The 72,089-nt window shown below is 38.2% G+C and overlaps 4 protein-coding genes and 1 long non-coding RNA gene across 7 annotated transcripts; 3 read left to right on the forward strand and 2 right to left on the reverse strand.

The window, feature by feature from the left end:
• Nucleotides 1–892: 892 nt before the first annotated feature.
• LOC147856519 (isoprenylcysteine alpha-carbonyl methylesterase ICME-like) lies at nt 893–6,674 on the forward strand. Of its 3 annotated transcripts, XM_087329666.1 has the most exons (10): nt 893–1,204; nt 1,545–1,621; nt 1,765–1,834; nt 2,013–2,093; nt 4,000–4,074; nt 4,147–4,248; nt 4,322–4,504; nt 5,234–5,299; nt 5,779–5,922; nt 6,315–6,674. In XM_087329666.1, the coding sequence occupies exons 1-10, from the start codon at nt 954–956 to the stop codon at nt 6,574–6,576; spliced, it is 1,311 nt and encodes a 436-aa protein (XP_087185792.1). In that variant the 5' UTR covers nt 893–953; the 3' UTR covers nt 6,577–6,674. The 3 variants fall into 3 exon arrangements, with proteins under 3 accessions (XP_087185792.1, XP_087185793.1, XP_087185794.1); XM_087329667.1 differs by lacking the exon at nt 2,013–2,093; XM_087329668.1 differs by lacking the exon at nt 1,545–1,621 and having other exon boundaries at nt 1,069–1,204.
• Nucleotides 6,675–9,831: 3,157 nt separating this feature from the next.
• LOC147856520 (uncharacterized) lies at nt 9,832–13,635 on the forward strand. The gene is made up of 11 exons (XM_087329720.1): nt 9,832–10,104; nt 10,610–10,732; nt 10,879–10,945; nt 11,043–11,164; nt 11,313–11,531; nt 11,611–11,703; nt 11,839–12,225; nt 12,326–12,438; nt 12,718–12,844; nt 12,925–13,161; nt 13,307–13,635. Exons 1-11 carry the CDS (start codon nt 9,940–9,942, stop codon nt 13,430–13,432), a joined length of 1,779 nt encoding a protein of 592 aa, XP_087185846.1. The 5' UTR covers nt 9,832–9,939; the 3' UTR covers nt 13,433–13,635.
• Nucleotides 13,636–14,845: 1,210 nt separating this feature from the next.
• LOC147856521 (uncharacterized) lies at nt 14,846–15,706 on the reverse strand. Its single transcript, XR_015530706.1, has 2 exons — nt 15,591–15,706; nt 14,846–15,181 (listed from the first exon to the last, which is right to left on the reverse strand). It is a non-coding gene; the product is annotated as an uncharacterized LOC147856521 (long non-coding RNA).
• A 5,991-nt stretch (nt 15,707–21,697) lies between these two features.
• LOC147856522 (alpha/beta-Hydrolases superfamily protein) lies at nt 21,698–25,609 on the forward strand. The gene is made up of 8 exons (XM_087329802.1): nt 21,698–21,927; nt 22,088–22,213; nt 22,792–22,890; nt 23,413–23,552; nt 23,634–23,742; nt 23,998–24,105; nt 24,670–24,810; nt 24,920–25,609. The coding sequence occupies exons 1-8, from the start codon at nt 21,862–21,864 to the stop codon at nt 25,088–25,090; spliced, it is 960 nt and encodes a 319-aa protein (XP_087185928.1). The 5' UTR covers nt 21,698–21,861; the 3' UTR covers nt 25,091–25,609.
• Nucleotides 25,610–29,065: 3,456 nt separating this feature from the next.
• On the reverse strand, nt 29,066–33,495 carry LOC147856523 (aldehyde oxidase GLOX-like). The gene is made up of 3 exons (XM_087329312.1): nt 33,105–33,495; nt 31,144–31,794; nt 29,066–30,361 (listed from the first exon to the last, which is right to left on the reverse strand). The coding sequence occupies exons 2-3, from the start codon at nt 31,725–31,727 to the stop codon at nt 29,221–29,223; spliced, it is 1,725 nt and encodes a 574-aa protein (XP_087185438.1). The 5' UTR covers nt 31,728–31,794; nt 33,105–33,495; the 3' UTR covers nt 29,066–29,220.
• Between the last annotated feature and the right edge of the window lie 38,594 nt (nt 33,496–72,089).

Here is a 72,089-nt window from a genome sequence, read left to right on the forward strand (position 1 = left end):
GAATGTTAAATCATGTCAATTAGTTGACACAGTTTTTTATCATCAATTTCACATGGACAAAAGGAAACCCCATATAAGAATTTAGAGACTAGCAATAGAAGTCATGAATCTAACCGTGAATTCTATTATAAGGCAAGATAACTAAATCATGTAAAAGAAGTTAAGAGATTTCGACACACCTCTCATGAATCCATCGAATAGGAAGGGGTTTCAGGGTTACATTACATTTGATTGCCTCTTGGCTAGGCCACACACGGATGCAAACCGAAAGCGAAGACAAGAGCAAGATGCTTTTTTTTCATTTCTCTTTTGTTTTAATCAAGGCCCAAGACATAAAGTGTCGATGTCCGTGATAAGGTGTTGGTCTCAACTGGGGAATAGCAGGCAATTTGAAACATGACCAAATCTTTTGCTAACGAGCCGAGGACCATCTTTACCTTTTTCAGTTTTATGGGGCTTAGGGCATATAGAGGCAAAATCCCTCCGATCTTGTGTCCCCTTCCAGAAAAAAACCCTGAAAAGAGCAATGTTATTGTTACTTGATTATGAGTGTTATTTGTTATTACATGGGTTGTGTGTTCATTGGAAGAACTTAGTATCCATCGGGCCATAGTATAGTATGAAACACACGTACCATACGTGCATTCGCATTCGAGAATGTTTCAATCATTTGAGAATGGTAAACACCCTCGAAGTATGGCAAATACCATACATTTGTATAATAATTGTAATTTGTATTCATTATTTACTAGCGTAAAAAAACAAACATATGATAAGCATTCGTTTTCATTCGTATGAGAGAAGAATGTTTGCCAAATGCATTCGAGTATATTACGTATTACGATCCATCCATCCAATTTCCCATCAAACAAAAACAACACACAAACTTCTCCTTCCTCTGTTTCTTCTGTAATTCTAGTTTTCATGTCTTCTGCTGCTGTTATGGAACTCTGATGAGAGCCACGCAGAGCTGCGACGATGGCGCAGAGATCTCCATCGCCCCTTCCGAGCCTCGACAGGTCCCTGCACCTCCTTCCGAGCACCAGTCCCTCCTTTTGACGCCAGCGGAAAACCGAGGAGAAGAGGATGATGATGATGAAGAAGAAGAAGAAGAAGAAAAACGAGAGTCTTATTCTCCACCATTGGGAGGAAGCCATGTCCTTACAAACTCAAGAACCAGATTTAAGATTCTTGATAACGTTATGTAACCATCTTCGCCTTTTCTTTCTCCATTTTTCTGGAATGTAAGAAGTGGTCAATAGCATGCACAGATAATATTGTACCCAGTTTAATACCTTCCACAAAGATAATGTCGCAAGTCCAAACACGTGCTACCATTTTGATGGCACATGAATTCAGCCTTTTCATTTCAAATTCGTTGCATTTTATCTTGCTGCATTTCATTGCATTGCATATTGTCTCGATTAGTTTTGTTCCAATTCCATTTGATCGCATTTGCCTCTGTTCCATTTGATTCCATTCAATTTGTCTCCTTTCCATTTGATTTCTTTCCATTTGATTCCCTCTGTTCCATTGCATTGCAGCCTAGTGTACTGCTGGATCTTGAATTTTATGGCTCTTTTCATTTATGGATTGCTAATATTTCCAGGGCTTATCCAAGGTCTTGCTTCTCTCTCTCTCTCTCTCTCTCTCTCTCTCTCTCTCTCAGAAATTCTTTTTTTGTGGTCATATGTAAAGAAGAGTTGTAAATATATTTATATTCAAAATTTAAACTCATGCCATGTCTTTGGTTTGATATTTTAGTTGCTTGGCGTTACTTTTTTGACAAGCGAATTCGTCGGAACATTGCATATGGAGAAGAACCGCGGAATCAGTATGTATGACCATTATTATGGGGATTGTAGCTACATTTAATGAACCCCAATGATATGAACATTGTGACCAGTTTTTAAAGAGATTGTATGTAATTGGTGAGCTCAATTATTCTTGCACTCAGTATAAAAATGGACATTAAAGGAGTATCTTAAATACTTTTATGGTTTTGGTGTTAGATTGGATCTCTATCTACCAGAAAACATAGAATCACCGAAGCCAGTAGTAGCATTTGTGACGGGTGGGGCTTGGATTATCGGGTTAGTGCTATGTATATGACACAACAATGCTCTCTCGTTTTGCATCTTTAATCATTTGAATCATCTAATTAATTGATTGCAAACTGAGATTGTTTTTGTGAATTTGCATCTATTCTTTTGCATTATCAATATTAGCCATGATGTAATAGCTTTTGATCATATTTTATATTACATTCTGTAGAGTTATTCTCATAGGAGATTACTTATTTGTTTTACATATTTTGTGGGGACATTTTATCATTTGTTGTATCTTTTCTCATAATAAAAGAAGGAAACCCTATACCTTGGATTATTTGTGGTAGTCTTAGTGTCCCTTTATTGTTGTTAAAACAAGTATATTCTCTATTTACTCCCCCTTTACACCTTTCTCCTATAATAGTGAGAGACACATTACTCTTAGACCAATAAAAAGGAAAAAAAACAGTATTCTAACACACAGGGTGGATCATCTTGTGAGGGCATCCAAAAAAAGGAAATCTTAAAACAATGAGAAAAGTGGTAAGTAAACCAGCATCAAGAAGTTCCAAATTTTGGCAATAACCAAGGGACCGATTAAAATTAATATAAGAGATTGATCAACATGTATCAGAGGAAGTCCAATGAAATATAGTTGCATTTCAAGGTACCTATGTTGTCCCAATGTCAAATGCCTCGTCCAGTGCAAGAATCGGTAAAAAGTAAATGAGCGTGCTTATCTAATGTTTTACATACCTCAAATGAAAAGAACACCCCTGGATAATATGATCAATGGAGCACAGAAACTGTTTGGATTCAAAACAATTATCCATAAATGAACCTTCACCTACACTTGGAAGAGTGATGCTATGCATGGATGCTATGTCATTGTAGTCTATGGCATGCACAATAGGCGAAACCATTTGTACTCCTTGAGGATCAAGATGGACTTCTTGTTGACTTCAGATTTGTAGTCGTAATGCACATTCACTTCTGAAGTTATGTCTTCCACTTTTGTTCATTGTATTGTTTGGAACCTTTTAAGTCCTATGAATAACTTTGGTAAAATGATGTCCTGGATTTGGAAGGAGAGGATTCTATTTTAAGGAAAAATTATTCCTGGCATTTTGCAGGCTCAGCATGACTACCTAAGCTAACTTATGAAGGAGAAGCTCTCTCCCCTTAGCATAGTAGATAGAATGAAATGTGAAATGAAAGTTACATGCATATCACCTAACTGCTGGTTGACATAGCATATCATGTTTTACAGCGAAACACATCTTATAAAGGATAACCAATTGCAGAAGAAATTTAAGTAAATGCTATGGCCAAGGTGAAGATGCCCATTGTATTTAAAAGAGTCATTGTTGATCATTGTTTTATGACTGCAAGAAATCTCTTCCTCTTCATATTCTAAGATACACGAAGTTGGCCAAAGAAAATTTGATGTCTGGCTGATGTGGCATCACAATAAAAATACCTCAGTTCCATATTGGAAATACCAATAATGAGCAAGCAATGTGTAATCTTTAAAACAATTAATGATTCCTGTGTGTGTGAAAGGACCACGTTTTGAAACTTAGTGAAAGCTCAAGGAGACATGTGATATTGACAAAACATAGGGAGAATAACAAATTTATTGCATTCTTGCATCCATGAAAGGAACAGTTCAGAACCTTAAGAATGTTTTTATGTTTTAAAGTTTTGATCCCCTCCTGGAAATGCATTTCCTTGCTATCAGGCCCCAGTAGTAATTCAAAACTCTGAGGGCATTTGAAATTTTATTTCAAATTGTGATATCTCTCTCTTTCGAGTATTCTATTTTCTTAATCTTGCAATAGCATACAATTTCTAAAGTGATGATGTTATTCCTAATAACAACCCTGATGTTTTTATAGAGCCAAAATTTGGTCCTCATTCTTGATATCGTTCTTTTCGAAATGGTTTTTAGATATAAAGCATGGGGCTCTCTTTTAGCACTTCAACTACTGCAAGAAGATGTGATCGTTGCTTGTATAGATTACAGGTAAATGTGCTAAAACTTCAACCCTTGACATCCTGAATCTCTTATTGATGATGGTTTCTAATCTCTTGGCAGGAATTTCCCTCAGGGTACTATCAGTGACATGGTACAGGATGTATCACAAGGAATATCCTTTATCTGTAACAACATCAGTGCCTATGGTGGGGACCTAGATAGGTATGCAGAGCATATAATGCTGACTAATGTGAGAATGTACAAACTTATGAGTCATATATTGTGTCAATATTAGGCTTTATCTAGTTGGGCAATCTGCTGGAGCACATCTGGGAGCATGTGCATTGATGGATCAAGTAAAGAAGCAGATTGATAGAGGAGATGTAGAATCAGTGACTGAACATTACCATAGCGGTAATGAGGATTCTTTGCTATGGACGCCTTCCCAATTCAAAGCTTATATTGGCATTTCGGGCGGGTGAATATGTCTTTTTTCTTTTAATAATTTGTTATCTCACAGCATTCATGTGGCACATTAAGAAACAAAATCTAAAAATCTATACATAGTGTAGTCAGACAAAAAGTGTTGAAGCACTGGGTAGGAGATGAACTGTCATTGCTTCCTTTAGAACAGTCTTCTTTCATGTTGTATTGTTGGTGGTTCATATTATTATTCACATTAGGAATCATTCACACACATGACTTGGTTATTCAGTCGGCTATATATACTACCACATCGTGGAAAATAAATGTCTTCTTGCTTTTCGCATTGTTAATCTGATCATATCCCCACATTAGGGACCATTCATAAAAATACATGACTTAGTTCTTCTTGCTTTTCACATCGTTAAATCTGATCATATCCCCACGTTAGGAATCATTCACACATATGACGTGGTTATTCAGTCGGCCATATACACTACCACATCGTGGAAAATTATCATCTCTGTAGGTTTCTAATGGCTTACTTGTAGGATCCAATAAACTGTAGGCTTGTTTTTATTATTGCATATCATAGATGAAGTTTATGTAGATACATATATATGTATGTACGTACATGCAACTGCCGCACACAGTAGACATATCTGTTGTATATGCTCATGACTTTAATCTATATTTCTGTATTAATTTCTCTTTGCATGTAACCCATTCTGTTGTTATTTTCTTGAAATCATGGCTTTGATCATCAAAACCCTTTCTCTGGCAGGTATGATCTGTACAAACTTTCAGAACATATTCAGAGCAAAGAATTGTCTCAGGGATTATTTTTCAGGTGCTTCTGTTTCTTCCTTGCAAAATGAAATGCAAATTCATTCTTATTTGCCATTTTATCTTGCTATTTTGTGTGTAGAAAGAAAGTTTTTGATCCAATTACTGAGACTATTATGTGGAGCACATTTATGTAGTATATTTGGGTTGTCAGCAGTGGGCTTCAACCGCAAAAATCAGTTTTTCAATCAAGACCTTTTTTCTCCATAAAAAATTCATTTCAGTTAGTTTGGATTCTTTGCTTGGAGACAGAAGTTAGAAAGTTTTTTATAAGTTGAAGAGAACTTGGTTTTTGCTTCACTAACATTACTATATCTGCAATCTGGAATCATGCATACTAGAATTCGCTTCATGATATAATGAAACCAAGTGCTTAGGATGTCATTTGAAAGATCGAAATTCAACTTATGTTTGAGGTGTTATTTTGAGATTCCAAAACCTTCCTCAAAAAGTTTGAAAATTTGTGGCTGATCTTTTCTTCAGAATTATGGAAGGTGAGGGATCTCTTCTACGTTACTCCCCAGAGCTTCATCTCAAAAGCATGAGCAAACAAAATGCAGGGTCTCTACTACCACCGATATATCTGCTCCATGGCACAGATGATCATTCTATACCCCACACGGCGAGGTATATGAAAGACCATGAATAATCAACTATATAATGCTAAGGAATGACATTGAAAAGATAAAAACATAAAAAAAAACAGAAAATATCCGTTGGATATTTATTAGGATACTTCTAGGTTTTCAAAAAGAAGAATCCAGAGTACCCCTTGTCTTCTATGAATTTACTATTAGAGATGGGTAGTCTGGTTTGAAACCAAGAGGTATTTTGGTAAATATCCTAAAACTCAAGGATATTTTGCTGTTTACCCAAAGTTGTAACCATTCAATACTAATTGATATGATTCTGAAATATGCAAAGAAACCTAATGCTGTTGCTACTCAAAATAAATGCTAAAACCATATCAGAATCAACAAAAAAACCCTCCACCTGATTTTGTTGCTCCTCAAATACAGCATATCATTTGTACATACTCTTACATCTTCTGGGGCTGAAGCAAAAGTCATATTGTATGAAGGCAAATCACACACAGACCTATTCCTTCAAGATCCCATGCGCGGTGGACGTGATGCTGTCCTCGAAGACATTTGTTCTGTTATGCGTGAAACTAGTCATAATGATGATGGTAATAAAGGAAACTATGATCCTAGACGATTGCAACGCAGAATGGTTCCTGAAATTCTCTTAAAACTTGCTCATAAAATTAGCCCATTCTAAAACTTGAGACCCCCATGATTGTCTCAATTAGAAGGCATGCATATTGTTATATCACAATTGAAATGATTTTTCTTCATTGACTAACCATGCAAATCTCCCATATTTGGTGTTGTTCAAATATATGAAATATAATTTACATACAACGTTTTGATTAACAAGAGCAAAATTATAATTGTATAATTCCAGTGCCTTTGTGACAAAGAAAAAATGAAAATTGCAAAATCTTTGACATATTTGGTGGCAAAAGTTTTCAGTACTAATTAATCCATGATAAATTGCTTTGGCATTACTCTAGCTATCGATGCTCTCCTTTTAAGTCTTCCTTTAATACATAATGTTTATTGAGATGAAGCAATCAAGGAGATTATGTTGGAGTTCTCATGGTTGAAAATAGGAGAAACAATTCATATTCACTTGAAGTAGTACTTACTCTTTCACAAGCATGTTGATGTAGTGAAGTATAAGGACTTGATGTGTAGGGTGGTGTATGCATATTTAATTAGGAAAAGGGTACATTTTACTCATGAAAAATCCACATATAACAAGTTATTTAACTAGGCCTTTAAAAGAGGGTTTACATATGGTAACATGAATTGAAAAGGTAACGGAGAAAACACTCCAAAAGAAAATGTGGCCTTGTTCTTGTCTTGCTTGAGGAGGCATCGGCAACCAGAGAAAGGAAGCAAATGTAGTAGGCAAAGGCGTTACTTGCTCACTCTTATACCACTAGTCTTGCTAGTCTTGCATGAGGTTTAGAACATACAAACATTCATATGTGGATATACACATGGAATTGTGCATTTTACCAAGAGATAAATCTTGTTATGGTGTAGTAATCCTTTGGTGATTGTTAAACCACCCTTGAGGTTCTAGATTCAACCTAACAAGTCCATTGGTTGAGATATATTTTATATCCAAGAATGTGTAAACCGATACATTCTTTGTAAATAATGATCTTACAAATTCAATTTTCACAACTAGGTTAGCACCATCCTCTTTTTATAATGTTACCAAAAAAGATATTGCATGCTAAAGCACATTATGGAAGCGTTGATTGCCTTTAAACCTCATATAGAAATTGTGTGCACCACCACCAATATTATCAAACCAATTATTTCTTAAAAAATCTTCAACATTAATGCATCGAAAAAATGGAGTTATATTCTTCAACAATGGATTTGTTTCATTCATTTGAAAAAGTATTTGTATTGTTACTAAGTATGAGATCAGGCACGCTAAAAACTTGGTCTTGATATCATTCTTCACAATTTCACTTTCCACGACCACGTGTTGAAAAATAAATATGCTTATTTGTTAGTGTCAAAGCATGCAAACCAAATCATTTTCTCCTTAAAAGGGCTGCACATATATATTCAAATTGGTTTTAAGGCATTCACCACCCTCTCCATCATCGTGTGAGCATTTACATATACCCACCAATGTCAACAAAAACCATGACAATCTTGATAAAGATGCAATTGTTGTAGGTTCAATTTCTTATTTATTTCTATATTTTAATGATATATTATTTGCACTTGCTATTTTATAGGTCCAATTGATAGCATTATTACATTGTATAGATAAAAACATTTTATTGGCCATGTATATCTTATTATAGCTTTAAATATGCTCTATGTCTTAATCATATTAAAACATCATAAATAACTACTACATATATACTTTTATGCCAACTACAACCACACTCATGATACAATTAGAGTATGCCTTTACTCCACCTAGAATGACACCTATGAACCTATATGTAACAATTAGAATGAATTTCTTTTTTATATGTATTACTCCATTGCACATATATTGCTAGAAGATTGACAACTCCCTTTTTAACTTTTCTTGAAAGGTTATCGGTGCACAACGTTGTGTCTTCTTTTGGAAATCACGGTGGCTTGTTCACCCTTCCAACCTCCACTCTATACTCCCTGTAGGCTGTGTTTATTAAATATTCTAGTAGAAATAATCTACAATAAAAAGGTGGTACATGTGCATATTTGTTATATGAGGCAATGTAGAATCAATTTGTCGATTCTTCTTTTTTTATTTGTGGTGATTAAGTGGCTAGAATTTGGATAAATCCATGGTTGTACCATTGCATAATTTGGAGATATATATATATATGTTCATATTCATATTCCTTGTGCATAGACCTTTAATACAAAAAGGAGATATCATACCCTTTGTTTTACCCAAAAGTTCCAACCTCTTAAATATATAACACCCCTACCTACCTAGTGCCTTATATCTAACATCATTCGTTATCACATATCGTCATGAGCATGCCTACATCCTTTATATATATATATATATATATGCTCTTTGGCATATTAGTTCTTTATGTTGTGTACTTCCTAGGACCTAATGATCACATATTACGATTGTTATCCAGACAAACATTCCACAATTTCTCGTATTTCATCTAAACATACGTATTTGAAGAGTTCTATGGCACAACGATTAACAATAAGAAAAAGTGCCCAACAAAACTTGGGGGCCCAATTACTCTCACTAAAAATGACTGAATCAACATATAGCAATTTAAGTGGACAAGGTTTACGAAGAAGTGCTAGGAATTTACCAGCAAGGCCAATCCCTGAGGAGCATTACCAATTGTAATGAGAAGCCGTAACCTCGATCGAGTAAGCAAAATATATATATATATTTGTAGGATTTTCACAGATGCGCCCGAATCACATGGGCAATCGGCGGCCACCATTATAGAGTAATTGGATCATAAAGCTTTTCTTCGAATTGCTAGAGAAACTGCGCAAATAATTTCCGGGAGATTGGGGACAAGAATCGGTCGGTCTCCGTTCGATTCGATTCCATGGGCGATCGATCGATTCTAGTAGAGTTACCACTAAAGCATCTTATGGCCTCTTCTTAACTTAACTTATGATGAGAGTGTAGAGAAACAGAGTTTGAAAATTGAAGGACCATGACTCATGAAGTGGTCATCCCCTCACCTCAGAGCTCTGTTTCCATGGCGTAGAGAAACGGTGTCTTTGTACAGTCTGTCTTGACCCCACCCACAGGAGCCCCAGGAAAAAGACTATATAGGATATGGAAACCTCTGTTATTTCTCCAAGAAATGGAGAAGAAGCAAGGAACAATGACCAAAAGGTTGAAGAAAAATGGCCATTGCTACTGACCTTCATCTTTACTCAAGGATCTTTCTTTTTTCTTCTCCTTCCTCTCCCCCATCTTTTCTTTTCTTTACTTTGATGTGCAGGAGTACATGAGGACTACTTTGGGCTGTCGCTTTGGCTGCGTTGTATTCCTTTTGAGAGCTCTGCTGGAATTGGAAGTTTTATAGGAAATTTTAATGAGATTTGGTGTTGGCTGTGGTGAATGGAAGGAGGAAGTATCCCAATTGATCCCTCTTCAACCACAACAGATAATCCTCATGATTTTCTTCGAGATTGGAACTCCACATATCAATGGATCACCATAGCTGGGGGGTTTTTCTCATTTCTTCTCGCTCTATTTGCAGGAGCTAATGATCTCCCTACCTCAGTAAGCTTCATCTTCTCTCTTTGTTGTATATTGTCTTTTGATTGAGAGGAGGTCATGCAAGGTCCATATTTTTGTGTAATGTTCTGATTCATAAAAATGCTTCTTTGATTCCATAAAAACTCTCAAGATAGTCATGATCTCGTAATGGTCTAATTCAAGAAGAAGAGCTCACCATTATCCAAATTTGTATCACAAAATCGTGATTGTTTTGTGCTTTTTATGATGTTTTTGATTGAGATGAAGAGGTCAACAAACAGCCTTGATTTTTTAATATTTGGACTGCCAAGAGGCAACAAAACATCATTATTGTCAACAAACAGCTTTGATTTTTTAATATTTAGACTGTCAAGAGGCAACAAAACACCATTATTGTACAATGTTTTGAGTGGTGAGAGGTCATAAAACACATATTCTTTGACCTCTGAAGGAAACTAAGTTTTTTTTGGGTTGTTGATAGTTGAATCTTGATGACTTTAGCTATGTTTTTATTTTACTGCTTCCACAGTTCGGTGCATCAATTGGCTCAGGGGTGATTTCCTTGAGGCAGTCTTTGATTTTGACTCTTGTGATGGAGATTCTGGGGGCCACACTTCTTGGACGCCACACTATCAATGCTGTTGAATCTTGTGTAAGTGAGAAGAAGAAACTGCTATCTATCTATCTATCTATCTATCTATCTATCTATCTATCTATCTACTCATCGATTTATCTTATCTGCTTGCAAATCAAATAAAGTTGGAGAGTATACTTAGCTATCTATCTTCTCTGGCATAGCAATTCAAGGAGGTCCCTACTGAAGATCTTATAATGTGGGGATTGTTGATCGCCATGATTGCTGCAAGTATGTGTAATTGGATCCGTTTTTGTTTGTGATTCTACACACGTTTATTATTATTTTGATTTTCTTTATTTTTTGTTATTGGCTGCTATTTTTCCAGCAATGTGGCTCATGATAGCAACCTATTTTGAGATTCCAGTGACGTCATCGGTGTCAATCCAAGGGGCAATCATTGGTATAGTATTGACAACGCGAGGTTGGGACTCAGTGTATTGGAGCAAGGTGAGGATTTCTTTGAGAGACAAGATCAGCTAGGTAATGATTTGGTATTAGTTTATCCCCTTATAAGATTATGCATCGTTTGAGATCCCATGTTAAACTTTTGATGCTATTTTTATTTTAAACGATCAAGTATTTGTTTTTTCTGTAGGAAGATCCGGGTTCACTTCTTCATGTAGGAGGTGTAGTAGCAATCCTCATATCATGGACTATGGCACCATTGATCTCTCTTGTTGGGGCTATGTGTTTCTTTGGTACCATTAAGTTTATGCTTCTACGGTCTCATTCAGCAGAAACAAGAGCATTACAAGCCTTGCCTTTTCTCTATGGTTTAACCACTTTTTTCCTTGTCCTATTCATCATTTACAGGGTATGTATGCCATTTGAAGTTTGCACAAAAATTTAACTCTTTGATAAATATTTATAATGTAGAGGCTTATATATTGCAGTGTGCACCTGGTACAAACCTATCTTCTATAACATTTGTGAAAGCAGCTATTGTTTCAAGTGCTTCAGCTGCCATGGCAACCTTACTTGCATCTGTATGGTTCTCGGTCTCGTCCTTTTATCATAAAAGAAATATGAACCCCAAATATTTTCTTTAGGTATTTGTATGGTATGACTTTGCACTTTAAGGAAATTGAGATCTACGTCATTCTCTGGTTATGCTTTATCAGCTTATAGTGTTGCCATTGGTTCGGAAACACTTTAGTGTCTTTGGTTTACGCCCGACCAGTGTTCCATTAGACATCATCACAAATGCTGAAAAGCAAGATGTGGAAGAGGCAAATGAGTTATCGGTGGACGAGCTTTTGAAACAATTCAATGACTTAAGGGTTCTTCACACTGTGTATGAAGGTGATGAAGAGGAAGTTGGAAGTGAGAGCCCCGAGGCTGTGGTCAAGTGTAGTCCTGTATGTGGACCTAGTAATATACCATTGAAACAGAATTTAACAACCCCTAGCCACCTGTCCTTTAGAAAGCTTCATCAACGTAAGCATCTATCTTTTTGGCAACATGTCACCAACACTTTGGATAAATTTAGAGCTTCCACCTTCGATCATGTGAGTAAAAACCTCATTGAATTAGGTTGATTCTTTGTCCAGGGCTTTTATTTAATTCAGCTTTGCAAAAAGAACTACCAAAGCTTCATTACATTTGCAGGAAATTGAATATAGCCTGGAAACATGTGCACACCATGCTCTATCTGAAAAATTTGACACAAAAATCGAACACCTATTCAGCTTCTTGCTGATCCTATCAGCTTCTGTCACTACGTAAGTATATGCATGTTATGCAAAGTATGGGACATTTATTATTTTTAATTTTTTCAATGAGTAAAGGATTCCTTGCAACTTGCTTGTTACAAATTTATATATGGCATTTTGCATTTATCTCAAAAAATTATCTTAATATCAACTTTTGCATTTATCTTCTCAAAGGTTTTATGTTTATGTGGCATTATTGACCGGCATGCCAAGATTATATGCATATAATGTCGTATGAGATTTCTGATTTCCCAATATGATATGAATGTGCAATATTTTGAATAACAGGCTTGCCCATGGTTCAAATGATGTAGCATTTATAATGGGGCCATATGCAGGCGTGTTGAACATTTTTGAAAGACATGCATCAAAGCCATCGTCAAATAATGATGCCTTTTTCCCATGGAGCCTTGATGTAATAGAGACTTTATTGCATTTCTTGGCTTGGGGAGTCACCATATATGATGATAATTTGTTTGTTGACATTGGTTTTAGGTATGGGTACGTATGTTGGGTGGAATCGGTGTTTGTGTGGGTTATGGACTGTGGGGATGGAAGGTCGTAAAATGTTTGGGAGGTCGACTTGCTTATCTTACTCCATCAAGAGCATTTAGTGTACAGTTCTGTACTTTGGTAACAGTCCTTTTCGCCATGTTGCTAAGGCTCCCCATATCCACCACACACATACTCATTGGAGCCATTCTCGGTGTTTCCATTGTTGATAATATCAAGGTAATGCTTATCTTCTATGTGCAAGGAATTGCAGTTCTTGCTAATGTATTATTCTGTTATTTTATTTTTATTTCCAGGCAGTTATTCATACCTAGGAAGTGCAATTGTTGTATTTTCTAACCATTTTTTGTGTAAAATTGGTCAGAATGCTAATTGGTGGCTGATGATGACATTCATATTAATGTGGGTAATGACATTCATCGTAACATGTGGGGTAACATCTGCCTTGTATGCATTTACCATTTTTTCCCCATCTGTATCAGTTGTGTAGTGAGATCAATGGGTTCAGTTTTTGGAGTAGAGAACATGAGAAGGTCCTCATCATGTAAACGTTTATGTACAAGAATGGAGGATTTCATGTACAGTGAGCGGAGTTTGCCATAAAAGTTTTGCCAAACTCAAACTAAACCAATGTTACCTTCTTATTGTATATAAATTATATATAAGCATCATCTGGTGAAGGGTTTTGGATTATTATCTTGGATGAGAGAGTTTTAGATGGTTCCTTGTCTAAGAATATGGTAATACAAGCAACTTGGAATCTATCTGCCCAAAGTATCAACATTAAAATCACATCTGTTCCACATTATTGAGTTGCATTATTATCAAGTACGCGAGTCTCTGAAAATTGTATAATCTAGCAGATTACCAAAGTTAAATGTCTGAGGACCTGAGGTCTATGGTTAGTGACCTTGGAAAAACAACAAAGAAATCAGATTTTAACTGGAAATCCAAGAATCCCAAGGTTAATGGTGTTGAATTGGAGATATGCTTCTTTGCTAAGGGATTGGATTCTCTGAAATTTAAGTAACATACTGTATATTTTCTGATGTTCACACTGTCGCAGATTTTCATTGTTGGAAAAGTGTGCATGGGCTACAAAATACCAACATGTTGGAAATATAAACCCAAAATATGTCGTATGCATAGAAATCAGCTCATAGAATAAAGAGGGTAGAAATTTTCATGAGTTTTTGAAGCAAGCCAAAACAAACAGCTGATTGATACACTTCACGCAACAGTGTCTACAAGTGTAGTAGAGTAATCGAAAGATCTGTTTTGACATTGAATTCTTCACTCTTTTCTTCCATCCTCATTATATAAACCTATGCACTGCAGAGTAGTCAGTGCTGACATGTGACGCCCTGACAGTTTTAGACCCACCCTGAGAAAATATTGATATCACAATTCATTTGTTATCCACGGTGTATCAGGTTACCCAAAAGTACTTCATTGACAAGTGTTTGTACATGTTTTATTCTTCATGCATTGGATTTCCATGAAGAAAGGGCAACAATTCAAGCATCCTGAGGATAGTTATGATTGTCACCATTAACACATGCTTGTCATCATCACAATCTCTAAAAACAACCCATGACATATAGATCCTACCATCCTAAAAACATATATGATTGATAATGTCTGCTTTCACACCTTACTGGGTCAGAAAATGCTATTTTGTTACTGATTGTAGTATTATTTCCCTTGTTCAATCATACTAAACAATGTCAGTGATAAAATAGCATTTTCTGACCCGGTAGGGTATGCAATCTGAACAATGCCAGTGACAGAATACCAATTTGCAGATACAAATGGCACAAAGAGATCTCACTGTCACTATGTGAATGGTTCCACTACGGAAAATGTTTTATCTGAAGAAAGCGCTGGTGACACAATCAATGTCTTTGATGCAAAACCAATCTCTCGTATTACTATGATTCATACATGAAAAGTCAACAAATTGTCGTGTTACCATATTAATAAGGTTTAACTTAATTGATAGATCAAAGGAACACTTCTAAGAGCATTGTTCACTAATTTCATGTAGCTTCTTTCCCTATTCTGTTCTGCAATTTCCTTCACTTTTTTGGTCGAAAGTTGTTTTTACTTTTGAGCTTGTTCAACTATCGGTTTCACATTCTGTTGTTGCACATTCTTTTGTTGCACTTCATCAGCCTTCCTCGCCCAATACTCTTCGAGAGGTGGCCCAAATATGTAATTCCCTGAGATCACTCCTATTCTACATTTTGAAATCCAGAGATCATTATTATAAAAATAAATCTCTCTCTCTCTCTCTCTCTCTCTCTCTCTCTCTCAAGAAGAAGAAGATATACACATTCAAATGTACATACATACACAGCATACACATACATGTATGCATAAACAACCAAATGTAATTATACATAAGTATATGCACATAAAAAAACCACCACATCTCTCCCCATCTTTACATATACATAGATGGAAGCCCTCTTTTCCCAGAGTATGCCAAGATTTTTGTAATGTCCTGATTTGACAAAGAACTTGACCACACCAGGGGAGCACTTAGGTAATAAAGAAATCCTCAGGGGCATTTGGGATGCATTTACTCACATACACACACACACAAATATATATATATATGTAAGAAACAGAGAGAGGGATATTACGCCATAACGCCCAGGACTAGCGGGATGGGGAGGCGGCGGCCATACATGTTGATCTGTTTCTTCGTCTTCCTTCCTCTGTTTCTCTGTCTCCCTTCTCTCCTCTACTCTACTTCTTCCTTCGGTAATTCTAACTCCAGTTTATCATATTTCCTAAAAATACCCTCACATAGTGTTAGCTAATTCAACCTTTTGGGTTTCATAGCATGTTGTCCATGCTAAGTGTGTTTATATAAATTAGAAAGAGCAAAATAGCCACCAATCATGCATATCAATGTACACAATTGAAAACCACAACAATGATAGAAGATACTTGTCAACGTTAGTTAGTACTACTCATTATTTATAGGGAAAAGTACCAGGATACCCCTGGAAGTTCGTCTATTTACCATAATGCCCTTGGAAGTTTCAAATTTATACCCCTATGTCCAAAAAATTATACTTTATAAAGTAGTTATACACTCAAATCTTCAGTAAATAGGGCTAGTTCGGGTCCATTTCTTCCATCTTTGGTAAATAGGGCTTGTAGATTTGAGTGTATAATTACTTTATAAAGTGTAATTTTTTGGACATAGGGGTAGTTTGGTAAATTTGGAACTTCCAGGGGCATTCTGGTAAATAGACGAGCTTCCAGGGGTATCCTGGTACTTTTCCCTTACTTAATAAAAAATAGGATGAGAAGGAGAGATATTATTTTAGCATCTATAGAGAGGCCAATATTGACCCATGGGATGTGAGTTTATAAATTTTCTTGATGTGTGTCTCCTTCCTAAGAAGAGATATTCATATTTCCACGCTGAAAGTCTCTACATGTGAATAAGGCATACTACAAATGAGCTCAATCTTCTAGGCTGCCACTTAAGTACGATACTCAAATGATCACCCCCTCTTAATATGTCATTATAACTTTCACGAATTGCATGAGTCTATGTTGAGCATGTAAAACGCAAGTTATATCCATCCTCTTCAGGGCCTTCATTGCACACCGTACTTGAGTTACCATGGCATTACATACCATTAGTTTAATTTCTCGTCCATGAGCATCACTTTGGTTGATTTGGTTCTCCAACATATAATAACTTTTCCACCTAACTTGATGCATACACTCCATTTATTAGTTGTGAGTACTTCAACACCACGATACTAAAAGCTTTACGCAAATTGTATACGTTCTCATTTATATGCAAGCATAAGGTTATTGGTGAGGTTGGATGATTTGCATTACCATTGTTTTTGTTTGATCCATGTTCACCATTAGTTCCCTACCTTGGCAAAATGCTTCTAACATGTCAAGCTAATGTAGCATACCATCAACATCATATGAAAAGAGAACCACATTATCTACATATAAATGCAATAAAGATAATTTGTTGCATAAGTTTTGGAGAATCTAATCCTAATTCTTCTCTTGCAAACTCATTCATCGCTTCTTCCAATTTATCAATGCGTGAACCAAAGAGTGTAGGCGATAGTGGACATCCTTGCGTAACCCTCGTGTTACTTAAAAAGTAATGTGAGAATAGTTTTTAGGTGGAGAGAGAGAGAGAGAGAGGTGATGGAAAATGTTACAACCTTATTGCCATTCCCAATTACCATTTTGTGCAAATGTATCTACTTGGAGAGTGATTATTAGGGTGCTACCATTAAGTTCAATTAAAGCGATAGAGGATTAGGATGTGCACATGTTTCTTTTGTACCATTCCATTGGAAGATAGTACACATAACTTTATTCAATGCCCTATTGTTTATATCACTTGGAAGTATTTGTTAGAGATTTGGCAAGTTTTTACTTGTTATTTGAGGAATATACAAGAGTTCTTACTCGATATGTTCACAATGGTCCAAAATATGAGATGGACATCATATTCCAATTCTTATATTATTGGGGTTTACAACATAATTAGAAGATGTGTAATGTCTTGGTAGTTGAATGATTTGGTGTAGATCTCGCTTGACCAAGTGCTCATTTGTGATGATATGCAACCCATGAGCTAATCTTTTGTTCCATGATAGTGTTATATAACTTGGCCATAATTGAGCTAACCATCATAGTTCGATAGTTGATACCACTCAAGATGTTTACAAGGAAAAACTTCAACAAGATAAGACCACTTAGTCAATCCCCTGAACACATTTCATGCTCTAGGTGAGGGTTTCTTTTGAAAAGCTTCTTGATTAGGTAAGTTGGGTAGAATGTTGGATTTCCCAATTGAAGGATAGTGGACATGTCCATTAGAAGGATAGTGGACATGTCTATTAACGCATCAATTGATATATGGTAGTTAGTTGAAGGTTGATATATGATTCATTAACTTTGCATGCTACCCATTTTCTTCATTCCATCATTGTAGTTGTCTACATTAGTAGGTTTTTTTTTGGGGGGGGTAAGTGGATTTTATAGTCTTTGTACAAGATCATGTTCTTGTTCAATTATTGTTGGAACGATATACAATAGTACCTCCAAAAGATTAGTTGGTTCTAACATGTTTTTTTCTATCACTTGCACAAGAACTAAACATGACATTTTATAAATTAATCTTCTTCACAAACACTCTACACACATGCCAATTAAAACAACTACTCATTTATTAAATGTTGAGTTTTTTTTGCATGAGATGTTCAAAGCTAAATAGAGATTAGGGCTTGGATAAAGGAAATTTCATGATCTCATGATTATGCATGGTGTGGAGATACTCATTGACGAATAGAGGTTGGGTAGGAAAACTTCATTGCGTGTAATTATACAAAAAACCACTTCACTATGTACATATACGCCGATTTGAGCTTATGGCTCGTATATGATCTTATACATGGTAATGTGTAGTATGTGTTGTTCTCCAATGTTAGCCTTTAGGTGCAAAAACTTGATATTGACTCTTGTGAGAGTCAACCTTGTGTAGTGATTTTGCATGTTGGTGTTATGGCAATGCTAGCTACATCAAGGTAATTATCGAGAATTATGATGCATGAAATGTTATCCTAATGGTTTGTAGTTTGTACTTGATGGTACAAGGTTATAGGTTTGAGGCACACAACAACGTTTTCGTAGTTGAATGCATGTAAGTGATCGCGGAGTTAGTTGTTTCTCATTTTGGGCAACCAAAATATTGTTTATTTTTAATTCTATTAGATGTGCAATATTACATGGTGTATGGTGCTTTTATTATATTGAATAGAAATTCTTAATTTTATGGATTATATCCTTGTGGTTCAACATTAGTACAACATATTATTGACATATTATCCATCCATGTGTTCGGGGCTTGACATGTGTGTGATGTTTTTGAGCCATGTTATTGGTGCCTTGATGATATCAACGTGGTTGGTCCCTTCCACGATTTGTGCGTGTATATTCCAAAAACACTTTTAATCTGAATGTCTAGACATACCTTTTCTTAACTTGTTGTTTTCACTTTTCTTTATTCCAATAAAGAAGTTGTCCGGCTCAAACAAAAGGTTAGCTATATGAACATTGATTTATTATTGTAATTTCCTTTCACTTTTAAGCTCATTACTAAAACGATAGAATTATGAACATCCTCTAGATTGTTAGCATTTTAGAAGGCATTTACAATATATATCAGTAATGTGAAATGGCTTTTTAATGATTTGTACTTTTAAGTTACTACAAATTCATATGAATCCAAAGAACATTACTTACAAGTTACAACAATAAGAATCTTTGTGTGTGTAATATGTTTTTTCTTTTTGGAAACAAGTAATTGTAGCATCATACTTGAACTTCTCATGTGAGGAATCAAGATTGTTAATAGCTTCGTAACATGTGGAATATTAATGTTGATTATATGAATTTTCTATTGCAAAGTGGTTAGATACTTCTCATTGCTAAAAAAAATTTCTACTTTATAGCATTTTAAACATCTTCCCTTGAAGAAAAAATGCTTGTTATGCTATTTCCAAATTTTTTTAAATCTTTCTAGTTGTGTCCTTGTGGACATATGTGTGTTTGTGGATGGGGGGTGTGCGATTAGAGTATGAGAATTTTATGAAAAAAAAGGAAAAACAATATGGCCTTTCAAATACATTTTCACAACCCAAGGATTATAAATCATAACATATCCTTAAGATGCATAATTTAGAATCAATAGAAATATATGGACCGAATGATTACTTGTCCTATGTTTGACCCTAATTTCCCACCATTTAGATTTCGGAACTCATTTGAAACCCACTCCGCCTTTCGGTATGTCATTTCTCTACTCACAAGTCATATGCATTGTGCAATGTACCCAAGTGTCATGAATGAAAAAAGTTTAGACTTTGTGATAGTAGATGACATGATTTATTGACACAACAAAAAGAACAACAGTGACAATAATATCATATACGGCCCACGGGCATGGAATAAGTGGTCATGAACTTGGGATCATACATTAAAACATACACATGACATGGTTATTGTAAATAAGGTTCAACTTAGTTGAAGCCATTTTTTGACGTGGTTCATTATCGACATGGAGATTTCTTTCTTCAACCCATGGATTCAAACTTTCCTATTGTATGAGGCACTTCAACTTGAACGTTCAAGTCCTTTGCTTCGGTTTCAAGAACCATCGTAGATGGCGAAGAGGAAGATGATCTCCAAGTGGATGGAATGAATCCATTTGCAAGTAGAACTTTAATCTTAGATATAATCTACAAATTTTAGAAGATGAAGGCTCCTATTTTGAAGCAAAGTGTAGTGATAGATGTGGATACCTAACATATCCAACCTAGAATGTGAGAATGCAAATATCAACGTCAAGTTATCAACATGGACAAATGTGGACTTTCGATCATGAAGGCACTTACCCTATGTGCACCCAATATCTCGGGCTTGAGGGGGAGTGAAGAGCAACCAAGCTCGTTGAATGGACAACAAGCAATAGATCAGGAGCTTGAGTGTTTTGATAAACAAGGTAAACATGCATAGTGGGCCATGAACATTGGAGGCCCAATACTCGTCATGAACATTGAAAAGAGAATAATGCAACTAACATGGAATATGCGTTTAATGAGAGAATATTTTGTAGCTCATTCAATCTAATCGTTGCCATTTTAGAGAGAATATCCCCCCCCCCCCCCCCCCCCCCCTCTCTCTCTCTCTCTCTTTTGTTCTTACTGTTTTACATTAAGTGTTTACGCTCATTACAAAATGCATACAAAAACAATGTAAAAGTTACTTGACAATAATTCTCCATAAGCAAATCAATGTTGATCGTAAACAAAGCTCTGTGTCAAGCTTGAAAAAACCGAAGCCATTCAAAATATTAATGTTCATAGAGACAATAGGAGCCAATGACACCATGGCTGTGTGAAGACATACAAATTCAAATACTATAGAGACATAACAACACCCAAAGATTTGTGTGGAAATACAACGTCAAACCCCGTAGATGGGATGCATGTGTCCTCACTTTTTGGCTATCCGTAAGTGACCTTGTGCAGGGTACAATTTCTCGAGAAAAGCCCTATAGGAGTGAATGTCCATGGGCATGTTTCATGGCGGACGACATGCAGGGTTCAACAAAGAAAATGCAAAGGCACAAGTGATGTCTTGTGAACTTGAGCAAGAAAGAGACAAGGAGAAGGAAAAAAGAGAGGGGCAAGGGGACGAGGCGAGGTGCCGGACACTTGCTCTACTGATTCAATCTTGGGCCGAAACCCACATGTTGGGAGTGAGGTGTCGAGCGAGCACTTGCTCTGTTTGGTGTGGCCCTAATCTCGTTTTGTAAAAGACCACACTTGGCCGACTCCAGATCCCCAAGTGATAAGTGTCGAGAGCGAGCTGCCCATCACTTGCTCTAGTGATTCAATTCTAGGCCGAAGCCCACATGTGGCCGGATCCAGAGCCCGATTGCAGGTAGAAGCCAGAGATGATGCGTGCGGATGCCAATTGTCGGGGGGTTAAGTTAGACAAGAAGGTATACATATATACATACATATGTTAATGTACATATTATGTATGTATTGTAAATTTGTATATAGAGTTCAGTACTCCCAACTTTGTCCATTGTTTTTAACTACCTATTACCTCTACAGACATCTACAGCTACAGATAGCTATAGCACCAGAAGCAGCAGCTATTTCCCCCCCCTCCCTAAAGATGGCGATGGCGATGATCCTCTTCTGATGCTCTGGAACAGGGTGGCATCGATCGCTGTACACGAGCGGAAGATAGAGAAAAACGAAACGAAGCTAAAAGAAAAGAAAAGAAAAGATTGTAAACTGCTGCAGACAACAAACCGATTGACCCCTCCGCTCCCATCTGCCCATGGCAACAATGAGCCCGGGAGATTACGCACATTTTAAAGCTACCATACCTCTTAATCGCGTCTCAGTAATATCTCCCTCCCTCCCTCCCCCCCCCCCCCCTCTCTCTCTCTCCATCCATGTCTGTGATTTCTGGAAAGAATCTCTAACCCTAAATCCTAGCATTGACCCCTGACATCTAACCCTAACATTTTCATATATACGGCCTTCTTTTGTTTTATACGCAGATTGGTTCTAAAAATTGGCGTTATTACGATGCTGGCCCGAAATCTGCCTCGCCCATTCTTTGCTTACCCGGCATAGCAGGGACTGCTGATGTCTTCTACAAACAGATTCTTTCCTTGTCATCTAAGGTATGATTGCAACTTCTTTTAACTTGCTTCTCGAGTGTTTTTTTATTATTCGTCCAATTGATGGACAAAATCACATCAAGATAGTGGGTTGAAACATTTGTTTTTTCACTAAAGAATTGGCATATATATTGTTCAAGTATTGTCGATGATATCTTCTGCCAAGGCTGATCCTTGATCTATAAGACAATTGGTGAATTATTGGATCTTTTGCCCTTAGCTATGTAAGAAAATTAGTGGGTTCTGGTGACACATGAATGCTATGAGAACATCACAATTTGTGAAGAACATGACAACAATCTGTCATGTTGCCGATTTCACGGACATTACAACATTTCATCTGGTATTCCATTTTGTGGTTCCTATAAAGCTATGAGACAATTCTTGCACTTGTCAGCTAGTTTATCATTACCATTTCCTACCTCATCCTTACCTTTCCAGACATAAAAATTAATTGGTTAAATCAGGGAATTTGATGAATTTAAGCAAGATTGAGAAACCCTCTTGTCATTGGGTGGTAATTGGATTGTTATGATCATGGAAACTATCATTTATTCTTTTCTTTTCCTTTCTATATACAGGGTTACCGTGTGATTGCAGCGGATGCGCCACCGATTGGAACTCACCAAGAATGGATAAACTCATTTGAAAAGTTTTTAGATATTCTTGGTGTACATCATGTAAGTAGGCTTTATTGTGTACATCATGTAACCACACATTATCATCCACACTTCATTTCACAGTCGTATTTTGTTTCACTTGACATTTGGCCCATTAAATATGCATTTTGATGAATCACTTGCAATCTTGAACCTCAACAACAACTGCGTCCTTTCCATCTTCCAAAGTGAAATATACTTAATGTTATCACAAGTTTTTTACAATAAAAGGATTGTAGTAACTCGCAGAATACTTTAGTGTGCAGTAGGCAAGGTGAAAGCTTTTAAAACAATCTCACTTCATTTCATTAAAGAAAGCCTTTCAAGAACAAAAAATATATTTATGGCATTGAAAGAGCATTAGAGGGATAGGGATAAGGAAGGGAGAAAGAGAACACAAGAAAGAATGATATATTGACGTCTATTAAGAGGTCAAATTGGCCTATGAGACTGAATTAGGTATTATGTCTTTAATTTTAACTGATCTTGGAGAGCAACCAATCAAAATAAAAATAACTAGAGTGACTATTATTCTTGTTGTAGATACACATATATGGGACTTCTCTTGGTGGATTTCTAGCACAATTATTTGCACATTATCGTCCAAGAAGGGTGAAGTCTTTGGTGCTTTCTAACACTTTTTTGGATACAAGGGCATTTTCTGCTACTACTTGGACATCATTGTGAGTATGAAGCCTCTAAAACTTGAGCTTTTGAAAGTGTTTTCAGACTAAATTTGTAACCTTTTGGTGTCTTAATATCAGGATCAATTGGATTCCCGAATTCATGTTAAAACGCTATATCCTGTCAGGAATTTGTGATGGACCACAGGAGCCCCTTATAGCTGATTCCATTGACTTCATTGTAAATCAGGTATCCTTTAGCTTAAATATTATCCTTTGACTATAAAATGGAGTGATGTTATGCAGTATCTTCGTCTTTCTCTACGTTTGGATGGATCCTGTTAAATGGCGTATTGTCTATGGGGGCATTATGTGCATAGGAAGGCTTGCCCTACGTAAACTTTTAGAGAATGAAGAAATGCCTTAAAAGCTGCTAATAAATGTTATGCTATGTGTAATTTTGTTTTTCAATGATCATATTGTTTACTTCAGTCTATTCTTCCAGCTTGAGATTCTGTCAAGAGAAGATCTTGCATCACGTTTGACATTGCAAACTGCTGCTGCTGTGGTTGGGAAAGTGCGGATACCAGACTCTGCTATCACTATCATGGATGTATGTGGAAGAAATTTCAAGCTTGCAATTAGGTTTTTATACTGAAAAACGTTTGGCTTCAAAATTCAAAATAAATACATCTGAATGCTTTGCTGGCTTGCTTGTATGTAGTGAGTTAGAAGGCTGCTTGCATGCATGCATTACTTGCCTTTCTGCTTTCTTGGAATCTTGTGGGTTTGAAGGATGGAGGAGATAGGAGGCAAGAATGGTGTATGAATCTTCCAATGTGGAACACACATCATATAATGAAAAATGAACAATTGTATTGCTTTCTTGAAAGCTACGATTGAGATCCAAAAGAGTTAGAACAATTGACATTGGTAACATGATGAGTGATGGACTAACTACATTTTAAAGATAAGATATTGGTCTCTAACTGAACCTCCATCTTATCTAATGAAGTTCTTGTATGCTATGCTATGTATTTATTAGGTATGCCTTCAGTGTATAGTTGGACCAGAACATGTTTTTTCAGAGTACAGGAGTTAGCTTTATCACTTAATCAATATGCGTCCATGTAACAACCATGTTAATGATCAGAAAACTAATTCACTTGCTGTATAGACATATGATTACTGTGCAATACCGCGAGCATTACGTGATGAGGTAGGCGCACGCTATCTTGATGCACACAAAGCATTGTTAAAGACGGGTGGAGACTTCCCGTTCTTATCACGAGCAGATGAAGTTAACATGCACTTGCAAGTATGTACTAAATCTGGAGGAATTTCTTCCATATTAAGCTATGGTTTCATTTTTTGTATGGTTGGTTTGATAATGTACTAAGTTAGGGTTTCAATTTTTATTTATATAGATACATTTAAGGCGTGTTGGTGTAGAAGCTATACCACGTCCAACTTCAAAGCTTATGCCGAGTATAAGTGACTCAGCAAGAAATGTTCGAAAGGTTTCAGACCAACAACAACCAACAGAAGTATTACTGCCAGATGAAATTCCGCTAAGTTCCGATGGCTATGCATCATAATTCTATCCATATTGCCTGCGATGACTCCTTTTGCGTAATGGGGCATGTGTTGTAACTGTAACCTTCCATTGTCACTGAATCTTTCATGCCATCATCCATGTTTCAAGAAGCTCTGTTTTGGTAGCCAATTCTTTTACTCACATCACATTCATGATAAGGTTTCGTTATCCTTGGTTGTCCTTGAGCTGAAGGAAGCTATAGACGTCTAGTATGGGATTATTCTTTTTTATCTTACGATGTGTTCTAGAGGAAGAGCTGATAAGAATCGTTTAATTTCCTAAGACAGATTGCCGAAAAAATGCATTTCAGAGACAAAGGACAGTTCCATGGGGGTAACAGATGATATGGTTTTGTCGAGATTTGAGCCTCTACTCTCTGGAATCTGTCATTATAAAGTGCAAATAAATCCTTATATAGACAGTAGATTGTAGCCAATGGTAATTGTTTTTGGTCTGTGATTGAAGTTCATAATGTATTTCTTATAAGAATTCTGGAAGGGAAAAAACATTTAATTCATTCTTTTGGGCCTTGGCTATATGTATAAGAAATTGATAACTTCTGTAAGTATTTGTTGCTGTAAGAATCATCTTGTGATTTGTGTAATGGAGAACTCTTGCAAAATATATGAATTTTGATTGGGGTGTGGGTCTCCATGATATTGTTCCTGGTAGTTGCCATGCTTTCCAGTGATGGTTTGTGTGTATACACACATATGCTGTGCATTTGAGGCAAGCAGTAGAAAAACTCTTGATTGTGTTATTTGTGTTTCCCCTAATCCCTAGAAAGGCAATTATATGGTCAATTCATCACCGTTTTCTCAACTATATGTACTATTTGAGCAATTATATTATGTTGATCCGTTCACTGTTTCTCCCTTTCAGGGTTGAGCAAAGGCGGTCAAGGGAATGTTATTGTTCTATGGCCATTTGAACCACGATCTTGACGATTGTAACATCATTACATTGTTGGAGATGCCTTAGTTGTTGAATAGTTAGTTCTTTCCATGATGGAGATCTTGAAGAGATAAATAAATTTCTCTTGGTAAGATCTTATTTCTAATCCTTTGGGTACATTATCATGTCTATTTTGTCATTTTTTTGTTTATGCACAAGTGAGACAACATTAGTTTTAATATTTGATCCAAGTCTTATAAGTAGGAGCTAGGAGCTCTCAGGCTGGCTTTAATATTATCAGATATTTGACCCTAGTCCTAAGTCATTTTTATATTGACCCATGCACCAAGACTGGAATATGAGCATTCGCACTAATTTTGTAAGAGGAAGATTTGGAATAGAAAATGTCAAAACATATGGACTTTTCTTCTCTACTCGATAACCTCACTAACCAAGCAACTTCCATGGGAGCGGTCAAATTGCAATAATATGTTTGGAGGAAAGAGAACACTTTAAAACATTGGTGGTAGACATTCAAGATAGAGTGGCCGTGATGGTTGAACTCTCTAGTATTTTATATCTATTTAGATGACATGATGGGTTAATATTAAAACAGAGTTAAATCGCTTACAACTCAAGTCGTTGTAGTATAGTGGTGAGTATTCCCGCCTGTCACGCGGGTGACCCGGGTTCGATCCCCGGCAGCGGCGCCTTTTTAATATTTTCTCTACTTTCTTCTTTTCTATCCATCTAGTTTTTCTCTTGTATTTCTGTGGGACGGTTTTCAATACATTTATGGGTAAACAACCACTTATTTTCTGAGAGTAAAAATGAGCTCCTATTGGATTTTATGACAATATACACACAAATTTATAGCCCTATGAAAGACCACTACATTGTGATGTTTCATGGGTCGTACCTAACAATTGGCAATGGTTCGGTTCGGTTTGAGAGGGTCCAAACCGAACCGTTTAGAGATGTTGAAACCTGAACCAAACCGAGCCACGAAATCGTTAAACCGAACCATTAAAAAAATTCAAACCGTTAAGCCATTAAACCGGTAAAACCACGGTTTGTGGTTTGGTTTCGGTTTTCAGCTTAGGTCAAATTTTAAATTTTTAAAATTTTTAAAATTTTCCCAAAATGTGAGAATAAGGCATGAAAATGAAAAGATTATTTAAAAACATTTTTATTTAATTTTTTTAAAACTTTTTTTTTTTAATTTAAAAAAAATAAAAAATAAAAAACCGTTAAACCGCGGTTTTTAATTGTTGCAACCGGACCAAACTGTTTAAAAAAACTCGAACTTGAACTGAGCCGAACCGTTTAAACCGTTAAGCCACAGTTTTGCGGTTCGGTTCGGTACCGAACTGTTGCCGATTGTTAGTTGTACCATGTTATGTATAAATGTTAAGAAATATTGCTACTTTGGACAAATATCCATTAAAGAGCCGTGCCATTTATTGATCTCATAAAAGTTCAAGTGTTATTAACTAAGTCTTTTGGGGGTCCATACTCAAATGTTTGGCTTGCCCCTTCAAGGTTAACACTCATGAATAGATATCTAGTTACATGCATGAAGTGCAATCATACTAGGAGCATACCATTTATTGACATTATAAAAGCTCTGGTGTTAATAGGAAAGTCTTTTGGGGCTCAATATTTAGATGTTTGGCATGCCCCTTCAAAGTTAACACTTTTGTGTGGATATCTACTTGCAAGCACAAAGGATAATCATGTTTGCAAAAGAAATTTCCTCACGAAAATGACACCTTATTGAGTTTTTATTGATATTATAAAAGCTCCGGTGTCAATAGGGAAAGTCTTTTGGGGCTCAATATTTAGATATTTGGCATGCCCCTTCAAAGTTAACACTTTTGAATGGATATCTAGTTGCAAGCACAAAAGATAATCATGTTTGCAAAAGAAATTTACAATAATGTTACATATGAATATCTAAAATATTCACAAGCAACGCATGGGTTAATATTCTGTATAATATGTTGGATATAGTGGGGTTTGACCTTTACTATTTTGTCATTACCTTTACCATTGTAAATCCATAATGTTATAATCTCCTTACACCAAGACAAAATCTTGTATAAAGTCTTGTCCTTTTCATGCTAGCTTCAAAGAAAGTTCTAACCTCCTCACATCGTAATTGTATAAATATACAGTAATGCAATTGTGTGTGGAGTCTTAAATGGTGATCAATAATGTAGATGCCTTCTTGGAGTTGGCAACGGCTCAACTCATGCCAAAACCAAACTGTTGAAACTGTTTTTAAATGGTGTGACAGTTTGGTGGTTCGGATTGGCTCAATTCAAGCTTGAGCTTCCTAACCAATTTGAGCTTAGTTCGATTTAGCTTGAGCCCTGCCAAACTGGTGTAGAGAGCGGTTCAATTCAGGTTTGAAAACCCCCAAATGGTTAAAGCTTAATCAATTTGGCTTGGACAAGCTCAAACTTGTTGAGCCGAAACCGAACTGTTGTTGATCCCTAATGCCTTCTACCATTGACTTTCAAATCCTTACACCCACAAAATGGAGGTTAATCCAAATTGATATTGTCTTATTACTACCTTTATCCCTAAAGGGTCTACTACACATTGTACATATAGAGTAGACGGTCTAACATGATCCTTACTCTTTCCATGGACATCATGTGTGCAAGTGAGTTAAGCCTCTCTTGCTTACAATTTTTATCTTGCAAACGAGTCTTATAGATAAATAGATATATGTTCTAAACAGTAATGTATCACCTCGTCACTTTCTTTGACTATTAGATTTCTATAATTTAGGAAACAACTTTGTTTTTCCTCATGAAAATGACACCTTATCGAGCTTGTACCTTCAACATGTTTTTTCCTGTGTGGATTTCAAACTAGCTTTTGAAAGTAGAAATAACATTGATCATTTTTTCAACTTTACCTTTATCATACCCACGCTTGTTGACATGGGGATGAAAACATCATTGATGCTTCTTATATGGAATATATATGCATATACATGTGTATTATTAACATCAAAACCTATTGGATCTTAATTTGATTGTATAGTCAGTAGAATATTAAGAGTTAAGTCTTTTGAATAAATATTCAATAAATTATGGTACTAAATTTGTGATACAAAAAGGTGTGGATTCAAAAACTCATATCCACAAGGAAATAATAAGTAAATACAGTTGAAATGTGAAAATGTATTGAGGACTTATCATTGAATAGGTTATGTCTCTAGAGTTAGTTATAGAGGTTAATCCATTTCGCAGTGTCACTAGGGATGCCATCATTCACAACGAATAACATGTAGTAGGCTGGTGGTGCAACGGTTGGCTTTGGTGGAGATGTTGCGGAAATGACATAAATATTATGTCCATCTATGACGGGGGGCTCCATTTTCAAACTTAGCAGACGTTGGCCTTGGGAGAAAGAATGTGTTGAAAAGGGAGCACTCATTAAGCTTAATTGCATAGTTTGAGGTTGCATGTTGATTGCTACCTTCAAAACAAACTTTTGGTTGTAACTTATACCATTTGGAGCTTCGAGTATAGTAGGTCTCTTATTGTTATGTGTTGGATTAAGGTAGGGAGGAAGGAAAGCTTCTAGTCTTAACTCTGTTGGAAATTCTCCGGTTAGAGTGTAGAATTGATGGGTGTTACTCCCGGCCACCAAGATCCTTCCGTCAGGTAAAAGATTAGAAGTTGAGTGGTATACCCTTGCGATTGTTGTAGGAGCCATCTTTGCAAAACGTTGATTGGTTGGCATCATTGGATGGTACATTACTGGATTTAAAGCTGCATTTTTAGCATTACCCCATCCTTGACATCCATTTTGGGCACCATTTATAATTAGAACATCTTGAGTGGGTAACAATAACATTTCTCCCATGGTTCTCCTTAGGGGCATTGTCTCCATCTCCCACAAAGGCTCACTAGAGAATATAGCAATCCTCCCACAACTTTGGGAGGCAGGCAAGTACAAAGAAGAGTTTAGAAAAGCACCATATTGAGCACCACCACACACAAGTATCTCAACATTGTTAAAGTCATTCTCGGCTTTAAGGGGGAGCATAACCGAGGACCCCGCAGAAGGATAGTTGCGTGGCTCCCCAGGGATCGTAGGGAAGGTTTTGACAACTTGGTTGGCATTGTAGTCTAGGATTATGGAATCACGATTGGCAAAGATGAAAAGTGTGCCATCAGGGAGTAGGTGCACAAAGGGGTAGAGATTGTCACCTTGGAGGTCATTTGTATTTTTCAAGAAGGGGAGAAACTTAGGAGAGGCTTTTGAAGGGTTTGGGATGAATTCATAAGTGAAAACATTTCGACCGCCAACAACGATTTGGGTAAGGCCATCTGGAAGAATTTGATTAGTTGCATACCTGAGTTTCACAAGGAACTAGTTTAATATATACATGTTATTTACATATGTGACATTTAAAGGAAATGGGTGAAAAACATAAGTTTATATTTTCTTCTTCTTTAGTTTAGAACATAGTATGCACATGCATACATGTGCACATGTAGAGACAATTTTTACACCATGGTCCATGGACACATGTAATGTTACCAACTCAGAGGCCTCAAAATTAGGCATATGATGACCATAGAGAAAAGTAAACATATTACACATAACCATTATTTAGATGTAGATGGACATACACATGATGAATAAAGGATATTGTAGACACATAGTGGCAATGTTGGAATAAAACCGGGACATATGCATACATTGTTTATTCACACACCATCCAATCTACCAAGGGTATTCAACCATCAATACCTAGATTTACACCCCAAATATGCAAACTGCAAAGGGTATTACCCACTCACAATTAAATTTTGCCGTGTGTGTGCACATGCAATCACAATGTTATCATAGATCAAGCATTACAACCTAGGAAGGTGTAAGGACAATTATACACACTAACATAAGAGATACCCACAATCTATATGTGACACACTCTCGTCTCACTCCAAACAACAATTGATCAACATTGTGATACTGTGTAAGCAAAATCATATACACACTAACATAAGAGATATAACCACAATCCATATGCGACACACTTCCCACCCAAAACAACAATTGATCGACATTGTGATTGGGTGTAAGGAAAAGCATAACTAGATATATATTAGCCCAATTAATTCTAGATCTTACCAACGACCATCTCGAAGGAATTCGGTAGTTGACTCCTCCCAATCGCAAGTGCCCGAGGAGGCACAAGGGTGAAAATGTCGCACTTTGTACAAGCCCTCAAAATCACCGCCTGTTTGAACAAGCGATCCGTCTGATAGGAACTGCCCCGATGAGCACCATGTGTCTGTTTGAATAAAGAGTGGACGAACCGTATTTGGACCTGGTGTGAACACAACAGAATGGGCCGTGCAATCATGTTTGAGTGTGAGCTCGGCGGTAGAGTCACGACACATTCCATTTCGGAGATTTATTTGAGAAGCACCGATGTTTGTGCGATCGAGCATGATCACATTGCCTAAGTGTGTGACACCAGTGTGCATGGATGCGATCCCAGCATTTTGCAACAAAAGTTGCCAACTTCCAATCGCCCCCTCATCCCCTGTTGGTTGTAGTATGGTTGTGTCTGTGGGCCCTTCACCTCCACTCGTGGAATTGCTACTTCCATGTCTTTTGAACATTCTACTCACTAGCACACTCATGATTATGGCTGTTGCGAGTATCACCAAAAATGATAGAAATATCGGCACCACTGTTCTAGACCTCATTATTTTTTATGATTGATTAATGCTTTTTGACCTTGCTAACGTTGAGAAATTTTCCACCTAGAGCTACCTACATGATATAAAAAGGAGTATCATGGACATTGTAAAGCGCACTTCTAAAGATATATTTGTTATGTTGAATATTTTCGCAAATAAATATTTTCTAGGGAGAAGTGATAGTTGCTTCTTAGTATGATGATCTTAAAGTTGAACCCATACATGTTTCCTTTACGGTTGCTATGATAAACTTTCATTTTCTCACACTATCTAGAGGGATTTTTCGTGGTTAGTAAAACGTTAAATGTTGGCCTCGAACTTTGTGATGTTCTTAAGGTATGTTAACTTCAAATTATTTATAGTTTAAAAGGTAATTTGTGTTCTTCTAGTAAAGATGCAAGTCACTTGCACTAATTATGAAACAACTTGCTCTTGTAGACATGCCCCTAGAACTAGTGACAAGTTACAACTTTGTGATTATATTGTAAGTTATAACATTCAAGATTAAGATGACAATTTATTAGTTTAAGTTAAATTTTGGATTTTTATATGAAAATAATCTTCGTTTTTATTAGAAGTAAAAATTAAATCGAAAGTGGAAATTTAGATTTGCACTTTGGATTGAAAGTTGCAACTCATATGTATCTCCCAACAAGGACCCTTGTTGGGAAGCAATGGTCAATACATGCCCATTGTTGGGAAATCAAGTGAATAACGGTTAACAATTATAACCCGAATTTTGCATGATGACCACTCTGAAATATATAGCTAGAATAAACTTAGTCAATGAGATATAACTAGAATAATACGGTTCCATTGGTCAAGTGGTATTTTTATTGTCTTTGGTAGTAGTCCATTGAGGTCCTTTGTGATTAATAGAACACTATTTAGGAAAAACACCACCATAAGTTTGGTCATGTGGTATTTTTATTGTCTTTGGTATTAGTCCATTGTGATTAATATAACACTACTTATGAAAAAACCTTAGTCAATGAGATTAACGTTGTCAATAACACTACATATATAGTCTAGACTCTACAGAATCATTTCCCCCTTTTATAGTTTTCCCCATTTAATTGTCCCTCTCTTTGAAATGATGATTAATTTCATGTACTTGCTCTGAATAAAGGCCATTAGATAATCTTTTTTGTTTAAGATAGCCAAGCTATCTTCAAATTATGATGACACTTTTAAAAATGTGGGTTTAGTCGCAAACATTTTCTAATTAGAATTAGAATATAGTTAAACCACTTACTATTAAGATTAATCACTTTTCCTTGTGATCAAATAATTAGTCTTACAAAAAGATCAAGCTGTGATTAAACTAATTAAATAAATGAGTAATGAAGTAGATCAAACGCTACCTATTTGTCATTGAGATACCTGACAACAATCGATTTTGACACCAATGGTGGCCTATGATTGACTATTTGAGATGATGATGGCAATCGCATTGGTAATACGATAATGTTGATTCAATTAAAATAATTATTTACTCTGATGATCGAGCGAGGTAATTAACATAACAATATGGGGCTAATCACCATTAGATATAATTGAGCATTAGATGTTGTAATTATTGATGCCAAAAAGAGCATTAGTACTCATGGTCTTATAAGAAGTATAACCTTTTTCTATTTGCTTAAGGTGATGGACTAAGGTTTAATCAAAGGTTAGAGTTTAATGCTTGAGACAAAAGCATCATAATAAACAAACGCCTAAATATATGTCATGATTATATTTCTAAGTATAGCATATACTCCCCAAACTAGCATTGCCATTTTTACCTTAATTTTAAGTAGATAATGACATTTAGTCCTTACAAAAATATGGTATGTATTAAGTTAAAGTATGTGGATCTTTACTATATGCCTACAAAACAAAAGCAAGAAACAAACAAACACACACACACACCTGACTTGATCACTACTCCAAGGTATTTTAATAATGGGTGAGCATAACTTATTGAAATGTGCATATTGTGTCCATATAATGAAGGTATTGGGAAAAAGGGAATCTTTTTCCTTCATAGACGAGAGGGTATCTTATAACCACACAATAAAGAGATACTTTGTATAATACCTAGCCAATACACCCAAACCCATGGATCCTATTATATAATTGCTCAAGGCAATTGGTTTTCCTTACATTTGTATCATGTATTGCATGATAGTCCTAACAATAGTATTGTAGGTAATTTGGCTTTTCGTTTCCTATTAAGATAATCTTTGTCTCTGTCTCTGTCTTTGTCTCTCTCTCTCTCTCAATGAGAGTCACCTATGATTACACACTTTATCTCAACAACAAAGACACTCTTATAACACTCTTTTTGGGCCAAACACATTATATTTTTGCCCTTCCAAGGTGGTACTTCAACATTACCATGATGATCATCATCTCTTAAAAAAGTGTATATATACACAACATAACATCATGACAATATAGAAATCCCTTGTTAGCCTAAGTGACCACTACAATAATGAGGATCTTTATAGAAGAAAAATCACAAAATAACCTTAAGACACTCAAGCAAAGGAAACCCCTCTACGGACAAGGTGTTTGTAGACGATAGTTGCAAAACATTGTGTCAAAAAAAAAATTCCCATGGACACAATCAAACAAGAATGTCGTTTCTAATCATTCTAATTATACCACAAACTACCCTAATATCTATGGTAAAATTATAAGATAAGGATTAAAAAAAACTAGCAAAAAACCAAGTGAAAGGAGGACCAATAGGATCCCAACTAATGAATCATGAGCTTTGATGTTTTTTATTTACTCATGCTACTTAACTTTCCATTATTTACAACAAATTATACCTTTCAATTGTACTCTCTTGAAGTAATGTGATATAATTACATATAATTATACCTTAATATAATTATGCATGACATTGATGATGGGTCATCAATGAGTATTCTTTGTTATAGTCCACATCCAACAATGTATTTGTAGGAAAGAGAGATATCTTGAATCCTTTGAATATCAAGGGTAGGTAACATATACTTTCCTTTATTAATTTCATTCAATGACAATCGGCCTTTTATAGAAAAATGAATGTATCAATGGCTAGGCTAACAAGCTATAAATTGAGATAATTTGGAAGATTAGTGATGTTGGCGGCGATGAAGAAATCAATGAAAAGACAATGGTGAGCATAGGTGTTTTGTTTTCTATGTTTGTTCGATTATAATACATATACCATAATCCTCTTCATTGTTCTTGTGTTGTTATATCTTTGTAGCTTGTGAACCTAGGCTATGTGAGATTTAATTCTAGAAGCAAAAGGTCTTCTAGACCTAAATTAAACCCCTCATTGACTTCTAGATTGCAGGCCAATAACTCAACTTCAAATTCAATTGTTACTGACCCCACTACCCTCACGTTTGGATATGGCAGGTCCTATTTACACCACACATTTTATCCAAAGCCAATTAGCCAATTAGTAGTCCCTTTTTTTCCATAAGAAGTGTGCCTTTAGCAATCAATCATACTCTAGTTTTGGTGGACCTTATGACTAAATGCAAAGTAGAGGTTCACGATGTCAAAAGGATGCAAACACGTGATTGGTTGTATGAAATGCATATTGAAAGTGTCTCAAGAAAGAAGTTGGAAACGCACAATGTTTTGGAATATGAATGTGAGGCAAAAAGGGGCCGTCATGTGATAACAATACATGCAAAGCAAGTAGGAATGGATGGTATCATCTAGGAATGCATGCGACGAGAGTGTTTATATCATCGTCGGAAGTGCTCAGGATTGGATAATAGTGTATGGCTAGGAGGAAGGGAATGTGTGATATTTACGGCCCTAACGTGGTACCGTATATATATATATATATATATATAGAACATGTGATAGTGCATATGAGGCACATGTTCCTAAGCATGATTCACGTATGTGCCAATGTGAGTGATCAACTGTTGAGCTATATTTGGGATGCCTGTTTTTGTGCTCGGGCCACTATGAGACTTCCTTACGGTGTGAAAGCGTTCACACCGGCGCGCACATGAAAAAGAAGGAAAGCATTATTTTGCATGCATTAACAAGAGAGTAAGTAGCACACGCATTTCCCCTTCTTTTAAGTCACCATAGTATTGAAAGGAAGATAGTAAAGAAAGAAAGAGCAATATTATCAATATTTTATTGGCTTATGAAAAATGATCTATCATTGGCCTAATTAAAGTTTGAAAAAGTCTAAACCACAAAATAAATAACAAAGCAAAAGTTACAATTAAAAAATAGGGTTCAGGTTTTAGGGTTTTGTAATTAGGTTTTTAGGGTTCATGCAGGCAGGTGGAGGTAGTGGGCGTCTGAAAACGCCTCTTCTACTCACTTGCTCATTGAGTTTACATGTGCACATGCTGAAGACATGGTGCAGTGGCTCAAAACCACAAAAAGATTTAAATGACAGCAGAAACTTTCAGATTAATGAATAGGGCCTAAGTTTTAGGTTTTAGGTTTTAGGGTTTAAGCAGGGAGCCAAAAATTTGAGGGTGTGGAGGTAGTGGGCGCTAACCATTACTTAAATGGGGATCTGAGGGCAGGACCTCAAAACGCCTCTTCTACTTCCATGCTCATCAAATTTACATGAGCACACCTTGAAAGACACTGTGCAGGTATGAATTTGGAGGAGAGTGTGTTTTTTTTTGCATCATTTGATCTGCCGATAATATTAATGGCGGAGATGCGGATACATACATCTTGGTCTTCTACTTCTAGGACCGCGGCTAGAGCTCCTAGGTGGAGATCGATTGGCGAAATCGATGAAGACATTAAGGAAGACAGAAGAAGAAGAAGAAGAAGAAGAAGGCACTAATGATGAAGATTAGGAGGATGTCGGGGATCGGAGACAGGAATGGAAGAAGTGGAATGTGGAGGGGACCAGTTGTTGTTGCTTGGCGGGGGAGGCGACATTTGGGGACCGGCCGTCTCATCTTTGCGTAGTACTCGCGTGCGGCATTGTCGTAATGGAACCATGGTTCCGTGTTCATGACCCAATGACTGGATGATAGCCTCTCACCCTCCAGATCCTCTTCCTCCTCCTCCTCCTCCTCTCGGGGTGTCGAATTACAAGAAGACAAAGACGCGGACGATGATGACGACGTGTTAGCATGGGATAATGAGGGAGACGAGTGGTCGAGGAGGACGTGGTCGGATGCGAGGAGTGGCCGTATCTTCGCATACCGCTCGCATATAGTGTCATGATCGGAAGCCGAAGCCGAAGCCGATTCCTCGTTGATGCCCCTAGGACCCGAGAGAGATGTTAGCCCTCGGGTGGCCGCCAGATCCTCCATCTCCGGTGGCCGCGCGCGGCCTCCTCCTCCTCGGCCTCGAGAGATTATACGATGAGGAAGACCCCTCACCATCTTCTCTCCTACATTTGACAAACAAAACAAGAGATTCTATAAGTTCTTCTTCCCATCTGATCATACGCTTAAATCCAAGTATAAACCCTAAACCCTAAATCTTAAACCGTTTTAATCTTTATTTAAGACCACCATGAAGACCTGAGTTTAATGATGATATGTCTCTAAGTATAGAAAGAGTATGAGATAACACTGAATATTCAATAGATATATAGCCGTGGTCCCTAATCAGTTTGACCTGTCAAACGTTTTGTCCGTCCGTCCTTGTGTCCCTTGTTACTTTTTGTATTATTAACTTCTTCTGCACGGCACCATCTCTAAAGTTCCGATGGTCTCATCGACATTTATATTTCACATTGCGGACCTGCGCGTCCATTCTTCCATATATTTGACATTTTTTGTGCACACATGTATATAATCTCTTTGATTAGTGGTCCAACGTTTTTTTCATATGCATCGAGCATAAGTTATAACCATTTGGCATATTATTTATAGGAGTGGACAATGGCTCAGCTCAAGCCTAAACCAAACTATTGAGCAGTTCCTAAACGGTTTGACGGTTAGGTTAGGTTAGGTTTAGGCTTGAGCTACCAAAACCAGTTTGAGCTTGGTTTGACAAGGCTCAAGTCAAACCTATTCCTAAACAGGTTCCATTCAAGTTTGAAAACTCCTAAACTGGTTAAGACTTAACTGATTTGGTTTGAACTAGGCCAAACTTGTTAAGCTGAAACCGAACCATTGCCAATTCCGATTGGCATATTAGACGATAATATACCTTTTCCTACAATATTATGTTCTAACTTATTTTAAGTACATTTACCTATCTTTGCCATGCTCCCAAACTTCTTGCATACGTTTTGGAGCATCTAATCTTTGTTCTCTTGGCAACCCTATTCATCAAGTCTTCCAATCTACCAATGCATAAACCCAAGACTGTTGATGAATTGTGATAGTGGCCATCCTTCCTTAATCCCATATTACTAAAAAGTATTTTGAGAATCCGCTTAGTTTTTAGTTGGAATTTAACTTGCGCATAGAATTGTGCTATGACAACTTGATATTGTAATAACATGCCAATTTCCCCAATTCTATTCGAAATCCCACTTCGTGGCAATGTATTTTTTAATAGCTTTTTTAAAATCAACAAAACAACAATAGAGTGTCTTTTCTTGTAGTTGATTTTCTTTCCATAATTACTCTTATCATAACCAAATGACCCATAGTGGAGTGTTTGGTCTAAACCATGTTTGTCCCAAGTGCTTGTTTATTTCTACTTTTAGTCCATGCACTTGCGTTTTGCTTCATGATAGTGTTACATAATTTATCAATAGTTGAGATCACAATGATTGTGTGTTGAATTTATGTTATGAGTCTACACACAATAATTATAAAGTCAAATTGCTCCTCTCCATTCGACAAATAGGTGGAATGTATGTTATGAGTCTACATTTCAAGTGGGTTGGAATAGCTATGTATGTTTGAGAGTCAATGCAACCAATGTGATACACAAGGACGAGAAGCGAGATTGATGCTATTTAATGCTATGATGGCCCAAGTGTTGCTTTATGGAGTGGAAGTGTGGGGTGGAACTCTTCACTTGGTGCATTTAATGAAATATTGACAATGAATTGTTTTGTTAGATTACATTGTCAATTGGGGTTAAAATCCTCAACATCATGTTCTATCATGTTGTTAGAAATAAGTGCAAAGAGCATACAAGTATATCACAAAAGTCAAGCATATATTTGATCATATACTATCAAAACAAGCTTCAAATTTAGGATGCAAGCTACAAAAACTAATAAGAACAAAATCCTCCTTCTTAAGGAATCACATATAAGATGATATGTTGATTTGGTTCCATAAGTCAAATTTAGCTTCAACATGGATGATAAAATATCTACTCTATTCTATTCTATGAATTTCATTTGCAACGTTCATTTACTTAAGTTCTTAAGTATTGAAGCCACTTACCACATGAACAAACATTCATTAGTAATGCTAAATTTGTATATGTTTATCCAATGTCTAATTTCTCTTTGTATTAGTTTTTTAACAAGAAAATATATGTTAATTATATATATCACAAAGACAAACTCCTTAGGGAGAGAATTAATATAACATAGACCATCGTTTTTGTGTCAATTTTGTGGCATATACTTAAGAACTGGTTATACTTTAGAGCATTGTTATGTATTGTGACGAAGGTATGCAAAACAAGATATTAGATTCATGATGTTGCATTGATATTCTAATAACTCATCGATAATGGGCAAGTCAATCAAGATAATAGAAAAAGAGAGAATTTCCTATGGGAGAGGCAAAAGGAACCTCAAGTGTCAAGTAATGTGAAAATGTGTATGTATATATGAGAGAGAGGGATGATAAAAGTGAGCACCAAGTTTCGATCCATAATGCAAATATTTTTCGTTTTTGATGTTGGTAGTAGATAATTGGGAATAATTGATACCATGAATGCTATAAAGAAGTGAAAGATAGCATAAAGCTTAAAATTTTAAATATAAAAGGTCATTTTCACGTATTACTAAAACCATTCCCTTATATGTTTTTGGGAACTTCTTCATAGTTACGGCGCACCATGCACTGGCATGCAGCCAAGTCTATGCATGAATATTATTCCCTTTCAAAGAGGAATGTTATTGGGGTCACTCAAAGTTGTGAAGACATTTTCCAACCATGCATGGAATTGCCTTTTAAAGAGTTTTGCTCTCTCAATGTTGTGGACTCTATTTCTGGCCATGAATGACATTCACATTTAAAGAGCATCCATATCACTCTCATTCAAAGTTGTGGAAGCATTATTTTGGAGCAAAAAAAATGTTTGTGCCGTCAAGTAGTAAAAACAAGTGTGTATAGGTGAGAGGGATGATAAAAGTGAGCACCAAGTTTCAAATCACAATGCAAAAGTTTGTGGTTTTTGATGTTTGTTGCAGATAATTGGAAAATTATTGATACCATGAATGTTTAAAGAAGTGAGACTGGGCATAAACATAAAATTTCTAATATAAAAAGTCATTTTCTCACCATTTCCTTATACATTTTTGGGAACTTCTTCATAGTTACGGTGATGCCAAGTCTACGCATGATAAAAAAGCCATGCAATCACTCAAAGTCACTCAAAGTTGTGAAGACATTTTCCAACCATTCATGGAATTGCCTTATAATGAGTTTTGTTGTCTCTCAACTTTGTGGAATATTTTTATGGCCCATGAGTATCACTCTCACTCCAAGTTGTGAAGCCATCTTTTTGGAATAAAAAAAGTTGTGGTCATTTTCTTCGGTGCCCTTAAAACCTATTGGGCAAGATCTGAACCCACAATCTTTCTTTCTACTTATTGAATTTTAGGAAGGTAATCTCATAATATTACGGGACAAGTTTCATGTGGCCATTTGTTTCCCTTCAAACTTTGCATTAGCTCATAATGTCTTCCATTGCGATAGTATTGATTTTGATTGATTGGCAAGAATGTTTGAACAAAAGTGTCCAAGTAAGGTTCTATCGATAGTAAGTAAATGATCCCATTTTGATGATAGGAATGCATGCTTATAAAAAGCGAAAGTGTACATACACATAATATACACAAGACTAAGAGATATAAAGAGATGCAAAGAAAGAGATCTATCTTCATTTCGCTGGGTGATGAGACTTCTCGAAACACTAGGATTTACTTGCGACAATGGGGACTTCAATATGCGCAACATTGTCTGCCATATGTAATAAGCGTTATCCTAAATACTTCAATCAATATGTACAACATTGTTTGTGTACATGTAGTGAGTGTTATCCTAAAGACTTCAATATTGTCCTCTATATGAAGTAAGTGTTATCCTAAAGACTTCAATATGTACAATATATGTCCTCTATATGTAGTTGAGTGTTATCCTAAAACCAGGAACTTGGATGTAACCGGGGATACTACTAGTACTTACTAAGCAAGAAAACCAGAGACCCTCGAGACTATGGATGGAGCCAGGGGTCAGAGGAATCCTGCTAAGAGGAGTACCTTGCACGAGCATTGGCACCCCAGGATGAAGAGGGTCTCTGGCGTTGCTTGAGCATGTTGATTTGTGCCTCCCACTGGAGCTTCCATGCCCAAGAAGCCTCCGTACCGGCTTCCGGTGTCCCCATGTCCGTGGTTTTCTGGCCCCGGCTCCGGCTTTGCCAAGCCCGCAAGCCCGATCCGAAGTGGTCGGTGCCTTTGTGTAGGGCTTGGGCACAGAAGGGGTGGAGGATGCAGAAATCATAGTCGGCACGACGGGCGGGATCCGAGAGCACCTCATATGCCTCTTGTGCCGCCATGAATTTCTGTGTGCATGACTCAATGTCCGAGGCCGAGGCCGAAGATGACATCAAGCACACATCCGGATGGTATTGTAATGCCATTCTTCGGTAAGCCGATTTGATGCCCGAGAGGCTCGCGTCTTGGTCGACCCCTAGGACCGCATACAAGGACTCGTGGGTGGAGGAGATCAAAGATGGTGCCGAGCTCCTCGAAGAAGAAGATGATGAAGAATAGGCAGAGGTGGCATGGAGAAAGAGGCGAGTACTACGGGGCCGACATGTGGGGATGGCTCGTTGTCGGTTCCCCAAGTAGGTATGTGTGGTGGTGCAAGGGACAACCAAATTGAGATAAGAGGAGGAGGATATGGTGGCCATGGCAAGCTAACCAAAACAAGTTTGAAGGAAATTTTTGTGAAGAAATGTGTGTGTGTGAAAGATAGGGAGAGAGGTTAATAGAGGCCAAGAGGCAAGAGATCTGTTACTATAGTATAAGTTTATCTATCTATCTATCTATATATATAGACATGTGTTGTAAGAAAACTTTTCCTTATCCACTTGCCACGCAATCTTTCTCTCTTTTGACTGATTTGCACTCACACATCCACTTGTTACCACTCTCTCTCTCTCTCTCTCTCTCTCTCTCTCTACCGACCCATCCCTTCCCAATGTCTCTCAATAAATATGCTTGCAAACGAATTGATTATGTGATTTTGTAGCTCCATTTATGCAAAGTTTGAATAGGAAGAGATGGTGCAAATATGTCTCCATGGTCTATTGAAATGGTTTGGCCCGGTTACAAGCAATATCATCACGGGAGACGTATCACGGTCATTCTCCAACATATAATCATTGTTGTTCCATATAGAGAATTATATTGCTAACAAGCATTTGGTTTAGAATGTTAAATATTTTACTCCAATTTAAACAACGGTCCGGATGACCAAAGCTTTGAACACCGAGACATTTGAAACAGGTAATAGGTTGCATTCCCTTATTGATAATTACGTGTGATGTCAAGAATGAACTTTTTTGAATGAACTTTCAAGAGCCTATCACACATGTGTACATGATTTTTAAAGACACCACTAAAAAATGCAGTTAATATTTTGAAGATTAAATATTGAAATGGTTTGGCCCGGTTACAAGCAATATCATCACGGGAGACGTATCACCGTCATTCTCCAACATATAATCATTGTTGTTCCATATAGAGAATTATATTGCTAACAAGCATTTGGTTTAGAATGTTAAATATTTTACTCCAATTTAAACAACGGTCCGGATGACCAAAGCTTTGAACACCGGGACATTTGAAACAGGTAATATGTTGCATTCCCTTATTGATAATTACATGAGATGTCAAGAATTACCTTTTTTGAATGAACTTTCAAGAACCTATCACACATGCGTACATGATTTTTAAAGACACCACTAAAAAATGCAGTTAATATTTTGAAGATTAAAAATTTAACCGACATTTTTTCAATTTAAATACAAATTTATCCGATTCTTAGATAAGATGACGGGAATGCATCCAATTATAATTGTAATATGCTTCATTGTATAGAATGTTAAATTCGAATCCAACTTAACAAATTTAGAAATGCAATTATGTTACTATATTTGTCTCTAAAATTTATAAAGATTGATATGTCGAGTTTGTAAATAGGATCTATGGATATAATTAGAAAAAATTTCGCAAAAGAATATCTCATGAGCGCATGCAAAAAACCACCACAAACATTATATGTCAATCATACATGAACAACCTGAATGCATTATCATATGAGCAACCATCTTGATTTAATATTATTGTGTTTACTCGAAACTAGTTTACCAAGATTAATGACAACATAAATCATATAATAAACACTAAGTTCAATTATATTAATCGAGAAACAATTATAACCAATATTTATCATACAATTGATAAGTTAAAATCATATTTTCAATGGAGATTATACTTAACCACATACTCTACAAGTCAACCTTTGTAACATATGATAGACACATTGAGTTCGAGACACCGGTAGGATAGATTAAAGAAATTATACTCAAACGAAAAGTTCTTATACTTCAAAACAATATCTCAGTTACCAATACAAAGAATTATTAGGAGGTCTGGAACAAGCTGCTCTCCAAGATCAACTGGCTGTTGTGTCATATCCGCTTGTTCCGTCTGCTTAGCTGAATCTTTTGTTTGTTCAGACTCTAGTACATCCTCGAGGTCGACAAGGTCCCCTCCATCTTCATCTATAGGTTCCATCGGTTCTCTGGAGGTCAACTGAAACATCTCAGTTTCATTGATATGCTTTGCCTCAACCTCTTGGTCTTGGTTGAGACAATCCCATATACCTTGGATCCTCAATTTAATAAAATTAACTTGTGAGGGGTCCTTCTCCAAGGAGAAAGAGTTCCTGAACAATTTCAGAGCACATGCAATCGTTGCTCCTGAATAAACAATCGTAAATGCGTAAGTAAGAAAAGAAAGTTGAGAAAATCAATTTTATTTTAAGATAAATTGATCATACTAATAAGAATACCTATTCCAAAGAATAAGTTGAGCACCCAATCATCAAGGTTGGAGAACAACTCGATCAATCGATTTATTAAACGCTGCCCGACTTTTGGAACAACTAGACACTTGTCGCCAGAAACATGACGTAACTTCTTCGTCATAGCTAGGCATATGATATAATTTATGACGTTTTGCTCATTCACATGTGCTCGAGCCTTCTTCTTAGAAATTGTGTCGTAGTACCCCATGCACAAATGCTCCACAACGCTCACCATTTGATTGCTTGGGGTACGAGTTATAGTCGTCTCAACCCTATTTGTAATGGAATGGAAATAAGTCAATATCGATATAGTAAGTACAATTGAAACCATATATAAAATAGAAACAACTTAAAGCTTACCGATGCATGTGTTTAGTTGCATGGCATCTTGACTTGAATGCATTGTTGACTGATAAAGCCTGACCCATACTATGAAATATCACAATTCGCCACAATGGAGCTAGGGTTAGCTCTGCAAAGTCCTTCACCATCTTTTCTATCTGAGGATATTTATAAGGCACGTCGTCGTATGTGGATCCCGTTATTCAAAACCTGTATGGTATGTCCGCGACAAGCAATGTATAATGCCTCTTGGGTAATATGTCAAGCATATTACCCACATCACCATTATATACACTATAATACCATTAGCGGAAAGGATCAACCTTGTGTAGAAAACTCTTCACTATATTCGAGTCTTCGGGCACCTCTAGCTCCTTTCCTTTTGTCATTCACTTTTCATACTTCGCTCATTCCAAATGAGTGATGAATGCACTTGGAATGCCTTCATTACTATCACCCAATTTTTTGGAGCGAGGTGGTTTCTGCAATTATAAGCTTTATAAGAAAATGCGCATTATCCTTAAAATCAACTATATAAGATATAATCACACATACCCATTCTCTAAATACAATGAAAAATTCTTCAAGAGCCTTGTAAGATGATGTTTTTGGGCGCGGATGCTCCACTTCTTCCCACGTAGGCAGGGATAGCTTTTTCATCATTAGCTCTTGTATCTATTGGGAATTCAGTCCCTCCGGATGGGATCCGGAGGAGCCGGATTGGACGATGCCGAAGGAAGGAACTGGACTAGATAGATCCAGTGTGAACTAGACCAAGGGACATATATGTAAATATGTTTCTAGTGTGCCTGTCATGGCCATATTTCCATTTTGTCATTTCTCTCCACAAAAACTAACAAATCCTTCCATTTTCCTTTAAAGTATTGTTGTTTCAGAAAAATCATATCTTCATTACCCGTGAAGGAGTCATATTGACCTTTTAGAATTGAGATAAGCATCGACCAAATTTCCTTCACACAATGAACATGATTTTGCTTTATTTGCTAAAACACATTTTGGCATCATCCTATCCAAATATTCCATAGAACCACCTGTCGAATACGAGTGTATAATGACAGTATTCACACTGTCCCTTTGGACAGCCCAAGTTTGGGCTATTTTTGTAAATAGTATAAAGGGCAATTGCCCTAGGACAGTCACTATATAAAGTGACTTTGTAACCTTTAGAAAAGGTTGGTTGTCATTCTTTGTAACTGTTGTTATTGGAATATAACGATTTGTTTGTGCCTATCTGTGTGTGTGTGTGTGTGTGTGTGTGTGTGTGTGTGTGTCTATCTTGCTTATGCGCATACACAGGTTCTTTATCAAACAGAATGTTGCTTGCACTTCCGCATTGACGGCCTTGTCCCCAACATTTGGTATCAGAGCATTGGAGGTTCTTCAACCCGCTGCCGGCCGTCATCGTACACCACAACATTTTGTTTTTTGTAACTTCTTGAAGAACAGAGAAGAGAGAAGACAAACAAGAAGTTTGCATCTCACTGTGTTAAATCACTAATTGGAGTAAGCTAGCCGGTTGTACTCTGTTCCTATGATTGTAACCACTTGAGGTGAGCTCCCTGAGCAACACCTGACCCAATTGTGCTTCATTCAGTTAAACGACATCCGAATAGGTCACCGGACGCTATTCACTCGCTTGTTGTAACCACCCGCTGCAGATTGGTCTCTTGGCAACAACCAAATTCGTGCTTCATTTGGTTGATCGACATTCGGGAGGATCAGTTGGATCAGTCCCTCTCATCGCTGCAGTCACCCGAAGCAGAATCCACCCAAACAATCGGTTTCTTGTAATCGGTATTCGGCATACAATCAGAAGCTAACCGGACTCACTCCGACTCGAAAACATTCGGGAAGACCAACCGGTTCTGTCCCTCAAGTTACTGGAGTCACTCCGAGCAAGTTCAGCAACAAGTATCAGAAACCAAACCGACTCGGGTTCAAAACTGACTAGAACGATATCGAGTGAGCCGACCGGTGCACCCCACTAAGGTTCGTAGTCAACTCCGAACCGAGTCTTACCAACCGAAACCGAAGTAGATGGCATCAACATCCGGCTCATCGGAGATGAGTCTAAGGAGGTTTGACGGTTCGAACTTCAACTTCTGGAAGGAACAAATGCAGGACTATCTCATAGTCAAGGGTCAGATAGACCCGATTGAGAATGAAAATCCTCTAGAAGCATACAAGGCAAACAAGTGGCTAAAGCTGGACAGAATTGTCCGCGCCATGATTTGGATGCACTTGTCGGAGTCAGTGTACTTCACAGTGCAATCATGCACGACAGCTTTTGAACTTTGGAAAACACTGCCGGAAACGTATGAAAAGAAGGTCACGGCAACGAAGACGTATCTGATCCGGCGCCTCTACAACTTGAGGATGAAAGAATCCGATTCGGTTCAGGCACACCTCAACGAGTATGAAAGCATAAGCTCCCAAATCTTGTCTCAGGGGACGACAATCGAGTATGAACTTAGAGCAATGATACTCATGAGTAGTCTCCCCTCTTCATGGGAAACTTTCGTTAGAACCGTGTGTAATGCTTCAACAACTGCCGTTAAGTACTCTGAAGTCACAAGCGCAATCCTAACTGAAGCAACTCGGAGAAAGTCTTCACCAGAGACTCGGCAGATGAAGCTTACATAGTACAAGGTTCGACCGACCGATCGATCGAACAACCGAGGAAGAAGTTCTTCCTGATCGCCGAACAATCAGCGAAGCCGGAGCAAGTCTTGGGACAATAGAATCTGCAACTATTGCAAGAAACTGGGACACATCAAAGCCGACTGCCGGGCACTTAAAGCAAAAACCGACAAACCTCAGAGAGCGGATCAGAAGAGTAGCCGGCATGAGGAGGTCAACTACATCGACTCTTCAGCCGAAATTTTGACGACCGACCCAAACATATTGTCCATAGAGAACCCAGTCGAATCAGAAGTTCTACTTATGACTGAGGAATCAAGCACATGTTTCCTGGACTTGGGCGCATCGTATCATGTAACACCTTACCGATCTCAGTTTCGGCAATACTCGGACCGGCACTCCGACTCAGTTCGAGTCGGAAACTCCCAACACTGTGTTATAATCGGAATCGGCACCATAGAGCTCAACCTTCCGGGCGGCTTTACTACACAACGTCCGACATGTTCCTGAGCTCTCAAGACCCTTGATCTCAGTTGGACAGCTTGACGAAGCCGGCATCCGTGGCGGATTCTCATTAGGAGGGTGGACACCACACAAAGGGAACCTCCTGCTTGCTCGAGGACCAAAGGTACATTCCTTGTATCCTTTATATGTCACACTCAAAGAGGGTGACTTATTTTTGGTTGATATCCCCGTGTCATCGTTATGGCACGGACGACTTGGACACCTCAGCAAGGCTGGTATAACGCACCTATCTACAGCCGGTTACATCCCCATACTCTCCTTCTCAGATCACCAATTCTGCGAGCATTGCTAGTACGGTAAACAGGTAGCCGCAACACACCCGACATCAGCACCAAGAGAATCGAGTCCCCTCGATTTGGTCCACTCGGATGTCTATGGCCCGATGCCACATCAGTCTCTCGGTGGTGCTTCGTACTTCGTCAGTTTTATTGACGACTTGACTCGAAAGGTGTGGGCTTACCCCATCAAAACCAAAGATCGGGTGTTCTCGATCTTCTCCGAATGTCTTGCAATGGTCGAAAATCAGACCGGTCAGAAACTGAAACGTCTCCGAACTGACAATGGAGGAGAATTCAAGTTTGAAGAATTCGTCAAATTCTGCCGGGAACAGGGCATTCGACGTGAATATACGGCACCCTATAGTCCGGAGCAGAATGGAATTGCTGAACGCATGAATCGGACGATTCAAGAACGCGTAGTATCCATGCTCGAACACTCCGGACTGTCAGATGGCTTTTGGGCAGAGGCTCTACTTACGACAGTACACATAATGAATATGTCGCCAAGTAGACCTCTATGACTTCAAATACCTCAGGAAATATGGATCGGCAGTAAGCCGAATTATGACAAGCTGAGGATCTTCGGTTGCGAGGCATACGCCTTCATACTGAAAGACGATCGCCGGAAACTCGAACCAAGATCAAGGAAATGCGTTTTCCTTGGGTATGGACCCGACGGTGAGATCGTATACCGACTCTGGGACCCTGAGCACAGACAAATCGTCTGAAGTTCGGACATCGTGTTCAATGAGTTAGCTAAGCATAAAACGGCCGAAAGGCCTATTGAAGTCTGAAGGGTAATATTTTCCGAAGTGCCAACCCTTCATGACGGCCCAACCGACAACACGAGATCGGTTTCATGGGTAATCGACAACTCTTGAACCGAATCCACCGATTTGGCACAGTCGAATGGCTCGGCTCCCGACCATCCGACATCGACACTCGGTGCGACTAGTCCAGTCATACCTCGCAGATCCGAGAGATTGTCGCAACCTCTGGAGAGGTACTCTCCCAGAATTTTGTTTACCGACACTGGCGGACCGACGTCTTACGAAGAAGCATCGGCATCTGCCGATTCAGCCACATGGCATCTAGCGATGGAGTCGGAAATGCACTCCATTCGGGCAAACAAGACTTGGGACTTAGTCGAATTACCGAAGAATCGACGTGCTCTTCCATGTAAGTGGGTCTATCGACTAAAAGAGACATCCAACTCGACCAACCCAAAGTACAAGGCCAGATTAGTTGCGAAGAGATTTAGACAAGAATATGGCGTCGACTTCGATGAAATCTTTTCACCAATGGTGAAAATGACGACCCTTCGTTTCATGCTCGGTGTCGTGGCCGCCAACAACTCGGAGCTAATTCAGCTAGATGTAAAAACGACATTCCTCCACGGTGACCTAGAGGAGGAAATCTATATGGAGCAGCCGAAAGGCTTTGTGGCATCCAGCCAGGAACATCTAGTCTACCGACTCAGGAAGAGTCTCTACGGCCTGAAACAGGCACCCCGACAGTTGTACAAGAAGTTCGACAAACTCATCCAATCGGTCGGCTTCTCAAAGAGCGATGAGGACCACTGTCTCTTCACCAAAACAGCTCAAGACGGGTCTCCCGTCTTCCTCATCATCTACGTGGACGACATGCTACTCTCCGGTCTGCATGCCGGAGAGCTCACCGAACTCGTTCAGAAACTGCAGTTGAAGTTTGCCATGAAGGACCTCGGTCTGGCAAGACACATACTTGGTATGAAGATTAGTCAACATCGCGAGAAACGACAACTTTTCTTGTCTCAAACCGACTACATCGGACATGTCTTGGAACGCTTCAACATGCACTCGACCAAGTCTGCTTCGATCCCACTCCCCATTAACCTTCGGCTGTCTCAGCGAGATTGCCCGACATCCGGTCCAAAGGGGGAAGATATGAAGTCGGTACCGTATGCATCGGCAGTCGGCTCCCTTATGTACGCGATGGTCATGACATGGCTTGATATTTCCCATGCCGTAGGAGTCGTCAGCAAATTCATGCACAACCCCGGCCGATCGCACTGGAACGCAGTCAAGCATGTGTTCAGATATCTAGCTGGCACAAAAGACCACGACATTCTTTTTGGCCCGAACTCAACCTCAAGCGTAGTCAGTTACACCGACTCGGACTTCGCTGGCTGTGTGGACAGTCGGAAATGAGCAACCGGATATTGTTTCAAATTCGGAAATGGAGCAATCTCGTGGAAGTCAAAACTTTAGGAGTGCATAGCCACCTCAACGATCGAAGCGGAATATGTAGCTATGTTCGATGCGGCAAAAGAAGCTTTATGGCTCGGTCGGCTGGCGCACACGTTTCGACAAGTTGACCTTGACTTGGCTCCAGTTGTCTACAACGACAGTCAGGGTGTTGTTGCTTTGTCAAAGAATCCGGTTCACCACAACGCCTCCAAGCATATCAATGTTCGATATCACTTTGTTTGGGACTGCGTCATTTTAGGGAAAATCGGTCTCGAGAAAATATCTACAACCGATAATGTCGTAGATGGAATGACCAAGTGTTTTTCGGCGGATCATTTCCGGTCCCTTCGACACCAGATGGGCGTAACGAAAAATCAGTCTGGTTAAAATCGGACACATAACACAGGATGGTTTTGGACCATCGACATCAGTTCTTTGAGGACCGGCTTCAGCTCTTCCGACCCGACCGGTTCGGTTTGACCAAGTTTGGGCTATTTTTGTAAATAGCATAAAGGGTAGTTGCCCTAGGATAGTCACTATATAAAGTGACTTTGTAACCTTTAGAAAAGGTTGGTTGTCATTTTTTGTAACTGTTGCTATTGGAATATAACGATTTGTTTTTGCCTATCTCTCTCTCTCTCTCTCTCTGTTTATCTTGCTTATGCGCATACACAGGTTCTTCTTCAAACAGAATGTTGCTTGCACTTCCGCATTGGCGACCTTGTCCCCAATACCATCGACGATATCGTAGCCCATACTGTGGCATCCACATTCAACCGATTTGTGCTTGAGTATGGTATGTCCTTAACTTGCCTTCCCCTAGTTTGAAGGGTAAACAATATCTTTTCCCTTTTATAATTATGTTTATCCACATTTACGTCCATCCAAAAGACATTTCCCCATGTAATCACATTAGGACCATATGCAACATCAATGAGATGCAACATACGTTTCCAAACAGAACATTCAACCATACAGTTCCATAAGGCATGTTGCATTGATTCCAAGTGAAGCCCACAAAAAGAGAAAGTTTTGGTTCCCTCTTCCTTATGCATTCATTCCAAGATTGGAAGTGCATAGTGGACACACAACCATTTAAATGTAATGATTTTGCGAGGAATCTGTAGAGCCCACAACCATTTCCAAAATGCCAATACTGAATGCATAGGCCCATATTATTATTTAACCATACCTTAGCTGCAACTGGCACAACTAAACTCCTCTTTTGTTGGAATTCCCTACCTAATTTTACAGAGTAGTCAAAGAAAGAAACCATCTTACCATTAACATCTCTCCACCACCATTCAGCTGGATCCCACTCTAACTCCAATAAGGGTTTACTATCACAAACCCAAAGATCCCAGGAAGGGTTTACTTTTTCAGGATGGGGATCAATAATACATACCTTCTGTGTTTTTGCAACCACCCAAATAGGTTTCCACTCCACTAAATTGAGAAGGTCATCCTCCATAGAGACCCATTGCAATTTTCCCTCCGAAACTATTATATATGCTAATAAGGATTCATTAGATGTATAAGCTCTTACAACACGTTTGCGTTCACAAGTGGAGGGCCGCGCATTCCACTTGTAGAATCTTCTTGAAAATATCCAAATATACCCTCTCTACAAAAATTGGATGCACTAGTATCACATGTTCCACAACTTGATTAGAATTTGCAAATATAAAAATACATGATAGGTCTCCATGTGGAGAACATTAGAAATTCAAATAAGTTTGGATGTGTTGATAAGTTAATGTAGGCATAATAAAGTTCAACAATGACTCAATATCTCACTAATGTGCAACATGGCAAACACTCAGTTAAAGACTTATATTATTTTGGTAAGTTTTACAAAAATATGAGCTGTACTTGTAACCATACTAATAAAATGAGTTATAATTTATACTTTGACCCATTCTCGTATGTATATAATTGTGGACAATGTAGGATAGTGAACTTTAGGATAATGTGATTGGAATAACAAACTTATTAAGGTATTTAATACTTGTATTTAAAGTTCATCTAATCTATTCCTTAGTTTGTTTGCATGGTATCAAACCATATGTATATAATTGTGGACAATGTAAGACAATGAACTTTAGGATAATGTGATGGAAATAACAAACCTATTAAGGCTTTCAATACTTGTATTTAAAATTGATCTAATCTATTCCTTAGGTGATTCCCACGGGATCAAACTCCGAACGATAATGCTAGTGGAACTACAAGTGTATAAAAACATGCGGATAACGCTAGTGGAACCATTATCAACAAACTACACAATCTAAGCAGCAATAGAAGAGAAACATAATAGTTTTAGCAATAGAAGACAAAGATCCATAATATATGGACTGGTAGTCAGCAATACATGCGGTGAAACCAATGTCATAAGTCAACAAACCAAGTGTATAGAAATAAAATTGAAACATATAGAAGAATATAAAGAATGGAATACACCAAGTAGAACCCAAAATTTGTATTAGTAATGTGAATTCCAAACAATATGTTTCGTCAACAAAAGATTCTATTACATAGCAATCAAATCATCAATGTCATTTTCTTCTTCATCTCTTATAGAAGTCTCTTCGGCTATATGTGCATTGTCTTCCCCAGTTAGCTGAGCCAACGTAATATCTTCTATTAGCTCATCATCAAGCTCTATTAGCTCCCCCGGTTCCCCGGCTAATGGAGGAATAGGCTCTCGCGACGCAAGTTGAAACCTTTCGGTATTAGCGAGGTTCTTTGTACCGACCTCCTCGTCTTGGTTTGGGCACTCCCACAAAGCCTTAATCCTCATGTTTATAAATATAACTTGCTCCTCGTCCTTCTCCAATGCAACTGTGTTTTGAAGAGCTTCAATGCACATGTAGACGTTGTCCCTGTGAAGAAAGCAACAAGAAGAATTAGTTTTCAAACAAAAAAGAATTAGTACTGGTTATCTCAAGATCAATAACCTAGTTTGAGGAATACCTGTGCCAAAAAAGAGGTATAATATCCAATCTCATTCTATAGAAAACATCTCGATCAAGCGTATCATAAGTCGTTGAGCTTTTTGGTATGGGTTGACAAGTCCCTGTTCTGTCGTGGTGACATGTCACAATTTCCGTGTCACTGTTGGATATACCAGCAGATTTGAACCTCTAGCTTCATTAGAATGTTCCTTGATTCTTTGTTTCTTTATTTTATCAAAGTAGTAAACCGTAATGTATTCATTGGCATTTATGAACCGAAAGGTTGGCCCTCTATTGACATTGGTTTTTATCCTATAACAAATATTGCATCGAGTTAAGAATAGATTGAACAATATTAAGAAAGGAAATATAGTGAATGAGACTTATAAATAATCCTTACCATGCAAGGTTCTCAATCCCATGGCAACGAGATCTCAAAGCTTGATCTACCGAGTACCCTTGGTCCATACCATGAAAGACAACTATCCTCCATAAGGATACAATCGTTAGCTCAGCAAAATCCTTGACTATCTTCTCTAACAGTTTGAACCTAAAAGGTTCATCGTCGTATGATGACCTTGTCATTCGAAATCTGTATGGAATATCAGCAATCATTAGCATATATTCCTTCTTTGGCAATTTTTGGATCATGTAAATGACATCGCCGCAAATCACGTTGTAGTAAAGATCTCTAGTAATGTCCTTTTTGTGGCTAAATTTTTTGAAGGAGCCATCTTCCTCAATTTCGTACGCCTTGACTAAGCGACGGTCCTTTTCTTTTCTGGCTCTCTCGAGATTTGCAAGGAAGGATGTCGGGAAATCGTGTATATCCTTAACTTCTCCTTGTTTCTTGCCACGACACGGCGTCGTGAAGGATTTGCTTCATGATATAAAAATAAATTTAAATATTGAATTTAGTAATATTTCAAACTCTTGAACCCACAACCTTATAAACCAAGCACAATGTATATACCACTAGGGTAAGCTATTTGTTTTTAGAAATATTGTCAAGAATGTGCTTCACTATATAAGAATAAACTTAAATATTGTATTAAGTAAAAATGAGGAACTTGAACTCTCAACCTTGTATATCAAGCACAAAGCATACACCACTAAGCTAAGTTATTTGTTTTAGGGTTATATCCATCATTATACTTATCTCATATATATTTTCATACATGGGAGCTCAAATGAGCATGATGGCTATCATGCATCACATGCAATGCATGTGCGTCAAATGGCGATCATGCATCGCATGTAACTCATGCATTACATGCATGCCATGCTCCTACACATTACCATATGCATGGCAATACTTATAAAAAGAGGGGAAAGGAAAACAAAAGGGAAATCAAGAGAAAGTTAAAACATACTTAATGAAATAAACAAGCTAGCTTGTTGGTGATGAGGCTCGTGTTTCCAAGTTCGAGTCAAGGGTTCAAATCAAGAGTCGGTAGAGAAAGGGTTCATCTTGTTATAAAGCATTGTAATGTTGGTAAAAACTTGTTCTCTTAATATAAATCATGTTCATATCTTATACTCTTTCTTCTTAAATCATACATTCTCTCTATCTTTTATCTATGCTCATCTCTCTCTCACACATTACTTTAAACTCTTATTCTTCTTATCCTTAATCTTCCTAACATTTCTGCACAAAGCCTTATAAAAGTTTCGTCAACTCCCTTTAACCTTAGTCCCTGCGACTTCGCCGTACGAACCATAACTACCCTGACAACGGTTTCTAATAGAAGCAATAAGACATCAAGTATTATTACACAACCTCTACATATGAGGAAAACTTAATGAAAAACAACAATACTAACCCAATCCTTGAATGCAATAAAATACTCGGATAATGCCTTATATGAAGACGTTAGAGGATAATCCTCGGTCACTTGTTCCCAAGTTATACATCCAAGTTGTTTCATCATAACTTCTTGGATCTTCATGTACACCTTATGACTGTGAAATTAGAAAATGAGATTAGAACTTTCAATTGCACCATATTAAATTCAATATCACTATTTGAAAGACTTACTTATTGAACTCAGTGACCATTTCTTCAAGGCTTAATTCTTTCGCCACAACCCTTGACAAAATAGACACAAGAAGTTGCTCGTCCTTAATACCTTGCATCGCTCTCCACAGAGACAACTTCATGTCATCAACCGCTTCTTCAATTGTCGAATCAATTTTCTTGGCTGCTTGTGACTTTAATTCTAGTTGAGGGTCTACCTTACATTTCTTTTGTTATTCTCCCACATTGAGAAGATTTGATCTTGTAGGTCCCATACTTCTCCATCTCTAAAGGCAAGTTGAAAGTAGGACTCATATTTCCGAAGACCATCCAACTTAACATTATCATCCACCACAATGCCGACCTCATGAAGGCATTGACGTCGTAGGCCGGGGTGTAGCGTCACACCAAACTTTTGTTTAACGTCTAGGTATTCATGGTGGAAGAACCTTATCCGTTCAATAGATGACATTTTTTGCCTATAGTCGTTGTCGTTGTTGTGGTTCCATGCCGAAAGCTTTGCCTCTTCAGTTGTGAGGCCCACGTATATTTTGCACTTGGCATACTTGAAGAAGAAAGTCGTTGGGTGCTATCTAACAAGTTGCTGTCGTGCTTCAGTCGAATGTGATCCACCAATTACAAAGTAATTGTATTGATCATGCTTTCTCATGTCGAAGTCCTCAGTTGTGGAACATTCTTTGGGATCTACCATCACAATGAAAGGCACAACTGTAGTATGCGAATTTATTTTCATTTTTTTCTTGAGATTCTGAACATGCATTCTGTGTGGCTCTCTGATCTCAAGTGGTCTTCATCCTGTTTTTACATCTACTGGGGGCCGATGGATGTGTGTTATAGGCAAATTAAACACTTGCCCTTTTCTCACCGGTTTGCGTTGCATTAACTCTTTCTGTATCTTATTCTGCTCGGATGAGAACACACCAAATGCCAGCTCAGCACCTGGCGTTCCCCTAGTGTCCTCATCTTCGGTTGAGCTTGATGAGTCGGAGTCAGAAATTTTAGTGGTCTTCTTTTTTGCTGGTCTTGATTGCACTTTAGATGCCCTTTCTAGGGCCTTCACCGGGGAGGGAAAGGGCTCCCTTAGAGTTACATGGCCTTGTATATAAGGCCTCAAGGTGACAATAAGGTTTTGTGAGCTTTGTAGATCTTTTTTAAAAGATTCTGGCCCACAAGATTCCTTTACTGGTCAATCTTCATAAAGGTGCATTTTACGCACCCCCTTTGAGCACTCTATCATTACAAGAATGTTGGCTGAATCTAAATCTTCGTAGTCAAATCGTAAAATATGGCCATACATAAATGCGGTGTCATTTTCAAGCTGACCGTCACCCTTCTTCTTTGCCGTATACAACACGACTTTTTTCTTGGAGTCGACGTACTGCATACACCATTCCTTGTCTGTTAGATCACGGTCAGGAAGGTCCTCACCACCAGTAGCAGCTAAGATTTCCTTTTGGCTAATTCTGTCTGATGGTTGAGATTTTGTCTTCTTGTTGAAGAGAAGTTTTTTTCCTCTTTTCATGTTCTGAGGAACTATTTGTTTTTGGGTCTCAATTGGAGAGCCCTGAATTTGGAGCTTTATTTTCTTCACAGGTCGGTCAGACAAGCTCTCAAACGACCTATTTAAGAAAGGACGTGCGAAAATATAAGTTAGTTGGTTGCCTAGATTAAGGTTGCATGTTAAAATATACATAAGCAGACCAAGACAAAAACTAGTAAGCGATTTGTGCTAAACTCTAAATATCAATCATACTTTTTATGAACATGATAGACCTTTATTGTGAATTTAAATCTAGTAAGGGCTATTCAACTTCGAATATTATATATCTTATTAATTTTACAAAGATATATATCATATTGGAGGGTAGGTATGGTTTATATTGATTCCATATCCAATATTATTAAGAATTTTAATATGATAGATTTGAAATTGGTATCATAAAGGTAATTCATGGGTTATTTTCTATTATTTTGAGCTATTATAGGTCATAAAACCTGTTTCAATAATGGCGCTAAATGGTACCAAATGTAGCAAATGTCACTAAAAAAGTTTGAATTGGTTATAAAATTGGTATCTTTTCACACATATATCAATATGCTCCCCCAAAGACACAATATTCCAGTATAAATTTTGTGTTTTATATAGGAACTCGATACGCCGTATCGAGTTCCTGTATAAAGTGGGGGTTTTATACATGAATTCGATACGACGTTGTCGGGGTAGTTGTGGTTCGTGCGGCGAAGTCACAGGACAGGGACTAAGGTTAAAGGGAGTTGACGAAACTTTTATAAGGCTTTGCGCACAAATGTTAGGAAGATTAAGGATAAGAAAAATAAGAGTTTAAAGTAATGTGTGAGAGAGAGATGAGCATAGATAAAAGATAGAGAGAATGTATGATTTAAGAAGAAAGTGTATAAGATATGAACATGATTTATATTAAGAAAACAAGTTTTTACCAACATTACAATGCTTTATAACAAAATGAACCCTTTCTCTACCGACTCTTGATTTGAACCCTTGACTCGAACTTGGAAATACGAGCCTCTTCACCAACAAGCTAACTTCTTTGATTGATGAACTCTTTCATTTCTTACTTCAAAACACGAGCCTCTTCCCAATGACCTAACTTGTTTGTTTAATTATCTTATTTTCTAAGTTTCTCTTCCCTGCCTCCCTTCTTGCTTTCCTCCCCCCTCTTTATAGTTGTTCTCATGCAAATGATAATGTGTGGGTGCATAACATGCATGTGATGCATGATTGCCATTTGGCGCACATGCGTTACATGTGATGCCTGATAGCCATCATGCTCATCTAAGCTCCCATGTATGAAAATATATATGGGATAACTATAATGATGGACATAAAACTTTAAAATAAATAACCTAGCTTAATGGTGTATGCTTTGTGCTTGGTATACAAGGTTGAGGGTTCAAGTCCCTCACTTTTACTTAATACAATATTTAGGTTTATTCTTATATAATGAAGCACACTCTTGAGAACATTTTTAAAAATAAATAGCCTAGCCTAGTGGTATATACATTTTGCTTGGTTTATAAGGTTATGGGTTCAAGTGTTTGAAATATTACTAAATACAATATTTAAATTTATTTTTATATCGTGAAACAAATCCTTCACGACAGCGTATCGAGTTCTTGTATAAAACACAAACTTTAAACAGGAACTCGATACGGCGTATCGAGTTCCTGTTTAAAGTTTGTGTTTTATACAGGAACTCCCAAATTTTATACAGGAACTCGATACGCCGTATAAAGTTCTTGAGTGCTAAAACATATTTACAAAAATGTTCGTACTGCTAGGCGCTTACCTAGATTCTTGACGCTCGCTCTTGTTCGAAGACATAATTCTTGTCGTCGATGCTTATGGGGAGATGACGATTTGGTGTTGTGTGCTCTGGGTTGTTTGTGCTCTGTGTACTCTGTTCTATGTGTGAGTGATTGCGAAATGAGGGGCTCTTCCTATTTATAGGGATTGATCACAGTTACTTTAACCAGGGTTGGTAAACTTAAGGGTAGTTAGTTAGACCTAAGAAAGAGTTTCTTTGACCTTAGGACACTTTTTTCTTAGACCTTAGTACACTTTATTTAGTACTAATCTTGAATGTGTTAGGATTAATACTAAGACAGAGAAGGAATTAGTACTAAAAGATGAGGATTAGTACTAAGAGAGGTGTAGAACTCTCGAGAGAAGGAAAAAGTGAGTGAGCGAGAGAGATAGAGAGAAAGAGATAGATAGAGAGAGAGAGAGAGAGAGAGAGAGAGAGAGAGAGAGAGAGAGAGAAAGGGTGAGAGAATGATGATAAAAGATATATATTATGTGAAGAGAGTATACAATAGTAGCTAGGAGGCTTAAGACTGGTGTTGAATCGATTTTGTTCGAAATAATGCCTTGTGCCTCCTTTTATAGTATTCTCAGGAATACTCTTGAAGTTTCTAGAATGTTCCAGAGAAATCTGGAATATACATCAATTTTCTATAATAAAATTTAAATGAAAATAATATTCTATGTATTACAATAGATGGTATAATGGTCAAGAGCTCGACCTATGTAACCTAAGGTCATGGGTTCAAATTTTGCCATATGATGACACTATCCCCCCTTAGCTGGATCCATGGAGATGACATAGCCCAGAAATTCCACCTGGTTGCACTCGAAACTACATTTTTCTAGCTTTGCATAAAGACCATGTTCTCGAAGTCGTTTTAGTACTAACAATACATGAGAATCATGGTCGTCTTGGGCCTTCGAATAAACCAGTACATTATCCAAATAGATGATCAAACAAACATCCAAGAGATCTCGGAATATATCATTTGCCATGTGCTGGAAGACTGCTGGTGCATTAGTGAGGTCGAACGGCATGACCGTATACTCAAAGTGCCCATATCTAGTGCGAAACGCGGTCTTCCATTCATCTCCTGGTCGTAAGTCGATCTTCGTGAAGAACCTTGCACCATTGATTCGTTCTAAAAAACTTGAGATAAGGGGAAGTGCATACCTATTCCGGATTGTGATCTTATTCAAGCCACGGTAATCCACAACGAGACGAAGTGATCCATCTTTTTTCTTAACGAAGAAAATGGGTGCGCCGGCTGGAGATTTCAAATGCCAAATGAAACCGTTTGCCAAATTCTCCTCTATATAGGCTTGAAGGACTTCCAGCTCTATTGGGGACAAATTGTAGATCGGTCCCCATGGCGGCTCTTTTCCTGGTTGCAAATCGATGGGGGCAATCATACGGTCGATGGTGAGGAAGCTTACTAGCTTGTACTTTATCGAACACATTGGCATAATGACGATACTTCTCTGGAAGTTGAACGGTGGGCTCCTCTTTAATGGTGCTAGAGGGTTCTATTATATTGCGAAGAGAAACATTTCTTCCTTGCGTCCTTCCTCATGCAACTGATGTAGCGAAATGGTTGTAACCTTATGAGTAGATCCTTGGGTTTGTTGACACCGGATTTCTCTTGTTCTCCAATCTATGTTAGGGTTATGTAATTCGAACCATGGTAATCCCAAAACAATGGGATGTTCTGGGATACTAATTATTTAAAATGATATTACACACGCTAAGTTATCTAGGACAATATTAACGGGCTCTGACTCTTCTATGATATTTCTGGAAGCGATGTGACGACCATCAATGACTACTATAGAGGCTGGGCACGGGAGTTTTCTTAGGGCTATCTGATGAGCTTGGGCAAAATTCCTATCCATGAAGCAAGAGTTGGCTCCAGAATCTAAGAGTGCTAAGACATGTACTGGAGGAGTACTTTTAGCACAAACCATTACTTGAACTAAGAACACATTGCTAACTTGCTTAGAAGAAATGGAACCACTAATGGGTTGCACAGATCTAGGGCTGTCCAACCAAACGGCTCCTATTTTGGCTGAACTTAATCGTTTAACTCTTCTTCTAGTTGACTAAGGATTTCAAATAATAGTTTGAAAGGCTCCGGCTATTAGGACTATCGGACGCACCTAGAGAAATAGACTCAGGTTTAGTACTATTAGTACTAGCGGTTATTTGATTTACCCGCCTTTTTGGCCGATGGGGACAATTCACTGCAATATGCCACGGTCCCCCGCAATACAAACATAGTCAATTTGCCCTGCGTCGCTGCTTTTCTTCTTCTGATAGTGGTCCGCGACGATGTGTGGTGTCGATTTCCATTGGAGTCGGAGTATTTGTTGGAGATGCATTATATGACTCCCTCAGAATAGGTTTCGCTACCACTGAGGCGTAGGTGGACTCTGATCTTGCCTTAGCATCTGGAATTGCCGTTCCGAACGTCGTTCGAAAAGACGGTTATCGCATCTCACTGTGCGATTGATTGCTTATGTTAATGACTTTGGTTCTTTGGGGAAGGTCAAGAGTAAATCCTTGACATCGTTGCGTAAACCATAATGAAATTGCTCCATCAATGCTTGATCATCCCAAGGGATATCGGCGGCAAGTAGGCAGAAATCTGTAGTGTATGCGGAGGCTGGACAATCACCATGGTGTAATCGTCGGATTTTGTTGATTGCAGTTCTTATGTTGTCAGTATCTCCAAAATAGGCTTTAAACTCACTTATAAATTCTTCAAAATTGTTTAGTAATGGAGATTCCTTTTCTAACAACGGAGCGAACCATGCCAACACAAAGCCACTAAGTAGGGTGCCTACTAGTCCTACTCGTGATGCATCGGTGGGATATCGAGAAGGATGCATTTGAATCACTAAACATACCTGGTTCAAAAAACCTCTAAACTGTGATCGGGTCCCATCAAATTTTGCAGGAAGACTGATCTTGGGTTCTTTGTGAATCCCTTGAGTGCTTGATCCTTGTTGTTGTACAATAGTCGCTTCAAGTTGTTGTACACGTAACGTCAGCTCCTCGTGTTGTTGTTTTTCTAGCGCTATTTGTTGAAGATCCCCCAACAAACGATGATTTTCTTGTTCTAGTGCTACAAATTTCTCCTTTAAGCATTGGAGCTCCAAGAAAACAGATTGGTATTCTTGAGTGCTAACAATTTCCATTTTACTAGGGAGGATAAGAGGATTAGTATGAAGGGAAGAAAGGGGTAAGAAGATGAGGGAAACCAAAAAGAAGACCGGAAAAAGGGGATATGTAAGAAGATAAAAAAGGAAGAGGAGGAAAGGAGGAGACGGAAGGAGGAAGGAAAATCGGTTCAAACTGTCAGGATCAATACTAAGATAGGGAAGGAATTAGTACTAAAAGATGAGGATTAGTACTAAGAGAGGTGTACAACTCTCGAGAGAAGGAAAAAGTGAGCGAGAGAGAGAGAGAGATAGAGAGATAGAGAGAGAGAATGATGATAAAAGATACATATTATGTGAAGAGAGTATATAATAGTAGCTAGGAGGCTTAAGACTAGCGTTGAACCGATTTGGTTCGAAATAATGCCTTGTGCCTCCTTTTATAGTATTCTTAGGAATACTCTTGAAGTTTTTAGAATGTTCCAGAGAAATATGGAATATACATCAATTTTCTATAATAAAACTTAAATGAAAATAATATCCTATGTATTACAATAGATGGATCATGGTATAATGGTCAAGAGCTCGACCTATGTAACCTAAGGTCATGGGTTTGAGTTTGGCCATATCATGATAGAATGTACCAATGACTCTCTAATGGATTGGAATTAAATGATGCTTATGAATGAATCAATGATTAAATACTCAAACTAATATATTAATGATTATTTTATACTCAAAACTAACATACAATGCCTTTGAAGGTCATAAATAAAACAATGATAAAGGTTCATGAATGAACCAATGATTGAATATTGAAAGCAACATTTTTATGACTCTCTAATGTTTTGTATTAAAGATGTGGCCATGAATGAACCAATGATTGAAAAGGTTTATATTTAAAATGGTGGGCATGAATGAACCAATGATTGAGAAGTTCTATATTAAATATGGGTGCCATTAATTAACCAATGATTTTAACTTTAAACCAACATATATATGGCTTGGTAATGATTGTAAATACTTGATGGCTAAAGTAAATTTAATTTAAATGATATACTATAGGATTAATAAGGTATAAAATATAATTGATTCGACTTTATACTGACTAGTTTAAGTAATTATTAATATGTTGAATAAATTTATTATATTAAAAAAAAAAATCTTTTTATTGTATTAATATAATATTAAATAATATAGACATTATATTGAGGGAGCTTATGTTTAGAGAGGAGTTTATGTTTAGAGTGGAGTTTATGTTTAGAGAAGAGTTTATGTTTAGAGTGGAGTTTATGTTTAGAGAGGAGCTTATTAGTTTTTTATATTAGCCCAAGCACATAACTTGAAGAGCTCTGTGTGGATCTTAAGCCATGAGTGAAGACTCACCGTTCTCGATAGAAGAATATTGTTTGTCATCAGACTCTTCGTTTTCTACCGAAGAGTATTGTCTGTCAACAGACTCACCATTTTCTATCGAAGAATATTGTTTGTTGACAAACTCACCCATTTCTATCGAAGAGTATTGTCTGAGCTCATCTTCACCTACAACACATGTGAATAATGACACATGTGAAGAGTTCTCTATAATTGAAGAATACGATATTAATAAAGATACGGAGAATGAAGGTAGTGCCAATGAAACATTGAATATCATGGGCGATGGTCACAACAAAGAATTGGATTGTAACAAGGTTACCCCAACTTCTATGCAGGAAGAGAAATCTGGAAGCCCTTTGCATATTAGAAGAATCCCACGTAGAATTCGTCTGGCCAGATTTAACTTGGTGACATCAGATAAGCAGTTTGGATTTGATGTCAACAAAATATGTTGTGCCCGTGGTTGTATGTCTATGATTGGAAAATTAAGGCGATACTATTTTTCGATGACTGGTGATGAGCACGACACTTACCTCGGGTCACATATGCAACTAGTGTCTGACAAATGTACGGGGATCAAAGTATCATTCGAGTATTATATCTTCCATGTGCAACAAATCTGTAGAGTTCCCTTCAAAAGTGCGTTATGTGTTAGTAACATGCGGCTACATAGAGTACAACAACGTCTATTGTAAAGAGGTTCCAAGTATGAAAGGTGCAATTGGAAGACATGCTATTGGTTGGATGAAAAGTTACTTTCAGTTAACTTGTGAAGTAATGCCCACTAAAGGTAGGATGCACCTCTCTGATAATTACACAAGTCGGGAAGTTTATGATGTCTATTGATCAGATATGGTGGGCTCACATAATAAATCTGTCATTTATAGCCAATTCACAAGATTATGGAGAGCTCGGTTTTCAAATGTTATCATTCCGCGTAAAGTACGCATGGGGTATTGCTCCATTTGTGCAAATCTTAAAAGTTTGGCTAAAGGTGCAAAGACATCAATGGAAAAGGATATGAGTAAGAAGTTACCACAAGAGCATCATGAGGCACAATTGTTAGAATGAAAGAAGGCGATGCATCATAAAGAGAAGTGTTTGAAGAGGCCCGAACAATACATGTGCTTAATGATAGATGACATGGACCAGAAGAAGACGTGCTTGCCGCATATGCGGAGGCTCCCCAAAGACATCAATGTTGAGTGCCTTGTTCAAATGCACTTGGTGGGATGCTTGGCTTATAATAGGTCTGTTGGACCTCATGTCTTCATTACATACCCCAATGTTCACAATGACCCTAACCTAACAGTTACAGTGATTCACCGAGTTTTGATGTCTTGGGGCCAACCGTTCCCCCCTGTTCTATACATTCAATTGGACAATACTGCTAGAGGGAACAAAAATTGAACTGTGTTTGGCTATCTAAGTATGTTGGTCAACTAAGGATTGTTTAGAAAAGTGAAAGTCAATTTTCTTTTGGTTGGCCACACACATGTTCATATAGATTAGATGCTTAACACATTCTCCAAACAGTTGTCTCGGCATGATGCTTTCACATTACCAAAACTATTTGATGTCATTTGTGATGGATATACACCACGCCCAAAAGTGTTACAGTTGAAGGAGGTATATGACTTTAAGAGATATATATCAGATGGGGATGTTGGGAATGTTAAAGTGCTCGCCCAATTAAACAATATAAGCTTCAATCACATTTTTATGATAAAGAAAAATGAAATAAGTGGTTCTACGCTTTTGTATGCTAAACAATATTCATCTTCTACAACATGGGAACCTGAAGGTGGTTGCCAGTTATTACTTTGTATGCCGAGTACAATTGTCCATGGAGCTAAACAAATGCCAATTGAGAAGAAAGCACTGTTGTTACCCGATCGACAAAGGAGTTAAAGACCAGAATGTGAAAGGGATTGTTTATTCGGAATCTATTATAATTAAGTAGTTTATGAGACGTGAATGGACGGACCGGTTCCGAACAGGTGCCTGTTGGCACCATTTTGTACTCAGCACCGGTGACCAATATAAAGGCCTGGTTACAATGTAAAACTTTGACGGATAATTAATAAAGCTTCTTGTTTTATCCATAAGTGTTGATTACCGTTCTGTGCTAATTGTTCTATCATACGCGTGTATCAAGTCTAATTCCATATTGCTAAGTAACCAATTAAAGTCTGAGTAATCGTTGTGTCTTAAGTTATCTCGCCGTAGCACCCCTTTGGTGAAGTGTCTTCCGTAGACACCTTGTGTTAGGCCATTGTTCGACCATAAGGAATAACAACAGTTGCATAGTGACTTGGTATCGGAACAAAAACAATTATGGCTCCAAGCCTTAGAAGAAAAAAGAAAGCATATTGAGGCCGCAAAGAAATATGCCGCACAATAAGACACGTCATGGTGGGATGTATTTTTTAGTGATAGAAAGGAATTATAGAAAATTGTGTATTTGGTGATAATTGGAATTTGGAAACGCCATTCACATGGTCGCTACAACATGATTGTGTAAAAAAAACTTCGGAGCAACTAACAAATGCAATTAATGACAGTTTGGTCCATCCACAACAAAGAGACATTTATGTGGAACCAAGGATGACCAAAGCAGCCGAAGCTAGATGGCAAGGCAATTTGCAAGAGCTCGCGGTAGGGATGTTGATTGCAACGCCGATTGATGAGAACTCACATGGCCACCAATTTTGGGTTGGTAAAATTCTAAAAGTGCTAATGCATGAAATAGAAAACACGATCAAGTCTATAAACGTTAATTAGTACAACACTAGAAGTGCAAATGCTTTTACGGGTAAGTATACATTGGAGATGATTGAATGCCCAACTACAAGGGGAGGTAGGAAGAGGAAGCGAAACATTCGTAACACCTCGACCCTTGATATCTCTAATGTGGATCTATCATCGTGTACGACTTCACGCTTACAAAAGCCGGATGATTAAGGAAGTCAACAATAGATATAATAAAAGAAAAATTACCAGGTCTACAAGCTGGCTCGAGTTGAAGGCAAACGAGATCTGCTACATATAATCTAGAGTCAAACCATTTGGTTTATGATGAAGATAATGCATTGATTGGTACATCTGAGGATGACGAGGAGGAATCGTCATTGTATATTAGTTATAGTAGTGATTCTCCGTAGAGGAGTGATCATGAATGTATTTTTGGCTATTAAGTGTAACTACATTACGCTTGTAACAAATCAAGTAATATAAAAGCATGTGTTTTGAATTCTTATGATTTCTAAAAAAACGTTTCTTATAAAATAACATTGGTTGTAAAGTTTGTGATATAAATTGAGAATGTAACTTTTTGAAATTCCTCTTTTTTTATTTATTTCTAAATCACGAAAATAGTGGATTTTTAACCTTTTTCATAGTTACATATTTGAACATGTATCATACTGGTATCAATGTGTTTGTAAAATCATTGAAAAAGTACTAAAATCAATCAAAATATTCCTTATCCTTCCATTTATGCGCAATCCTTCCACTTGTGAACGCGAACATGTTTTACTCCAATCAAGACATTAAAAGAAGAGAATGCCCCATACCATACATGGTTTGAATTAAAAGAAGAGGGCAAAATCCTATTAGAAGCGTAACTTATCTCCTTAACATCCCTAGAGGATTGATTAAAGTTTAACCAAGTACCAACATTAGCCTCAAATGCCTCATCAACCACTGCCTAGTTTAATCTTGTCCTTCTTCCTAACATATTACCATACTCATCCTTAATCAAGGGGTTCCAACAAATTGGTTCCCTTTTCCACTCGTCCTCCCATATAGGATGTTTATGCATAAGATTAGGCAACAAACATTTCCACACTCTGAACAAAGAGTTAAAATTTTTATCCGAAATAAAAATAGAAGTCAAAGGCATATCCTTGTGCACAAGCCACCACCTCACATTTCGCTTCCAATGTCCACCTCTACATGGAACCAATTCCTTCATACGTTCATGAAGTAACAATTTCCCTGGCTCATTCCCTGGCAGCATACTTCAACCCTAATCCTCCCTCGTGAGGAGGAAATATTATTACCTTCCACGCAACTTAGATCTTGTATTTGCATCAGATGCACCCCATAAGAAATTGCGGACAAGCCTTTGTATCTGAGAGAGAACAGAGCTTGAAAACAACCAAGATGAGAGGATATACCACATCGAAGACAGAAGCACTTGATTAGCAATTACAATTCTTCCAGCCAACGATAGATGTCTCAAAGACCAAAACAACAAATTCCTCTTCAATGACATTAACAAGGGGGCAATAAATTGATAATGAGTAATATCAACACCAATTTGACAACCAAGATATCGTATTGACCTCCCATGTTGAAGCCATTGAAAATCCGGATGGGGCAACCAATGTGAAACTCTATTATTCTTCATTCTTATTCCAATGGATTTATTCCAATTTATAATAGCACCTGATAGCTCACAAAATTCTTGCACCATACATTGAACATTACGCAAATTCTATTCCTCCCCATCCACATATAAAGCTGTATCATCAGCAAATTCATTGTCAAGCACTTGCTTATTATCGACTCCCCATTGCAACCCTTTAATCCTTAAGGCATGATTATTAAAATACACATGAAAAGCCTTAGCTATTAATAAGTATAGGAAAGGGGCCAATGGGCATCCTTGCCTAACTGATCTTGAAATAGAGAAGGGAGCATCAACTTCTCCCGCCACATATATGGAACTAGACGCATTCTTATACAAAGCTCTTACGGCAACTACCCAAGCCATTGGAAATCCTAGTTGTAACATAACTTCCTCGAGGAAAGACCAATCAACTCTATTGTATGCCTTTTCAAAGTCCAACAATAGCACCACTAGGTCAACATCCTTCTCTTTTGCCAAAGCTGTAAACTCCTAGAACATGAAAATATTTTAAAAAATAGAACGCTCTTGCATAAAACCCGTTTGCGATTTATGAATGATATCATTTAATAAAGGTTGCATACGTAAAGCAAGGACTTTAGCATAGATCTTGTAGATAGTATTTAGAATAGTTATCGGCCGCCACTTCTTAATGTCAACTACTACCCCCTCCAATTTAGGAATAAAAAAAACCCTGCATTCCATTGATAAGGCATATCACCCAAAGTAAAAACCTCTTGTAACACTTCCGTTACACTGATTCCAATGTGATCCCAATAGCAAAGAAAAAATTCAGGAGGAAAACCATCGATGCCAGGACATACATTCTTACCTAAGGCCGTAATTGCAGCATACACCTCATGAACATTAAAAAGCTTTACTAATTCATTAGCCATAGAGAAATTAATTTTTTTCTTCATAACACACCATAATGTAGATCTTAAGGCCAATTGCTCATGCGAGATGATTGCCTCGTTAGCAAGGATTTATAAAAGTCCGAGGCAATTCTCCTCACTTGAACATCATCTGATGTTAATGATCCATCCTCCCTCTCTAATTGCCTCATTACATTCTTAGTATGACCAATTTTATTTACACGAAAGACTCAACATTAGTCTTATCTGCAAGATGAGACCATTTCACTGAGGATGTGTTGAGCGAGCAAGCTCAACTGGATCTGGATCGGCTGAATAAGCTAGAGCCAGATTGGTATCCGGAACGGAGAACCAGATCGGTGTCCAGAATTAGCAGTCAGATCAGATTGAAACAGGTAGGCCGTTAGAGGCCTATGGATATAGCTTAGTACGTAGGCATATTTTTGGGAGTCGGTGACGGTCGCTCGTATGAGCATTGAAGTGCCTGTCAGTACTTCTGTCAGTCCTTTATGGACTTGTATAAAAGTTCTCTCTGAGCACATTCTATGTACACACACACATAAAGGATTATTATTTTAGAATAGAGTTTTATGTTCTGCTCTCTCTCTGTCTCTCCCGTGTATGCTAAATATTCTCAAGCTTCCATTGAACCTGTGTTTTCTATTCTCTGTTGTTGCCTGACTAAACCGGTTTTGTCAAGCTTCTACACGCTACCTTTTACATGGTATCAGAGCGAGAGGGTTGAGACTCCTCTGCAACCGACATACGATTTCGAAGACAAACCCTAACACCCGGTGAAGAACAGTAGAGAACCAAAATGGATAGAGGTATGGCAAGTTCGCTTCCCATAGAAAAGCTCAACCGGAGCAACTATGCATCCTGGTCATATAAAATGCACCAATACTTGTTGGGGCATGGATATTGGAGCTATGTGGAAGGAACCAACGAGGTAGCCCCAGAGCCAGCACACAAAGACTTCCCAGTATGGGAGCAAGGAGCGAGCCGAGTATTGTACTGCCTCGCGTCCGGTGTGCACAATCAGATGCTCGACTACATCAAGGATGCTAAAACGCCAAAGCAGGCCTGGGAAAATCTACGGAAGATTTTTGCCGCAAGTACCACAACCCGTAAGTTGTAGCTCCGGCAAGAGCTGAACAACATCCGACAGAGAGATATGTCAGTTACGGACTACATCACCAAGATTAAGGAGATCTGTGATACACTCGGATCCATCAACGTAACGGTGGAAGAAGACGAGATGGTCCAGATCTGTCTTGGTGGTCTAGCACAACGGTACGGGCCAATCCAAACGTCAATTTGCACCCGGGAGAAGCCACCGTCCTTCTTTGACTTACAATCCATGTTGATGGTCGAAGAAAACCACATGAGTGGGTCGAGGACCACTCAATCGGATAGCCGGATGTTGTACACATAGGCGGATCGATCACGTGGGCGTGGAGGACGAGGTGGGTCGGCGCACAATGGAGGTGGCTGGCAAGAGCAGAACCAAACACACAGAGATGGTGCCGACAACAGTTCCGGACCCTCCACAAGCAGGGCGAGTCAAGTCAGAGCCGAAATCGGCAGTCGAAAACTGACACAGAATTTTGGTACTATGGCAAGAAAGGCCACACAGAGAGTGACTGTTGGAAGAAGCGTGTTGATTTGGATAAATCCGGATCCGGCAAGGCCGGACAAGGGAACCGACAAAGCTTGCACTACAGAGAAGGATCGAAAAGATCTAGAACTGGGAAGAACGAAAAAGGGCCAGCCTTCGTGATGAAGCACAAGGCGAACTCGATGAAGAAGACCACTTCTGGATCGGAGGAAGTATGGTATGTTGATTCTGGAGTGTCAAACCACATGACGAGCCAGGAAGAGTGGTTCTCGTTTTTGGAGATACTGGAACAATTGGGAATCGTCGAAACTGGAGACGACACCCCTCACCCGATTGTGCATGTCGGAGAAGTCCCTTTAAGCCATGTTGGACAAAAGGGAAAGCTGATGAACGTACTGCACGTTCCAACAATCACAAAGAACCTGGTGTTGGTCGGACAAATCATCGACCGGGGAATGCAGGTGCGGTTTATGCACTTCCATCGAGGAAGAAGGCCGGATAATCACGCAAGGGTGCAGGGAAGGGAGGATGTTCATCCTCAACACAAATGACGTCGGCACCGCCATGTTTGCCAAAGGACAGAAGATTGAATCAGACATTGATCTCTGGCATAAGCAGATCGGCCACGTCAACTACCGGAGGCTTCAACATATGTAATCGAAACAAGTTGCTTCGGATTGCCGAAGTTTAGTGGCTGGAAGGCCCAAATATGTGAAGCCTACCAACTCGGGAAGCAACACTGACTTCCATTCCCCCCGAATGAAATTGGAGCTGTAACAAGCTCGATCTAATCCATTCGGATGTATGGGGATCGGCACAGAGTGTTAATCTTGGTGGGAGTCGGTATTTCGTCTCCTTCATCGACGACTACAGCCGGCACACGTCGATCTACCTCATCGAGATGAAAAGCGAAGTCTTCGACTATTTCTGGAACCTTCAAAGCTTAGTCGGAAGGGAAACAGAGAGGAAGATAAAGTGCCTATGGTCGGATGGTGGAAAAGAATACTTTTCCAGCCAATTCAACAATTATCTGCAGCAAAAAGGAATTCGGAGAGAATTCAGCTATCGATATACACCGGAACAGAACAGTGTGGCCGAAAGAAAGAACCGGTCGATTGTCGACGCGGCAAGGGCAATGCTAGAGGAGAAGAGCATGCCCAAATTCTACTGGGCCAAGGCGGTTCAGACGACCGTCTACATCCAAAATTGGATCGGGGACGAGGTGTCAGCACATGAGTTGTATTTCGGACGGAAGTCGAATTTGAGACACCTTCGGATATTCGGTAGCATAGCATATGTGCATGTACCGGATGAGGAGCGGAGGAAGCTGCATACTCGTCGGCTACTCGCATGAACAGAAGGGGTATAAGTGTCATAACCCCCGGACTAAACAGGTACGAGTAAGTCGAGATGTCAAGTTTGATGAGTCGACATCATGGTACTCCCTACCGACTCCAACTCTCGACGAAGACCCGATTCCGGAGGATGAGGCTATTGAACCCGGAGAGGTTCAAGAAGAAGATGAAGGATTCAGTACTCTAGATGAGAGTCCGATCTCATTCCGACTAAGTGGACCGAATGAGCAGCTGAGTTGGGATGACCACTCGGATGAAGAATCGGCGAGTAGTGAAGACTCTGTCGTGCTCTCCCTGCGCAAGGAACTGAGGAGACGGTTTATGCACAAAGAGAAGGGGAAGAAGAAGATGCCGGAATACGATACTGGCAGTGAAGGGTCGGATCGGAACGAATCCAACCGGCTAACCAAAAGTTACACTAGTCAACCCGTTAGAAGAAAACTGTCCAGAGGTACGGATACAATGAGTTCATGGTGCATGACTAAGGTGGCAATAGTGCGTGAGCCGGAGAGCTATGTAGAAGCAGCAAAAGACGCAAATTGGCGTGCTGCTATGGAGGAAGAAATGCAGGCACTTGATGCCAACAACACATGGGACCTAGTTGACCCTCCCCAATATTGTAAACCGATCGGTTGCAAATGGGTATATAAGGTGAAGTACAATGCCGACAATTCGGTCGACCTAGTACAAGGCTCGGTTAGTGGCAAAGGGATACACACAAACCCATGGAATCGACTATGACGAGACCTTTGCTATGGTAGCGACGATGGCAATGGTTCATGTGGTACTAGTTGTTGCTATGGAAAGGGGATGGCATCTTCACCAAATGGACGTGAAGAATGTGTTTCTTCAAGGTGATCTTAATGAACAATGGGTCTATATGATCCAACTTCCCGGTTTCCAATCAGAGATGAACAAGTCGGTAGTGTGCCAACTCAAGAAGTCGCTTTACGGTCTGAAGCAACCCC

This window comes from Azolla caroliniana, unplaced genomic scaffold, assembly GCF_043228905.1.
Source record: "Azolla caroliniana isolate FFs.n. ecotype wild unplaced genomic scaffold, voAzoCaro1.0.p SCAF_13, whole genome shotgun sequence".
Classification (NCBI taxonomy): domain Eukaryota; kingdom Viridiplantae; phylum Streptophyta; class Polypodiopsida; order Salviniales; family Salviniaceae; genus Azolla; species Azolla caroliniana.

What these genes read in the sequence shown, in the direction of transcription:
- LOC147856519 (XM_087329666.1), top strand. Translation starts at nt 954, where the DNA reads ATGAGAGCCACGCAGAGCTGCGACGATGGCGCAGAGATCTCCATCGCC. An exon ending in AAGATTCTTGATAACGTTAT is followed by an intron (nt 1,205 to 1,544) that starts GTAACCATCTTC and finishes ATTGCATTGCAG; the next exon opens with CCTAGTGTACTGCTGGATCT. An exon ending in GGTGGGGCTTGGATTATCGG is followed by an intron (nt 2,094 to 3,999) that starts GTTAGTGCTATG and finishes AATGGTTTTTAG; the next exon opens with ATATAAAGCATGGGGCTCTC.
- LOC147856520 (XM_087329720.1), top strand. Translation starts at nt 9,940, where the DNA reads ATGGAAGGAGGAAGTATCCCAATTGATCCCTCTTCAACCACAACAGAT. An exon ending in TCAATGCTGTTGAATCTTGT is followed by an intron (nt 10,733 to 10,878) that starts GTAAGTGAGAAG and finishes TCTCTGGCATAG; the next exon opens with CAATTCAAGGAGGTCCCTAC. An exon ending in CTATCAGCTTCTGTCACTAC is followed by an intron (nt 12,439 to 12,717) that starts GTAAGTATATGC and finishes TTTGAATAACAG; the next exon opens with GCTTGCCCATGGTTCAAATG.
- LOC147856522 (XM_087329802.1), top strand. Translation starts at nt 21,862, where the DNA reads ATGGCAACAATGAGCCCGGGAGATTACGCACATTTTAAAGCTACCATA. An exon ending in GCTACTACTTGGACATCATT is followed by an intron (nt 23,553 to 23,633) that starts GTGAGTATGAAG and finishes TCTTAATATCAG; the next exon opens with GATCAATTGGATTCCCGAAT. An exon ending in TTGACTTCATTGTAAATCAG is followed by an intron (nt 23,743 to 23,997) that starts GTATCCTTTAGC and finishes CTATTCTTCCAG; the next exon opens with CTTGAGATTCTGTCAAGAGA.
- LOC147856523 (XM_087329312.1), bottom strand. Translation starts at nt 31,727, where the DNA reads ATGAGGTCTAGAACAGTGGTGCCGATATTTCTATCATTTTTGGTGATA. An exon ending in TTCCTTCGAGATGGTCGTTG is followed by an intron (nt 30,362 to 31,143) that starts GTAAGATCTAGA and finishes TGTGAAACTCAG; the next exon opens with GTATGCAACTAATCAAATTC.